The sequence below is a fragment of the Neophocaena asiaeorientalis genome, unplaced genomic scaffold (assembly GCF_003031525.2).
Source record: "Neophocaena asiaeorientalis asiaeorientalis breed wild unplaced genomic scaffold, Neophocaena_asiaeorientalis_V1.1 scaffold704, whole genome shotgun sequence".
Lineage (NCBI taxonomy): Eukaryota > Metazoa > Chordata > Mammalia > Artiodactyla > Phocoenidae > Neophocaena > Neophocaena asiaeorientalis.
This window is the reverse complement of record NW_020175050.1, coordinates 210,168-282,256: the sequence shown is the minus strand read 5'-3', so window position 1 is coordinate 282,256 and position 72,089 is coordinate 210,168. Positions and strand designations below refer to the sequence as shown.

Below are 72,089 nucleotides of genomic sequence, written 5' to 3'. Positions count from 1 at the left end.
AAGTCACTCTTATATGACTTATTCCATCTTGATGAAAGCTTAAACATTCAGTAAGTGTCTTTCATCATCCTCCTTTTCAAGTCTAGCAGTCAGTCATTATAGTGCTAAAGAACTCTAGGAAATTGAAAAGATATTAAACACGTTTTTTGTTGTCAAGGCCCATAATCCAGTTAAAAGAACAAAGCATGTTTTCATGAAAAAAATTACCTTTTTGTAAATAGTACAAGGTAATATACTATGACTCAGAGAATAGGGAAAGATGAGCTTAGGCTAAGCTGATTAAGAGTGGAATAATTTGAGTAGGTGAAATGAGGTCTGCATCTTCAGAATTAGCTCTCATTAAATCAATGGCATGGAGAAGCATGAGTATTCACAGAACAGCAGCAGAGGTAATAGGGCTCAGTGGACAAATGTCCACATGGCAGATGGCTGGTTGAGGTCACAGGGTTAATTACTTCAGCCATCCCTTTGTTAATTCCCTAGATCAATAAATTGTTTACTGAGTGTGTTTAATATACCAGAGGCCCTGCTGAGTGGGTGCAGGGAATACAAGAGTGAACCAAACAGAAATTATCCCTGCCCTCATGGGGCTTACATTTTACTAGAAGAGACAGAAGCTAAACAAGTTCACTAATTAAATATTATGTTAAGTGCCAGGAAAGAAAGGAGCAGGTTTCTATAAGATTGAGGAGAGTTGGGGGAGAACATTCCAGGAGAGGGAACAGCAAATGGGAAGCCTCTGTGGTGTGAAGAACTCAATGCATTGTGACAGTAGAAGCAGACTGGGGTGACCGCGGGGGTACAGACAAGATGAAGCAACACAAAGTGAGGTCACAGTGCTTGTCACAACCCAAGCCTTCCATGGCAAGTGGGTCCAGGGCAATGCGGCAAGGAGCTTCGTGTTTATTCTAAGAGTAACTGGAACACTCTGGAGTATGTTAAGCCATTAATTGGCATAATGAATTTATACTTAAAAGAAATCACGCATGCCAATGTGTGGAATGGAATGGAGGGGACGTAAGCAGAATTCAGGATACCAGTTATGTGACTCCAGAGGTAGGATGCTGACTCCTGGAGGTGGTTTCCAGAGAAAAGGCCATGATTTGGGTATGAGAGGGGATCCTTGACAGTATTCCAGGGAAATGTTTACCCATTTTTATTCTTGTGGGAAATACCCATGTCTGCAGGCACAGAGGAGATGCAGTGGGGAGGGAGGACATTGAGGTAAAAGAGGGACAAAAGGGAACATTAAAAGAATACAATCCTGAAGGACACAGAGATGCCAACTGGCAGGGTTAGCCTTGGAAATGAGATCCTTCTTACTCTAAGATGGTTGGAAAGGAAGACAGATAGCTGGCTGCGGAGAGAAAGCATGAATGTGTGGTACATCCACAAGCAGAACGTCACAACTGCTGTGTTCCAGGATATCCACCCGTTTTTTAACCAACACTTGACTGGCCCTGTGACTAAAACTGGTAGAACGCATCTCGGTACTTAGTAGAGCATAGGTTCTTCTGTCTCGATGCAGAAAGAATTCAGTAAGAGGCAGAGTGACAGGTAAGGAAGGAGTTTATTAGAATAGGAGGCTTGTGAGAAATACAAGCTGGCAGGCAAGAGAGTGCCACATTGAGAACTTAGTGGGCTACAGTTTTATAATTAAAAGGAAAGTGGGGAGGGGGAGAAGACCACCTTCTTCCTCATTCTTGAGTAGACGTCGAGCTTCCATCATCAGCCCGTGCCCCTCCTCCACGTTGGGCGGGGGAGTTTTATTGTCCCTACATGGTCAAACTGGGACTGTCATGGTGCCATGGAAATGAGCAAAAAGTTGGTAACATATGCTAAAATATGGTAAATCTTCTCAGATTTCAGTATAAAGTCACCTTTTCCTTATATTTTTGTTTTTAGTGTGCCCAGAAGAGCATGTCCTAGGAATCATTAGCTTACTGAGCTCACTGGGCAGGATGTGGGTCTCAGGCCACCATTGTTGTATTGTCTGGGGGCATGTCTCATGCTTCTGTTGCATGGTCTCGTTGCTAAAACAAGCCTGCTTGGTTTTGTGGTTAAGCAAACCTGCTTTCTTGAGTGATCATCAAGTTACAGGGGTCTCCCATACTGTTTCCTTTACTTAGGATCCGTTAGTGGGATTAACTATTTAATCACCTACTTTGTCCCTTTACTCTGTCCCCACCATGACAAGGTAGAGAGCCTCGCTGTGGCTCCAAAGAAGGTGTCCGGATAGGCTAAATGTCAGTGGACCAGGACCAATGAGGGTCTGAAAAGGACAATGTAATCAGATGGTGACAATTGAAAAAAGGAAGCATTTGTTAGGGAATCATGATAGGATAACCCTCTCGAAGCACAGAGGAGAGCAGAGAGCCTGACAACCCCTCTCCTTCCCAGTGTGTCCAGAAATATGGGAAGGACGGTCCTGACGTGAATCATCATGGCCTGGCCAGGTCTGGATCAGAAGTGGAGCCCAAACTAGCAAATTATAGATCTGGAATGAAGTCAGAGATTGTAACTCCAAATCCAGACTCTTTTCACAAGGAGAACATTAGGGTAAAAGATTTGCCTGGAGCAGTAATTGTATGCATTGGGATTGAGTGAATTTGGAGGTCTGCAATAAAGCAGCATTCATCTGAGAGGCCAAATGAGTAATAATGAAGAATTTAGCTACCGGAGTTTATGAAATTGACCAAGCCTAAATTCCATTTGGAAAATTGCCATAGTTGCCTCTGCAGGACTCTGACTTGGTTCGTATCAATAGTTGTTCACTCTGGCAAGAAAAAAATAAGCCGAACAAAATACGGGGCTCCTGAAATCGGGCTGCCCAGTGCAGAACTGTTTCACTTGACCACACTTGGATTCTTCCAAGCTCTCTCTCCCACCAATTTTTCAGCCCTATTTCTTACATTTCTGCCCATAACTTTACTGTTCCCTAATAAAATGGCACAAGCACATGTCTCTGGAAGGAAGCGCGATCCCCAAGTCCTCATGGCTGGACCACTGTTTTAGAAAACAGCACACCTCTGACTTGATTCCATTTCATTGCCCAGAAATGCTAGCGATTTGGAGGGAAAGGGGTTTTAGTACAGCTTTAGCTGATGATCGCTTTCAGTAAGGGGGAAATAAATTGGCTCAATAAAGGTTTTTGAGCAAAACAAACAAACAGAAATCTTGCTAGGACAGTCCGGTCTCAACATTAAGGAAATAGCAGCTTAGGATGACAGCTCACCAATCGGGACATCACCTCACCTCCCCCAGGTAAGGTTTTATAGGGTCAGAGTACCATTTCAGGCTAGTTTATACTGTGTTTAAATCTTCTGCAGTCTCTTTGGAACTTAGTTATTCTTGTAACGTTCCTATTTCATGTTCATTCAATCTAAAAATGTGGCTTTTCTGAAGTGTTGCAAGATAGGCACAAATCAGAATGCTACACAGCAGTGGTGGTGTTGGCCGTGTGTGGTTCTATTAGGTTGAGTCAGTTTAGTGCTGGATAAAGAGAAGGACTAAATTAGAATTTTGGATGGCAGAAATAGTCTCCCATCTGGCACTGTAATTACATACTACCTTGACCTTGCTGTTCTAGCACTAGGGTTCCTGAGGGGCACACGCAAGATTTAGGAGATATATATTATTTAGAATATCTTCTTTATCTTTCTGAAAAAATAAGCTGTATAAAAATTATTTTAATATGCCTCTCGCTTTTAAAATGAAATAACTTCCAGACGCCTAAGAAATGTGACCACTTTATGGTCGAAATCAACAGCCGAGATCTGTCTATTTTCACGCATGACATCAGACGTTATTTCAACTAGGACACTGTTTCAGTACACTCTTCGGTGAGCCGGTCCCTGGGCTTTTCTTTCAAAGGGTCGGTCTTGGTTGCTGCTGACACGCGGCATTTTCAAAGACTCAAAGTGGTCTTTATTACAACCCTTGACTTCACCTTCTATGCTAACGGGAAATTTTATACAGCTCTAATCTCCCTGTCGCAGCCCAGCAGGAAGTTGTGCTCTGCCTGGTTCGATACTGCCACCTACTGGCAAAATATATTCCCCCCGCCCTTCGCATTTTATTGATTTTTTTCTGGGCTGACACTTAGTGCTTCCTGGAATCCATGTGGAATTAGCTTTTAACTTTCTACCTAAAGCCACAGGCTGGACTTATAACCAAATAAAATCACCATCTGAATCTCTGCTATTGCAAAATAGGGCTGAAATCACCCAGGCAAAGTGTAAGCCCATTTTTACTGTCAAACACAAGCGTGTGTCACCATCCTGCGTTTTCTCAGGCCCTGCCCACAGGGTGACCCGAAGCAGCCAATAGCCAGGGCCTTCTCTCTGCCCTCTGGTCTCTCCCCACGCATTGTCCTACTGGGTCTAAGTCTCTAAGTCCCTCCAAATGGCTACTGCACTCACAGGCGACCAAATAAATGGATTGCTTTTAAACAGAAAAATGGCCCTGATTGTCATTAAATATAACTAGTGCCTTATGTACATTTCATTGGAAGCACCAGCTCGAATTAGCCTGTCAGAATTTCACTACTCCTGATGCCAGTGTGTCAAGGGGCACAAACAATCAGCTCAAGAGAGTAAATAAAAGGCTCGTCACAGCCTTTACAGCATCCTCTTCTCTGAGTTCCATCCCTTTGCATGGTGCCTGATCTATTTCAAATTCTTTTCATGTTTGAAGTGCACGTGTGTGTGTGCGCACGCGCGCGCGTGTTACCCTTCAAATTTCAAAACCATCGCACGGTAAAACCTTATTTGTTATAAGGGTCCAAGTGCTTTTTTTTCTCCTTTGACTCCCCTTCTGCAGATGAGAATTTATCAAAGGCTGAATCCTAACCCTTTGTGAGAAAAACAAAGTATGCTGAAAAGAGGATGTAAAATTCACGTTGAAACTGGAAAGATCAAACTTGAGGAATGTTGACCCAGCACGACTAAATACCAGCAAATCTGAAGGCTTCAGGACTACCAAGAGTAGCTCTTTCCAGGCGGTGAGAAAACAGAAATGTCTGTATTTAATGTGGAATCAGAAGAAGAGTCCCTTTGGTGCCATGTCCTGCCTCCAGGAAAAGTCAGTATGATATTGGATCTTTTTGAGAAAAGCTTCAACACACACTCCTCCAAAACAAACGCTTGGAACAGACCCCGCCAGCCGACGGGGGGAATGTTTCCCAAAAGATGCAAATCCACTCCTGCAGTGAGAGCTGGGATTGCTGCAGATCCTAATCCCAAGGATTGTGAGGAAAGCTCTTTAAATATTGGAGGAATGTGCCCCAAAGACACATGTGTTGCGGGATCACGTGCCACGGTTCACCAGCCTTGGGGCCATGACAGGGGAGTCCACGAGTTCCAGAAAAAACAGGCAATCCCACACAAGCCGCTCAGAGGCTGGCAAGAGGGGCGGTGGAGACCCAACCTGGGTCTCTTCCCCTGGAGTCAGCATAAAGGATGCAAGTGTCTCTTCATGCTCAAAAAGCCAATTTTCTACCAGCAAATTATGAAAACATCCTCTTTTGTCTTCAAACCCTTTTTCTCCCATGCCGTATCAGTCAGGTATCTCTAGAGAAACAGAACCAATGAGAGAGAGAGAGAGGGAGAGAGACTTATTTTAAGGAATTGGCTTGGGAGATTGTGGAGGCTGGCAGGTCCAGAATCTACAGGGCAGGAGGGCAGGCTGGACACGCAGGCAGAGCTGACGTTGGGATCCTGAGGCTAAATTCCTTCTTCTCCAGGAGACCTCTTCAGGCCTTCAACTGATTGGATGAGGCCCACCCACATGATGGAGGGTAATGGGCTTTACCTAAACCAAGCGCAGAGTGATTGCAAATGTTCATCACATCTACGGAGTAACCTCAGAGCACCGCCTAGATGGTATGTGATGTAACAACCAGCATCACAGCCCAGCCAAGCTGACATAAAATTCCCACCACATCCAGGTCCTCTCCATCTAGGTACCCAAGAGGCTACACACTGAATATAAATCTATGTCACTTTCATATCACTTAAGATTCTGAAACATTTAGACCCCGGTTTAAAATATAACTGGATCCATCCTGTCACTTTCTCTCCTCTACCTTTCAACCTTTCTGCTCCATCTGCCTTTCTTGCCTAAAATCTGGCTTGGGGAGAGCTGGTCTCCTTCCGAGGGGTCAGCTGGCTTTCTAGTGAGGCCACAGGCTGGAGTCCTGTCCCCTGGAAGCCGCCGGAAGGGCACAGCGTGGAGGATCTCCAGTGATCTCTGCCTTGGTCAGGTACCGCCAGGTGTTCACGGCCTGTCTGTCGCAGGGCCTGGCTCTCCTCCACAGGTACGAACAGGCCAGCCAGGGTGGCAAGTTAAATACTAGTGTCTGAATATAGAATCTGAATAGAAGTCAGCAAGTATAACAGGATCTGCTTGGTTATTTTGTTTTAATTCCCAAGAGAAAATAAATGTGTTCATTCCCCCTAGGTATCTCCCACCAGCACTGCAGACAGAGCCCCTCTGTGTCCGGGACCCCAGGCTCTGTGTCGGCAGGCGGCCCAGGTGGCAGCCTCGCGGGGCCCTGAGGCAGAGGTCGGGAGCCCCCTGTGCTTCAGGGATCGTGTCTTGCCCTCCACGCGATTTCAGCCCGACTCGGTGCGCAGACCACGGGCAGAGGCTGCACTGCGGACCCCTGGCTTCCCCGGGCTGCCACGCCCCCCGCCCCCCACAGGGGAGCGCAAAGCGACAGAGTAGCTCACGTTGGTGCACGGATTCAGAGCCCAGGGCAGCCCCGGCCCTAGAGGGACAGGCAGTGCAGCCCACGCCGCTCACACCTGACAGGCGCCAGCAGCGGACCTCATCCCCAAGGCTTCTCGGAGCCCACGGGACGCAGACCGGAGCACGCGTCGCCATCAGACCTGCTCCAGGGGATTTTGGCCGCCGAGACAGGACGCTGCTCCCTCGCCCCCAGTGGGACGGACTGCAGAGCGGTCACTCCCATACCCGATATCCCTGCCCACACAGAAAGTGCTGTTTTTTTTATTTTTGAGATTAAGTATTTTTTTAAATTGAAGTAGAGTTGATTTACAAAGTTGTGTTAGTTTTAGGTGCACAGTTAAGTGAATCAGTTATATATATATTTATTTATTTATACATACGTAAATGAATCATATAATATTTGTCTTTCTCTGTCTGGCTTTCTTAGCATGATAACCTCCAGGTCCATCCAGGTTGCTGCGAATGGCATCATTTCCTTCTCCTTTATGGCCAAGTAGTATTCCATTATATATGTAAGGATTTACGGGGTGTGGCACCATGAGACCACAGCCTAGGAGGCGTGGTTAGTGCTGGTCTGGAATCACACGGCAGGTGAGAGGCTGTCATCCTCCGGCTCAGGAGACTGCCGGCGGCCTGCTGGCTGCTCTGGACACGGTGTGGCAGAGGAAGAACATTGCCCTGAGTGACCAACGCTGCTCAGAGCATTAATACAAAACATAATCGCTGAGATTCACTATAAACAAATTAGCTGTGCGTACCGGATAAAGAAAATAGAAGATCCATGAAGGTCACGCGCACACACAGGGAGGAGCAAAGAATTCGGAATTACTGACTTGGTTCTAGGAACAAAGTAATACAAGCAGTCAACCAGGGCATACACTGTCCATGAGCAATCGCTGGTCAGGACAATACATCACAAACAACAGGCAGGCAACAGAGCCATTGGAGCCTAAGACTGAACAAGCTGTGGATCTAACTTCCAGGAAGCAAATCACTTTAGGTTAACAAAATCAGGCATCATGCCATAAACTTTCTAAAGTAGTTGTTATTTGATTTGGGGGTGGTTAGAACATATTCTCTAGTAGATTACTTCTTTATTATTATTATTTTTTATATTTCTAAGAGCTTTGTTGATATCTATCTGAGTACACTGTGCATATTTAGAGGGTACAATTTAAGAATTTTGACAAGTTTATATCCTGTAATCAATGTTATGAAATAAAAACCATGTGCAAAGTTTCTTTCTGCACCTTTGAAATCCTTCCCTCCTGCCCCTTTCATTTCACCTCCATCCCCAAGAACCAGTAACCCACTTTCAGTCATTATAGGTGAGTTTGCATCTCACAGAATCTTATATAAGTGAAACCATGCAATATATCCTTTCTGCTTCTTTCATTCAGCATCGTGTTTTGGGATTCATCCATTTGTGGCCCATATCAATAGTGTATTCCTTTTTATTGTTGGATAATATTCCATTGTATGGATATATCTATCCATCCATCTATGGATAGACATTTAGGTTTTCTTCAGTTTGAGGCTCTTGCAAATAAAGCTGCTATGAATGTGTGTACAAATGTTTGCAAGGATGTGTTCTTTCATTTCTCTGAATACCTAAGAGTAGGATACCTGGGTTATGTGGGAGGTGTATGTTCAAGTTTTTGAGAAACTGCTGAATCCTTTTCCATTTTACAGTCACACCAGTGCTGTATGAGAGTTTCAGGCCTTCCACAACCTTGTCAGCACTTGCATGGTCATTCATTTTCATGTAAGATAGTCTATAAGGTATGTCTCACAGTGGTTTTAATTTTCAGTTCCCTTAAACCTAGTGGTTTTAATTTTCAGTTCCCTTAAACCTAGTAGTAAACCTAGTAGCATGTCTTCATGAGCTTCTTTCCAATGGTTTCATTGACTTCTCTCAGCGATTGATCTTATAGTCAACCACTAATTACTTTTTGGCTTTACTATCACAATTTGTCATTTATTTTGCATAGATGCTCAAGGTGTAGTTTTCTTCCAACCTCTATTATTTACTGTGGAACACACAGCATAATATCAATTGTCAATCAGTTGCAAGACAACTCTTTTAGGTAAAAATGAACCAAAATAAAATTTTAGAGTTTTATATTCAAATTCATTTGAGAAATAAACTTTCCATATATTGCTTTATCAGAGAGAAAAATGTGCTCTCACTTAATAAATATATTTTCTCATTAAAGTCAATCTAAATGCAATAAACATTAGTTTTAACTCATTTGGAAGAAGGCTTGAACAACTCTTACAACTGCACCTAAATTTATACCTAATTTTCTTGGGTATAATTTCTAAGTTCAAAGGTTTTTCATAAAGATTTTTTAAAATACTTTTCTGCCGATATTTATGCTTTGTCTCACCATAGCTACTACCTTTACAACATTTAAATGCTCCATTCTTACTATTCTTAGTCATTTCTAAGTTTTCCAAGGCTGATCTTATCAGTGTGAGGATAAATAAGTTCCATTGGCTGAATAATTGAACACATATCCCCCATGTGTACATGTGTTTGAATATGTGAGAGAAAGAGAAGTAAAGAACAAGCTCTATCTCCTTTCAAAAATATTATTGTAAACATGTAAATCCAGTGAGACTTTACACATTTGGTATCCTCTACTAGTAAACTACATCAAAATAATAATAATAAATATATTTTCCCAGCCATATAAAAGGTCAAATAAACATTCATAATTGCAAAACATCCCAGTTACAACAATAATATAGCAAGCAATAAAGAGTCACCTTTCTGCAATATGCCTTTTGTATGCTCATCAATCAGCTGTTATTTCTCTCATCTGATGATACTGTTTGAATATGTGAGTGTATTGTGAAGTCCTTAAGATTCTTCACTGACTATAGCTAAATACTTTCATTGCAGTAATGTAAAGTTTTACGGCAAAATAGAGAAATGAATTGTTCAAAAATGAAAAAAAAAGAAGTCTTTCCAGGAAAGTACTGAGGCAGGGAACAGGAGGGAATAGGTGAAGAGGGGAATCAGAGAAAATGATGAAAAGTAAATAAGGTGTCAGAAAGCCAAGAAAGCGTTTAAGGAGGTGGAAATGAAGAGTCTATGGGAGGATAAAAGAAGAAAAGTGTCCAAGTATATTTTGAAAATTAGGCCAAAGATTAAATTAGTCCAAAGAGTTCAAAATTAGGCTGAAGATTAAAGAGAACTTCTCTCACCCAGGTCTTAAGTTAGAGGCCATCCCCACCCATAGCCCGCCCAGCACCTGGGCAGCAGGGGCCAACAGAAGACAGAGTCTGCACAGACCTGGAGAGCAGACTTGTGGTTGCCAAGGAAGGGGGGGTGGGGGAGGGATGGATTGGGAGGTTGGGGTCGGCAGATGCAAACTATTGTATCTAGAATGGATAAACAACAAGGTCCTCCTGTAGAGCACAGGGAACTCTATTCAATATCCAGGGATAAACCATAATGGGAAAATATATATATGTATATATGTATAACTGAGTCACTTTGCCGTACAGCAGAAATTACCGCAACCTTGTAAGTCAGCCATACTTCGATAAAATTAAAAAAGAAGAAGAAGACAGGGTCTATTCCTGTGCCCACCAAGGAGTAATGTGCTTCTGTGGTAGTCCTCCCTCCCTCCCCTGCCCCTCCTCCCACTACACGGTGGCAGCAGGTGTGAAAGAAAGCGCTCTGGGCACAGCAAGCCAGTGACGGAAGCATTCCAAGACAGAGTTTCAATAATATTGCAGCCTCTTGACCCGGCTGCTGAAGACCTTGTAATAACAGTGTGTATTGAATCAAATTATTATGACATGCATCTCAAAACCTCTGACGTCACAAACAAGCAGAAGTGCCTGCTAAGTGGTGCATGGCCATGATAAGGTTTGCCTGTCTCTACACTGGCACTCCCTGAGCATTGGAGGGGAATAGAAATGTAAGGGTAACGGAAGCTGTCTGTGCACAGCTCTTCAAATGCACCAGGTATGGCTGGGAGTCCCTGGTTGAAAGGATAGCCCTCTCTCTCAGCCTCGGAGGGACGTTTGCCATCCCAAATGCCAAATAATTGTTGTTAGGATCATAACAACAAGCCAAACGTAATTGAATTTGGATGGAGCATTTTAAAATGTTGTAAAGCAGGCTGCCCTGCCATCTTGTGGTTGATATTATACAAAGAAAATCTTCTGTTCAAAATTGACACACAAAACTTGATCTTTATTTCTTGAGAGGATGGTGTCCGTATTTCAAGATGGAATGTTCCAGAGAACTAAACTAAGAAGAGGGGGTGGCAGGGGTCTTCAACTCAGCCCAACTTCAACCATCCCCATGCCACTTTTCAACACGTACTTGGAACTCTCAGTAAAAATTCATGAGAAACATGTTACTAACCAAATTTATTGATTCACTTATTTTGAGTGTACAGTTCAATGGATTTTGACAAATGCAAACAAAACTGTCGCTACCACCACCACAAATAAAATTTTCCATTACCCCCCAAATTTCCCTCATGCCTGTTTGCCACACTGCCCCCCCATACCAGCCCTAACCACGGATCTGCTTTCTTTTATATTATGCCAGGTTTCGAATTTTTGATAAATTGAATCATACAGTATATTTGCTTTGCTTCCTGACTTCTTTCACTCACCATGATCTGGAGATTTACCCATGTTGCATGTACCATGAACTTAATCTTTTTTCTTGCTGAGCAGTATTCTATTGTATGGATATACCATATTTTGTTTATTCATTCATTACCTGGTGGATGTCTAAGTAGTTTCAGTTCGGGCTAATTATAACTAAGTCAGTCAACATTTGTACACAAGTCTTTTCATTTCTCTTGAAATGCCTTGGAGTAAATTCACAAGGTCATATCGTGAGTGTATAATAACTTTGTAAGAAGCTGCCTGAACTTGCTCCAAGGTGGTTATATCATTTTATTTTCCAACCAGCAGTGTATGACTGTACCTGTTGCACCACATCCATGCCGACAGTGGACACCTCACTTTAGCTGACAGAGCAAGTATGCTGGAATATCTCACTACGGTTTCAGGATGCGTTGTCCTGTTTACTAATGATATGCATCACACCTGTGAAATAAGATTCATATTTTATGGCAAGACAAGAAACATTTAAACATAAAAATTCTTCTCTGCCCTTTGGCCTCCCCTCTCCCTCCACTGCACGTTGTGTATCTGCATTATGCATCAACCAGACCTCCCCCATCAGCAGGAGCACCTGCTCAGCCATAAAGAGCAGCATTCTCCCAGCATCAACAAGACGACTCCTCAAAAGTAACCTTCCTTCTTGATCTCGTAAGGGGCCATGTGGCTTAGCTCTGGATTGTGTGAGCTGTCAATAATACGTACATCAGTTGATGCACAGCTCTCTGTCTCAAAAAACTTATATAAACCGTGTCTTGACTTCTAACGGGTGGAACAGTTCTCAGAGCTTTCTGAGATGCTCTTCCCAGATTACAATCCTCAAATTTGGTTTGAATAAAATTTTCCAATGGTTTCTTAGATCAACTGATTGATTTTTCATCAACACACTACAAGTGTACAATACACATGAGCAGGTACAGATGTTCAGATAAGTACTTAACAAAGATTCAAAGAGTCACATAAGCAGACTTCTGGAATCTTTTCTCTGCACAGCTCACAACTCTTCTGTCCACTGTCCTGCACATTCCAGCCTCTTTGTCTCTCCAACTACCAACACTCACTGGTGACCTCCTTCCTGCTCTAAGGCCCCCTCATTTGTTCTCTTCTCTCAGGGAACACAGTACTACATTGCCTGTTGCCCAATGTCTGTAAGCAGTTCTTTCATTATTTTACCCAGTTTCTAGATTTTTAGAGTAGGAAGGCAAATCTAATCCCAGATAATCCATCAAGTGATAAAAGTGAAAATTCCCAGGAAGTTATCTTTTGATATTCAGTGAAAATTGAATGTGTGTATTAGCTCCCTGTGGCTTCCATAACAAATTATCACAGACTTGGTAGTTTAAAATGACGGAAAGTTATCCTCTCACAGTTCTGGAAGCCAGCATCTGAAATCAAGGTATTGGTAAGGCTACATTCCCCACAGAGGCTTTAGGAGAAGATCCATTCTTTGTCTCTTCTAGCTTCTGGGGGCTGTCAGCGTTCCTTGACTTGTGCCTGCATCCCACGGGAAAGGTCTTCAAAACCACATTCCAGTCTAATCCCCTGATTTAAAACTCTGGAAAATGAGGCCCCCCAAAATGAAGAAGACATTTTCACTCAAGAAGCAGAGGAAATATACAGATTCCCAGACCTCACCCTTAGAGGCTCTGAGTTGGAATAGGAGCAGGGAATCCAAATTTTCCAAAATCGGAGAAGATTCTGATGCAGGTGGTCATTGGACCACACTGAGAAAGAGCATTCAAAGGGCCCTCACCTGGCCAGGAAACAAGGTGTATAAGAATGTCCACAAGCCAAAGGAGCAGAATACACCATCAGAGTGGACAAATGATTAAGCCTACAATTTCAGCATCAGTGCTCCTAGCGTCTGCTACTTTCATTAGACTCAAAGAGTCATGACCCTTGTAATATTATCACCTGATTTATTCGCTGAAATGGATCCTTCTCTTCTCTAAATCTTGACCTCTAGCAAGCTGATCATAATAGAAAGCCACTGGCCACATCTGAAGGTTTTTGCACTTATAAATTCACTTATGCCTTATGAATGAGGTAGCACTAGGATCAAAGTCCTCTTGGACTCTCCTGGTGCCAAGTTCCATCTTTAGGCTACAGGTGTTCCCTAAAAGTGAACATGGTCCTACCTTCCCTACTGATGAAACTCTAAACTTGCCCCTCAAACATATCCTGATCAGAGACTTCACAGCAAATATTTTCAGATTTTTCTAATGGCTTTAAAAAGAGGACACAAATGAAATGCATAACGTACTTAATTTCGTAAATTGACCTTGAAACTATTTCAGTATCCCATGGATCAATAGGAAATAGGGGGAAGAAAATTTAAGTGGTCTATAATGATATTTTAAAAAGCTAGAGAATAATAACTACATGGAAGTTTACATGACTGACATTTTTAGCTAAAGATCAGCTAGAAAATGATTTTTGTCTATGTGTTCTCAGAGCCAAAACCACCAGTCAATTCAATCAATCCAAATGAATTCAAAAGTCAAACTGGTTAGAAGAAAAATCCTAGTGACTCCTAAAGTTTCCATTTGAACAGGTAAAATATTATAAAAACACAAAGACATTTATAAGACTTAATACACAGTGCCATAAGAACTCTTTTTTATCCACTGAAGGAAATGAAAAATGTGTATAAATCTAGCTTGGACCCTTGTCAGTTACATGAGAAATGTAAACCACTTGATGACATGGGCTAAGCTTTATTCATCACAGTGTGTAACATATAGAAGGGGTTGAATAAATATTTGAACAACTCCATAGGAATAGACTTATGTTTTCCTGGAATAGAATAGAAAGCTTTTAATAAAAGTATTTTATTATTATTACAAAATAAATAATGTAAAGAACCCATGAATTTTGAAATGAGTTGCTGAGTGAAATCTGTTATTTCTTTCTGCTGAATTCTCTAAGTCCTAACCTGACAAAATTAGATAGCAGTAAATTTCCTTATTCCTTCATATGTCTACATACTATATTTCATTTACCCTTGAGACTCAAGCCAATTTAAATAAAATAGCATTGCTTTTCAAAAGTAAGCAATTACTTCAGGGAAAACTTTGATAAAATATTTCATGTAGCTCAAAAACATTTCAATAACACCTCCAGATACCCAATTTTTTAGAAATCCTCTATTCTATTCTCTCCTGCATAGTTACCCCTATTACCCATTCATTCCACTGGTGGCACTCCAGCTGGCAATCACAAACGTATCCCATACACTCCTGGAGAGAAAGTGAGATCTGAAATGAATATTTCATCCTTTCACTATAAACGTTTCTTTATGTTTTCAAGTGTCTCCATAGAAAGTCTTGGGTAAAAATGATAAGTGTAAATGGAATGCAAAATGGAAAATACTTTTAACTATTTTAAATGACTTGGTTTGAGAATAAAAATATCAAGCTGGAAGTGGGGAGTAGGCAGCGTGGGGCAGGGTGGGAGTGGGATGGGTATGATAATGACCTGGTAACAGACAAATAAGCCCCAAAATGTCACTGCAGCAGCAACTCCAAGCTACAGTTCTCAACAGTGATGATTTTCAGGAGCAGATCAGTGCAATCTGTTACCTGGGACCCCTTGCCTGACTGCTTCCATGGTAACATCTCCCTCCCTCTCAATTCCCAAGGGCTGTTACACAAAGCTGAGAAGTGGGTCTGGAGTCTTGATGTTCATTGAGGCTACATCCTGCAAGTACAACCAAGTTTCAACAAATTAGATATCTAAGTAAATAGGATCCCAAAGCAGTGCTAGATAATCATTAGACTCTCACATGACTCAAAAGGCCTGTCAAGATTTTCTAACACATGAGGATTATGTTTGTAAAAACAAATTACTCTATTGACAAAATATGTCCAAAGCTATTAGTAGAGATTTGCAATTGGAAACACAACCGAAGGAAGGTGTTCTCCTTGTGCCTGGGAATCAGAAAGCTGGGAAGAACATTCCTTCTACTCCAGCCACGAGAAAAAGCTGGATAATTTCAAAAACATAATAATGGTATCCCAACAGAGAGCTAAGGTCACAGAGCAAATAACCTAAAATCTACAGAAAGGCATAACCATCCAAGGAAAGAGGTAATGGACCCTGGCTCACTTGTAGTAGAGCATGGGAAGAAACAGTAGGCACCAAGAATTGATCCAAAAATTGTAGAAATTCCTAAAGGCTTGTGTGGGCAAGCCTGAGAATACAGAACTTCTGGAAGCCAGAGACACAAGAGGAGGTCACACCCTCTCGCTGTATCCTTACATACTTCTGCTGGGTGCTCCCAGAAAGGCAGGGCAGAGAAAGCTATGGGCTCTGGTGCAGCCTGGGGGAGGTGATGGTTTACTAGTGCAGAAAAGGCACAAGATAAAAGGACTCCTCCCCTCTGAAAATTAAGCTTTAAGCCACTACTAGAACCCAGCCAATCCCAGCGCTCACGTGATGACACATTGCAGCTGGGGAAAGAGTAAAAGGAACAAAAGCCTTCTGTCCTGGGGAAGGTGAAGGAAAACTCCTGGACCCAGGATCCTAAATCAATTCAGTGAGGTCTTTTACCACTGTGGGAAGAAAAGAAAGACCTCCCAGAATCACTGAAAAAAAAAAAAAATCATGACTCAGGTACATAGAGCCTAAGACTGAGGCTACACTGGGAAACAGAGAAACGCTCCCTCCCAGTGCCCCCCACCAGGCTATCAAGCACCGAGGAACAAGTGACAACAATCTACCACTGGGAGGGGGGTGAGAGCATTGGGTTGAATTGTGTCCCCCCAAACTATATGTCAGTCCAAACACCTAGTACCTGTGAATGTGACCTCATTTGGAAATGGAATCTTTGGATTTGTTATCAAGTTAAAATGAGGTTATTGGATCAGGTTGGCTCTAATCCAATGACTGGCATCTTTATAAAAGGAACTTGAACACAGACATACAGAGTGGAAAAGGCCTTGTGAGGCAGAGACATTCACAGACAGAAGATGGCCATACGAAGACAGAGGTGTAACAGGGAAGAACAAATCTGGCTCCATATTGGATCTGTTTTTTTTACTTTAACCTTCATAGTCTATTGATTTTGCTACAAGTTAATCACTAAAGGGATGTTGCCTATAACTTAAATTATACATAATGGCCCATCACCAGGAACCCTGCCACCTATGCTTGAAGTTAAGCTAAAATACCCTTGTTTAGCTGCAAGAAACATCCTGACCAGGCCCACCTATGAATGGCTGCAGGAAGGAAGAAATTAATCCATCCCCTCCAGAGTCTGGCTGGAACCAGGAAATATTTGTAACAACTTATCACCTTTATTACTTTACCTCCTCACCTACCCCTCTTTGTTCTATATAAGAAATGAACACCCAAACCCAGGCAAGATGGTTCTTTAGGACACGAGTCCACCATCTTCTCAGTCTGCTGGCCTTCTGAATAAAGTCGCTATTCCTTGCCCCAGCAATTCGTCTCTCAATTTATTGGCCTGTCGTGCAGTGAGCAGTATGAGCTTGAACTCGGCAACAGAGGCAGCGATCGCAGCGATGCTGCCACAAGCTAATGAACACCTGGGGCCACCAGAAGCTGCAAGAGGCAAGGAAGGATCCTCCCCTGGAAGACTGCAAGGAACATGGCCCTGCTGGCACCTTGATTTCAGCCCTCTGGCCTCAAGAACTGTGAGAGAATACATTCCTGTTGCTGAAAGCCATCAAGTTTGTGGTAATTAGTTACAGCAGGCCTGGGAAACTAATACCCAGCCCCCCAGGCATAGGAGCACAGCAAAGATTAAGAGCTGAAGATGGAGGATGAACCTGAGAAAAGCCCTCAGGATACCAGCCACCACCTTCAACACAAAGCAATACTAACAGAATTTGAAGCTAGGGCTGCAGTGAGTGGAACGAGGGCAACAATAAAACCTAAATCCAGCTCAGATATTGACTGGACTGACTTCACGTGCCATACTCAAAGCATTATAGATGAAACATGGACCCATATACGAGCTCAGTCTCTACAAGTCTACAATACTCAGCACTCAAAAATTATTAGACACGCAGAAACTCTGACATATCATCTTCAAGCTGCTAAAAGTCAAAAGTAAAAATAAATTCTTGAAGGCTACCAGAGATAAAAATACATGACACACAGAGTAACAATACAGGAGATTACAGAAGACCTCTTGTCAGAAAATATGCAACGTTAAATATGATAGAGGGTTTTTTTTTTTTGCCATATTACCCTTATTTCAATTACCTGTAATTGTCATTGTTGCTCCCAGATTATCTTCCAAGTATCTGTAAATTCCTTAAACCATTGAATATTGAGAATTGAATTTATGCTCTTTCTCTCTTGGCCCTTTCAAATAAGATGTGTTTGCTGCTTCAACCCCCGAGATTCAAGCGGCGTAAAGAAAAGACTATCTCGTTCTGCCTTATGTTCTCCATAGGCACTAAAACGGTGCTTCTCACATAAGAGGCATCAGTCAATCAGTTTGGAAGTGAAATTGAAATTGTTCTTGTATTATTTCATTGTCTTGTATTTTATATCATACTTTTCCCTTCTTTATTCAATCTTTTCATAGTTACCTAATCATATCCTCTATGTGTTCATTTTCACTTGCAGAAAGAAGTGATCTAAAAAATTCTGCAGTGAGTTTGCAAATATTATACAATGTTTTAATCAGTAAAAACTTTTGCTTTGATTGATAGCTTTACTAGGAAAAATCAAGTTGCACACTTCAGTATATTTTATTCAATTATGGTGTTTGCAAGAAGAGTTTATAATTAAGTTATGCTAGGTTAAAAAAATAATAATAACAAGCCCTTTCAGAAAATCTTATGCGAAGCTTCTGCATTTTGACACAGTCTTGAGTCCGTGTGTTAGAGGAACAGTGGTTGATAAGTCAGAGTCTATATCTTTTCGGTTTGGTCAAGGTTAAGAAAAGGACTTTAATTTAAATTAAAATGTTATGATAAATAAAGATCGAGCACCCTTTAAAAACGAATTCAATCATTCATCAAATGTTTATTAATTTCTTACTACATGCCAGGTACTCTTCAAGGCATTTAAGATACACTGGTGAACAAAACAAAACAAGACAAAAATACCCATGCCTTCAAGGAGCTTAAATTTTGCCAAGGGAGGATGAAAGATAAGTAAGTAAATAATGTAGCATGTTGGAAGGTGATAAATACTCTGGGGGGAAAAAGTGAAGCAGGAACAAAGGAAGGTAGCAGAAGTGGGTCACATTGTATGAGGCACATGGAAGAATAAGGTAGAGAAAAAGTGTGGAATTTGTTGGAGAAACACAATCAACAGATCAAATTAATAATCCATAGTTAGAAATCTTGCTATAAAATATGACTATTTCATCTATTTGATGTTTTCTAATGATTATCCACTATACTCATAATGTATGCTTACTTTATGCCTCAACTATCGTATTCAATATCTATCCACAACCAAATATGTGCACTTATGCAAGATTCTAGCATGCATACATTTATTCATGAATATCTTCCCAACAGCGGCACGGATTACAACTCTAGGATATATGGAATTCCACTGTCTCCCCCTGGGGATAATTAGAAAAAGAGAAAAGTAGGGTTTGGGTACAGAAATGGGACAAAAAGCAGATGGCAAAGCAGAAGTCAAGTTTTCTTACAATGAAGTCTTCTGAGAAGTAAAGGACATGAAGAGGATATGAGAGCAGGACTTAGAGCTTCTTAGAGTCTCCTGTTAAAAAGGGAGTTAAGAAATGTGTAGATAAAATAAATCTTATTTTAAATATCTCTAAATATCTGTGTGCCTGGAGCAAACCAACCACTGCCCACCAATGGAGATGCCGAAACACACCCAAAGCAATGAACTGAGCCCAGGCCGGGGCCCCAGCTCTGAAGGGAAAACACTCAACTTGAGGAGGTGTGGACCGCCCTGGCTCCTGAGTGGTGATAAAAGACTTAAGAACATGTATATGTATCACCGAATCACTTTGCTGTATACCTGAAACTGAAACAACATTGTTAATCAACTATACTCCAATATAAAATAAAAAGTTAAAAAAATTAAAAAAAGAACACATACTCTGGAGCCAGGGCACCTCCCCTGCTTACAAACCCCACGATCTCAGTCAGTTGTTAGGCCCTGCAGGGCTTGCTTCAGCTTCTTCTTTATAAAGTGAGAATAATGACAGGGTACCTACTCTTACGGGTGGAAGGAGGATTAGATTAACTGATGTACACAAGACACATAAAGCATCAGAAAAAGTGTCACAAATTCGCTGTGCCCATCACTGTTCTAGGCTCGGAGGACAGAGTGGACAAAACCAACTTAAATCTACAACTTTTGGAGCTGACATTCAAGCTGGGAGGAAGCAGGCAATAAACAGAGTCAATAAGTAAATTAATTGGGGTGTTACATGATATATATGTCTGGGGGAAGAATTAAGCAGGTATGAAGGATGGGAGATGGAGGGCTGTAATTTTGAGTAAGGTAGTCATGGATGGCCCCACCAGGGCACCCTGAGCAGAGACTCAGTCCACAGGGAGAGGCCAGAGTGTTCTGGTTGGAACCAACTGGGAGGAAGGGTCGCAGAACAATGGTGGGCGGAGCCATGAGAGCCAGACAGGCACCTAAGCACTTGGGAATTTACTCTTCAGGACTGGGTGCCAGGGAGCCTGTGAGCAGAGTAAGTGCTTGCCTCACGTTTCAGAAGCATCCCTCTGGGTGTTGAGCTGGGGGCACCAAGGAGAGAAACAGGGGGACCAGTAGGAGGCAATCACTATAATCCCAGAAAAATATAACCCGGGTCAAGTGCAAAGTGGTGCCCAGGTGGTATTGGCAAGTGATAGCAGTGTGACTCTGGATCTACTCTGAGGGTAAAACAAGCAGAGCTATTTTCAACAGGGCCCGTGACATTCGGTGTCTGTCACTGCTCTCTTGATGAGTTCTTGTCACAGCAGATGAGGAAAGGTGGTGGGACACAGAGAGCTAGAAATGGAAATGTTTGTTATCCCTGTCTTTACAATATTTTGCCAACCCAGATGTTCGATCTCTGATTCTGCAGAGGTGGACGATCTGCATGTCTGCGCTCCACAACATTACATCTACAATATATAAGTAAAGTTCAGTCAAAGTTTAATTAGCATATTTATATAGATTGCAAAGTATTCCTATTTTCTGAGAGTAGAGGGGCTTAGGAATGTGCACCAAGTCTGAAGATAAAAGTTCTTCCTGGATGAGCAGGCTGAAAACACCAGCAGACGTGAGCGTGAGTCTGTAAGGGTCAGCCCTGAATCCTTGTCAGCAAGCACCCATAACTAAAGCAAAATCTACCCAGAAACTGCAATGTGTGATTTGTAGGACTGTGTCATTAGTCACAGTTTCATTTTGTTTCCTGTTCAGGGCTTCATATTTTCTGTGAAATGTACAGAAATGGGAGCGGCTTCAAAGTTAGCAATAGTATCAAAATTGCTAACTCTCCCTGCTGCCTGCAGCAAAAATTCACTTAAACTGCAGTAAATATGCTTTAGGTTAGACATATGGAACAATGTTTCTTTAGAGAGGTAATCATATCTGCAAAAAAGAGTCATCTTTCTTGGAGAAATTTAAGAATTTCTGGAGGTGTCTACGGGGGGAATAAAAATTCCAAAAGCAGAAGGATCCTCTTGCATAGTTTCAAGGCTAACCCCTCCCCCCCCCCGGGATACAGAAAGATAACTTTGCTGACAGAGGGAGGAGGACATGTCACCAAGAACCCTCCATATAGGGTGACCGAGGCAGCGCAGAATCTCCAGCCCATGAAAAGCAGGTGACAAGGTCAGGCCGAGCCACACCAGATCCAGACAATACTCTTTTCTCTAGGGGTGCTCCTTTCCAAGGACGCTAATATATAAACCTGAATTCCAAACATATGTTAAAACATGTCTTTGCATATTAACATCTCCTCATCCTTTTATCAAGAATCATGACTGGTTTTAGTTTAAACAGCTCTACACAATGGAAGCAATTCCAGACAATTCCCGTATTTCGTAAATATTTGTTTCTGCAGAGGGGGCCACACAGCACTCTCAATCAAGTCGTATGAATCAATGCTTGAATTTGTGAAATCATAAAGGTGCTCTGATCAGGCTATTGGGTGCAAGTGACAGAAATCTATTCGAACTGCCAAAGGAGAGGTTTTATGAGGACCCTACAGGCCAGAGCTCAGACACACAAGTCTGGCGTTGAAGCGTCTCTCAGTCCCCAGGGGCTACCCGGCATGTCTCACCTCAGCGTGTCTGCAGATACGCACCGTGTCCTCTCTGTCCAGCTTCCCCTGGCCTTTCTCCCTTCCCTGTAGCATGATGTATGGTCCCTGCCCTCCCAGAGCCCTTCACCCCACCCTGGATGTCACCTGCAGCTTGGCGGGAAGTTCCCACGCACCCCTGGGCCCCTCTCCTGAGATCTTTCTCTGTCCACAGAGGCCTGCTGGCTCCTTCAGGAGCACCAGGGTCATGATGCACCCCCAGAAGCAACTCTCAACCCACACAAGATGGAAGTTGAAGATAAATACCCCAGCTTCCGCCCTCCTGGGTGGGGTCATTCAGGACTGGGTACAGGCTCCCTGAGCATCCCAGCTGCCCACAGCAGACATGCAATATGCTTTCAGTTAGGCATTCCTGGGGCTCAGGTGTCCATCCTGTGACACTGAGGACTGGTGCCCAGTAACCTGCTGCCCACTCAGGGGCGGGTGTGGGATTCCCTCTGAAGGGGATCTCACCACAATTACTGATATTGCCAAAGCAATTATCTGGGACTTGACCTTCATAGTAGCTATGTGAGTTATTATTATCACCTCCCGTTTTGAAAGAGGGAAACTGGAAGATATTAAGGCAATAACACAAGAGTAACCTTCCACCTGGCCTCCCCGGCCCTGCCAGGGCAGAGACGGAAAGGTCACCTGTATAGCCTCTGTTTGGGATAGGAAGGTCCCATCAAATACTTGGGGTTCTTCTTTGTAATATTCTGGATAACATGCCAATGAGAGTTAACTTAGCTCCAAAAGCCATTGTTCTGCACAAGCCAAGGAAACTTGAAAGTATGTGATTTAGACTAGGGGAAATGAGCATTCATGCCCTAAACCTTACAGGTGAAAAGGAAATACAGTAGCCAAATAGGCTTATTATTGTACAAATGTGAAGAGTAATGTTCTCAGAAAGAATAAGCTAATACTTGCATTTCTGAAAAAACTAGATAATAACTGTTCAGCCATTTTACAAGAGTGTAAATCAACTTTATTTGTGTGTAAATTCCTTGAGATTTGAAAAATCAAATAGGTCAGTTTCACTTTACTACCTGAAGAGAAGTTCACCACTATTTTCTCATTTCTGCCAAGGACTCTGAGTTCAGTATGTTTTGAAAGTGTAGGAAAATGTCTAGCAAAGCATTGTCTGGAGAGAGGGAAAACCTGAATTACTTTCAATGAACCGAGAGAATTTGAAATAGAAGATACAGTGAAGCAAATAATTACCTGGAAATAAATTTTAAATATGCAATTGCTTATACGATGCTTGCATTTCAGAAAAGTCTAACGTAAATTCTTAAAAGACCAGAGAATAAGAAATCTAGACAAAATTTAGGTTAAAAGATAATTTTCTTAACTAAAAATGAGGAGTGTGAGTTCACAAGTAAAAAGTCACATCCAATATTTACACCATTTTGAGCAGGGCCCATCTAGGTTTGAGCCCCAGAACATAGCCCTGTGCTAAGCATGCCTCCCCCACCCTTTGGCTCTGTAATAGGGAAGAACAAATCTGACTCCATATTAGATCTGTCTTTTACTTTAAACTTTGTATTCTATTGCTTTCGCTTTGCTTTAAGAATGTTGCCTATAGCCTGAAATATACAGAATAGCTCATTCTCAAGGCTCTGATCTTTAAGGATAACACACTTTTCACTCATACAGAGATAAAAAGTTGCAGAACAGAGAACATTTGTCTTCTTGGAGGTTTACAGGAACGCGTGACCTGACCTACATGGACAGCTGCAAGAACAAAGGATTCCTGCTCAAGAAGGTTGCAACTATCAACCACTCCCCTCCCTCACCTGGCCTTTAAAGATGCTTTGCTGAAACCTGTTGGAGAGTTAGGGGTTTGGAGGGGGGGGATGGGCCCCCTGTTCTTGAATGGTCCTGCAATAAACCTTTCTCTGCTCCAAACTCCACACTTCGGTTTGTTTGACCTCACTGTGCGTCAGGTATAAGAACTCGTGTTCAGTAAAAGCTCTACCTGCGTTGGGGGTCAGAGCTTCGCTCCTGTGGTCAAGGTTAGCTTCCCTGTTCACTCGTTCACTCAGTCACCCAGCAGACACGCAGGTATTCCTCTCTGTCTTTGCTTCCTGTGACTGCTGTCACAAAGTGCCACAGACTGAGTGGCTTAAACACCAGAAGTGTAAACACCAGAAGTGTATGCTCTCACAGCTCTGGAGGCCAGAAGCCAAAATCAGGGTGTCGGCAGAGCCAGGCTCTGTTCCAGGCCGCTCTCCTAGCTCCTGGTGGTTTCTTGGCTTGCTCTCCCTGTGTGTGGGTCTGGGGCCAATATTCCCCTTTGCATAAGGACACAGTCATACTGGATTAGGGCCCACCCTATGGCCTCATCTAAACTTAATAACCTGCAAAGACCCTAGTTCCAAATAAGTTCACATTCTGAGGGACAGGGGATTAAGAATTCAACATCTTTGGGGAGAACACAGTTCAACCCATAATGTCACCAAAACACATTACGTGTTATGAGGATACTGAAGGCAACAGGTATGACTTGTGGCTCTTGCCTCAAGGAGCCACCCCTCTTGTGGGGGGACACAGACCCACAAACAGAAAATCACCACATCTGTGACAATGTGTACACAGAAGAGGCTTTGTGCCCCTAGGACGGTTTCCTAGACAAGGTGAACATCAGATTCTTAAAGACGGATCCTACTTACTGTAGCAGGAAGGTTGGGAAGGCTGTTCTAGGCTGAGAAACCTTCCCTGTGACATTAAAGCAGAGATGGTGTGATGCTCTGTGGGGCCAGGAATGGGTGCTTGTGACAGAGAGCGTGAAACGGGATGAACAGGAAACCAATGAAAAGGACCAAGAACAGTGTCAGGTGTCCTGGACCAACGCCTGATGCCAGCCCTTCAACTGGATGTGAGGAGGTCAGAAGGCAGCAGCTCTAAACCCTTTGGAGAGGAAAGCAATGACGTGAAGAAGACCCCAAGAAGTAGAGCCTGAGTCAATGTGGCTCAAATAAGAAAACTCACTGAGAAGGCAGAGGTGGGTGGCCTTCGGGAGACTGTGGTCAGATAAGTTCACAGTCCGCATGCCCCTCTCCTCCCTGTGCCCATCTCTGTGTGTCTATGCTGCTCTCTTGATGTCCTTCTTCATCATTGCCAGACAGTTGTCAGCAGCAACTGAGCAACTTGCCTCCTTGTTGACCTTCGGGGGCCAGAGGACACTGCTCCCGACAGCACCGTAGCATCCTTGGCTTTCATCTGATTGGTCCAATGTAGGTCTTGGACCCCTAGACAGTAAGAGTCCCCTATACCAGGCTTCAGCCTGAGTTCCTGCCCAGATACTGGGGAGGGATAAAGTCAAACGCACCAGCTTGTATAAGGGGAACTTATACAAATTTCTAATACCCAAGTCTCACCAATCTCTCAATTTAATTAGTCCAGGTTGAAGCTCAGGCATCTATTTTTTCTTAATTTCCCTTGGAGGAGTCTAATGTTCAGATAAAATTGAGACCCATTGGCACGGTCGAATTTGGGATCCACTCTTGAATGTAGAAGGAAGGTCTGGTCTGCCACATTACAAGGGCTATGGTGGAGGAGGTGTGGGTACGGTGGAAAAAGATTAAAAGTATAAAACAATTGAAAAACACGGATTCTTTTAGGAAGGCAGAGCGGGTAACAGATGCTAGGTAGGCAGCCCACACTACAGCAGAGTAAAATCAAGGGAAGTTTGTTCTTTTTCCTTGCTGTATGTTTGTTTGTAACATGGATAACTTGGCCATGTTTACAAGTTAAGGGAAAAGACCCAGGAAAGGAGCGATTAAAGATAAAGGACAGAGAGTCTGATTGATGGGGCAAGGTTATTGAAGAGTCAGAAATGGGTATCTCCAGAGGCTTAGAGCGTACACAAGTTAAATGCTCAGAGAAGCGCTGTTAACACACCGATGAGTCCCTTGCAAATAAGAGTAGACTCTGAGATCCAAAAAGAGCCGCTGCTTAGCAACTGGAAGTTATAAGTAAAGAGGGAGTGAGTCTTGGAGAGTGCTCTATGAGGACACTCTTAAAATCAATAGTTATTTCCTCCCTTCCTGAAAGGCAGTGCTCTTTCACTTTCTGTTTGCAGCTCAGAACAGTTTTGCATCCTTAGGACCTTGGAAAACCCTTCAGAGTGCCCTGACTCTTACTATTCCAGGCAAGAAAGGTACAAGAACAAATCCACAACACACACCGATAGCAGAATTTAAAAACTCATCTTGGAATTAAAATGCTGTTAAGCGTTGCAAGAAGAAAACATGGGAGAAATGGCACATCCATAGACCAAATTAAATAGTTCTTAAGATCATAAATTTTGAATCAATTAGATCCAAGGGATTTTGTATATATTTAACATAAAACATAATATCCATTTAAATATTATAACTAGAAGGCTCAGCTGAGAGCCAAAGCTAAGCAAATTCGGATGATAAAGTAATAATTTTAGATCAAGTCTCCACGGTAACAATCAATGGAGACTGAAAAATCATAGTTTACTCTTGCAAAAATGTTCCTCTTAACAATTTATTTTTACATTTATGAATGGACCTAGAGCAAATTAAAATATGGGGCCAAATTCAAGTTAGGATGTTCAGCATTCTGAACAGAATGCTTTATTCAACATTATAAAGATAAAGACATATTAGAAATCAGTTTTACATGAGCTCACTAACTGCAAGTGCAAATTAATGAAGTTTATAAAAATAGTTCACAAAAAAAAAGACTATGGTGTTTGATTAAAGTTATTGCTATTTCACTCATTCTGCTAATTTGGTCAATGTTTTTAATTCAAGTTTTAAGACTATTATTCAAAATATGCAAAGAACTTTTAAAACTAAACAATAAGAAGATGAACAATCCAAATTAAAAAATGGGCAAAAGATCTTAATAGACACCTCATCAAAGAAGATATAGAGATGGGAAGTAGCATATGAACAGATGCTCTACACCATTTGTCATCAGGGAAATGCAAATTAAAACGACAATGAGGTACCACTACACACATGTGAGAATGGCCAAAATCCAGAACACTGACAACACCAAATGCTGATGAGGATGTGTAGCAACAGGAACTCTCATTTCTTGCTGGTGGGAATGCAAAATTGTGCAACAACTTTGGAAGGAGTCTTGCAGTTTCTGACAAAACTAAATGTACTCTTCCCAAATGACCCAAATGTGTTTATAACAACTTGATTCATAATTTCCAAAAGTTGGAAGCAACCAAGATTTCCTTCACTAGGTGATGGATAAATAATCTGTGATACCTCCAGGTAATGGAATGGTATTCAGCATTAAAAAGAAATGAGCTGGACTTCCCTGGTGTCACAGTGGTTAAGAATCCGCCTGCCACTGCAGGGGACACGGGTTCGATCCCTGGTCTGGGAAGGTCCCACATGCTGTGGAACAACTAAGCCCGTGCGCCACAACTACTGAGCCTGCTCTCTAGAACCCATGAGCCATAACTACTGAGCTCACATGCCACAGCTACTGAAGCCCGTGTGTCCTAGAGCCCGTGCTCTGCAACAAGAGAAGCCACCGCAATGAGAAGCCTGTGCACTACAACGAAGAGTAGCCCTTGCTCGCTGCAACTAGAGAAAGCCTGCGCACAGCAAAGAAGACCCAACGCAGCCAAAAAATAAATAAATAAAAGTAAATAAAAAATTAAAATTAAAAAAAATAAAACCAGAAGAAAAATATGCACTACATAAAAAAATTTCCAAAAAAAAAAAAGAAAGAAGAAATGAGCTATCAGGCCATGAAAAGACATAGAGGAAACATAAATGCATACAACTAAGTGAAACAAGCCAATCTGAAAAAGCTGCACACTGTATGATTCCTGCTATATGACGTTTTGGAAAAGGCAAAACTATGGAGCAGTAGAAAGGTCAGTGGTTGCCAGGGGTTAGCAAGTGGATGAATAGGCAGAGTACAGAGGATTTGGGGGACAGTGAGTTAAACTTCTCTGCATGATACTATAATGGTAGATGCATGTCATTCTACCCATGGAATGAACAACACCAAGAGTGAACCCCTAAGGTGATGATGTGTCAACATAGGTCCATTAGATTACCCTCTAATCAGGAGGATTTTCCTCCTGATACAAAAGCGAGGAATAACACGAAATGCCCCTCTTCTTCGGCAAATTTACCATGAGGGAAGAAATCTAAATATTAAACCAAAATACTAGGACAGCAGAACCATGGACAGAACCTGGATACCGAGGACACTGGAGCCACTGGATCAGCTCTAAACTGCCTGCCTCTGGGCTTTCTGACATTTAAAATAATACATTCTTAGATTTACTTAAAAGGTATAAAAATGTGCAGAGAGTTCCTAAGAACCTTCACCCAGATTCCCCTAATGTTAATATCTTACGTGACTACAGTGCATTTGTGAAAACTATGAAATTAACACTGGTCCACAACTGGTATCTAAACTACCAGCTTTGATTGGGTTTCACCAGTTTTTCCACTACTGTCTTTGTCCTGTTCCAGGATCCAATCCAGAATTCCACATTGCCTTTTACTTTTTTTTTTTCCACGCTCCCTGTGCCCTCACTTAAAAAGAATGTCTTTGCTGCCCAAGCTCATGAAAATATTCTCTTGTGTTCCCTCTGGTGGCTTATTGTTTAGCATTATTGCCAAGTGTAGGCCCATCTCTAACTGATTTTCCTGGATGGTGTGAAGTAGAACATGAGAAAGCACTTTCCCCTTACGTATACTCAGTTATTCTAACACCATTTGTTGAAGATATTTTTCCTTCGCCGTGGGATTGCTCTAGCATCCTTTTCAAAAACACTGACCATATATGAGCGAGTCTATTTCTGGTCTCTACTTTTTGTCATTTTACCAATACCATACTCTCTTGATCAACTTTATAGTAAGTTTTGATGTCAGGTAAACTATGTCCTTGATTCTTGGTCCTTCACTTTTCCAAATAAATTTTTAAATTGTCTTTTCAATGTTTAGAAAAGAAATTACCCCCAAGATTTTTATACCCACCAAAGAGTAGCTGGAGAGAGGAACTCTAATAATTGATATGAGCTATCTTTCTACCAGGTGGATAAGGGTTTCAGAGCCAAATTTAATTCGACTTAGAAATAAAGCAACTTGGCATTCCATATGTGTTATGGAGCAAATTGCACGTTCGTGCTCACCTGCCACCTTGTCGTGCCACGCAGACCCTCAGGCTCCATGGGCTCAGGCAGTGACCCTCTGTTTGACTCATGTGTGTGCAGCCAACTGCAGTCCCTGGTACACAGGGCAGGATGTCTGCTCACAAGCCCACAAAGTGCAGGCAAACGGTCCGTTAAGAAGCTCGACTCTGACACAAAGATTTTCCCCTAAGAAGACTATCGAGTAAAGAAGTTCTGGTTCTTTTAGTTTTTAATAGGAGAGATTTAGACATTTTTACCCTGATGCGAAAGAACCGATGGAAAAGGGCTATCTGACAATATAAGGAAATAAGACACCACTGAGTCGAGGGACCAGGGAAGGAAAGAGCAGGATGAGGATGTGGGCAGAAAAGTCTCCCACGTGGAATGAGCTTGGACTCTAGAGGCTACACAGCAGCACTTAGGAACAGGGCCCCGGGGCCAGACAGCACGGCTTGGCCGCAAGGTTCTGTGAACTTGGACGAGTCCTTCACCTCCTGTGCCGCGGGTTCCTCATCTGCGGGGCTGGGATAATAACAGCCCCTTCCTCTGTTTAGAACAGCGAGCCCGGCACTGGGCTCTTACTGTGATCCCGACACTTGGTAAATTCCAGAAAGGCGGCGACGATGGTTGTGAATATGGATGATTCTGTCATCAAAGAGCAGGACATAAAGATGGCTCTGATCAGATGGCTTCCGGTCTTGGTTGTTTTCTTTGTTTTTTTTAAATTTTATTGGAGTATAGCTGATTTACAACGTTGTTTCAGTTTCAGGAGTACAGCAAAGTGATTCAGTTAGACATATATTTACATATATCCATTCTTTTTCAGATGATTTTCCCATGTAGGTTATTACAAGATATTGAGTAGAGTTTTCTGTGCTCTGCAGTAGGTCCTTGTTGGTTATCTATTTTATATATAGTAGTGTGTATATGTTAATCCCAAACTCCTGATATATCCCCCCCCACACTTTTCCCCTTTGGTAACTGTAAGTCTGTTTTCAATATCTGTAAGTCTGCTTTTGTTTTTTAAATAAGTTCATTTGTATCATTTTTTAAAATTATTTTCTGCCAAGTGGGAATGAAGGCCAGTAGCAGAAATTGAAGCTGCATGGAAGAAGTGGGGGCTATGGAGGTGTCCTGTGGCTCAGGACAGAGGGAAAGGTCTCTGAGTCGCTGGCCCAAGCCGAGATCTGTTGTCCATGAAAGGCAGTGTGGACCTCCATGGTGATACATCTGACCTGATTTCCACAAGCAGGTAAGGACGTGGATTCACCTAGATGGACGGTCTTGATGCCTGGGCCCCCAGTCACCTACAGCTGAGACTCAGAATTGTCATCTGCAAAATGGGAACAAAATGTGATTTTCCTGAAAGAAGGGCTCTCTCCAGATGCTTTCGAGAGGTTCTAATCAGCTCTGAGAACCATGAGAACTTTGCACGTTGCCCCCTCCTCCTTCAGAATGCTGTTACCTATTTACAGGTTGGCCCCCAAAATTCCAGATGGAGCTGGCTGTGCTCCAACCAGCCATGTGGGGCAACCAGCCTGACCCCTTACAGTGAAAACATACACATCCACACACTTCAGAACCCCACTCAAGCAGGCACACGCCTTAAAAAAATAATTTCAACTTTCTTGCAGTTTTAATTAAATAAAGTAGTACTAATAGAATACACTCTGGGGCTTTCCTGGTGGCGCAGTGGTTGAGAGTCCGCCTGCCGATGCAGGGGACGCGGGTTCGTGCCCCGGTCTGGGAAGATCCCACATGCCGCGGAGCGGCTGGGCCCGTGAGCCATGGCCTCTAAGCCTGCGCGTCCAGAGCCTGTGCTCAGCAACAGGAGAGGCCACAACAGTGAGAGGCCCACCTACCGCAAAAAAAAAAAAAAAAGGTAGAATACATTCTGTGTACAATTGACAGGTGAATAAATTCATGATTACTTAAAAACTGAAGTTCAATTGTCTCAATTGCTGTTATTCCAAACAGAAATTAATGCTTTGTACTTGCTGAATGCTACACAAGATCCGTGTGCCAAGTCACACAGAATTCAGATGAAAAACCCATAAAACAATTGGGCACGACATAAATGGGTAGCCAATAAGCAATGAAAAATAGTTATTGAGTATCTACCACATGCGAAAAATATAGAGAAGGGGGAAAAGGATAGCTAACATGCATATTTTAAGATGCTTGATCTTGTTAATAAGAAGACATTAAATGGCCAGATAAAATTTATTTTTAAAAGCTCAAGTAAGAATCTTAAATTAACTAAAAACTCATAATTCCCTCCCACTGCACTCTCTCCATTTCCCCAAAACCCATGCTTCCCACAGTCAGCTCCTGCCTGTTGCTCAGACAAAAAGCCTTAAAGTCGCCTTAGATTCCATGCTCTCCCTCCAGCGTTAGATCCAAACCATCAGCAAATCCTGCCATTTCCCCTTCAAATCTGCTTTCCTCTACCCCCAGTTTCTAGCACATCTGACCACTTCTCGCCACTCCCAAGTTTCCTGGCTGGCTCAGCATCACCTCCTGCCTGTATTCCTGGAAAATTCTCCTCGTGGGGTCCCTGTGTAGAAGGTTTCTGCCCTGGGGCCTGTATCAGCCATGGTTCTCCAGGGAAAGGTACCCGTAGGCTATACATGTTAAAATGAATCTTTAAAGGAATTGGCTCATGCCATGTGGAGGCTGGCAAGCTTGAAATCTATAGGACAGGCCAGCAGATTGGAAACAGGTGGGAATAGATGCTGCCATCTTGAGGCAGAACTTTTTTACAGGGAATCCTCAGTTTTTGCCCTTAAGGCCTTCAACTGATTGGGTGAGGCCCACCAGCATTAGGGAAGGTGATCACCTGTACTTAAAGCCAACTGATGGTAGATGTTAACCCCACCTCCCACATAGCTTTATACCAACACCGCAACAGTATTTGATTAAATCCCTGGGCACTGTGGCCCGCACAGTCTGACCTATAAAACTCACCATCCAAGCCCCTTACGCAGGAGACAGACTGGTCCTCCTCTATTCTCACCCCCAGTGACTGCCTGTCACCCTCACTGTAGAAGCCCTGCCCTAAATCCGGGCACCTCTCCCTGCTCGTTCTCCCTTGCTCCCTCCTTTCTGCTGCATTTCCCTCCTTGCTGAGCCTATTCTTGGGATGATAGCACAAGGAGTACTGGATGGACACCCCTGCTGTGCCTTGAAGTCCCAAGTCCTTCTGTTTCCAGGGCCTTTGCACGTGCTCTCTTTCTGCCTGTTTCCAGGGCCTTTGCATGTGCTCTCTTTCACCAGACCCTTGTATGATTTCACCTCTCTTCTTTAGGGTGTCTGCTCCAATATAATGATAGGAGGGAGAGCTTCCCTCACTGCTCTATGTGGAATGGCATCGTCCTCACTTGCCTCCACACACCCTGTCTCCTTTCCTCTGCTTTACTTTCACTCATAGCACTAATTGCCATCTGACTTATTCACTAATTTACTGGTGAGGAACTGGTCAGGAACTGGGGTTCCTGAGCCCAGGACTCCTGGAGCTTTGTATTTGGCATCTACAGCTGTGTCTCCATCAAGTAGGATAACGCCCAGCACACGGTATGTCCTCAATAAATAATTGTGAGTAATGATTGAATTAGAAATAATAACTCCAATAGCTGCTAGTTACAAAGAGGTGAAATGGCTGTTCTATGGCTGATGAGGGTTTAATTTTGGTACAACCAAATTACAGTTTCACAATTTGGACCAATTTTAACAAAGCTAGAAAAATATTAATGCATGTACCATTTTACATAGAAATCCTACTTTGAATAGTTTATCTTAAAAAACTACCGTCTCAAATAAAGGTTGTTCGTGGCAGTTGCAAACGTCCATTTCACTGCAAAAAGATTTTGAGAACAAGCTAAGAGTCAGTAATCCATGAGAGAATGGTTAAATCAATTAAAATATAGCCACACCATAGAATACGATGTAGCCATTCGACAAAAAAGCATATTTTCATGTTCTTACTTTAAAAGATGATGCTAGTATAATGTCAAATAAGGACAAATTTCAGAGCTATTATAAGTTGATCCAGTTTTGTTAAAATATGTACGCACTTATTAATTTATAGTTACAATTAATTTATCATTAATTATTAATATAAGTGACAAGCCTATTATGGAGATATGTATATGCACCAAATACATAGAAGGCCATCCAGAAGGTCGTCCCTTGAGTCAATATTATGAGTATCTTTGGGAGATAGATCCCTGGGATGATAGCATGTGTAGTATTATCTCTACAATCAAGATAAAGGTTTAAAACTACACAGACAAGATTAAAAGCCAAGATTCATGTCAATTCCAATATGCAAGTTAGACCCATGAGCAGACTGTGGTCTAGAATTTTGCCTTTCATGGAAAAGTAAATAGTGAATATGTTTTGCCTAGAAGGTTTTACCACCTCACGTGGTGAAGGCATGAAAGCAATCCTGTGTGGATATTTCTATTGCACGGGACATAAAGCATGCTGGAGATGTGCTTCCTAGCTCCCTTCGGCCATGCAAACTCGCGCAAACTCACGTTGCATGAGGGCTGTAGTGTGCTGGCTGCGGGGGAAAGGAGAGCTCAGTGGGAGACACAGCGCCTGGTGAAGTGCCTACCAGAAGGGAACCCTCTCAGAAACAGATGTGAGACACCTTCTCCTGCGCCCAGAAACACGTGGCGGGTGCCACAGGCCACACGCAGGAATTTGAAGCCACACGCAGAATTTGAAGCTTGCCTGTTGGGTGACCTGTAGGAGACAGAGGACTGGGGAACGTGGCTTTCGTGTGTAGAAGAGAAAGCGTGGCCCATGGTCCCTATTCACGAATGCCAGCATGCCCTGCTCACCCTTGGGATACCCCCCACCCACTCGCTTGGACTCCAGTGGCCACTTTCATCACAGAAAGCAACTGATTCTCCTGTTCCTTCCTCACTGCAAACTTAATGCTTAAGACATCTGTGTTATGACTCCGGCTTCTCTCTACTATGATTCTCATTCCCTTTCAAAGCCAAGCATTCCTGCAGCATCTCTGATGGACCCTCCTGGCACCACCAAGTCCCTGGAGACCTTGCACTTGCTTCCTATATCCTAACAGTTGGGACTTGGACAGTTAAAGGTTTATCTGAATAAATCTATGTCATAAATACACTACTGTTTGTAAAACAGATAGCTAGTGGGAACCTGCTGTATAGCACAGGGAGCTCAGCTCGGTGCTCTGTGATGGCCTAGATGGGTGGGATGGGGGGCGGGGAGGGAGGTCTAAGAGGGAGGGTATGTGTGTATGCGTAGGGCTGATTCACTTCACTGTGCAGCAGAAACTTACACAACATTGTAAAGCAATTATACTCCAATAAAAAATTTAAAAATAAATAAATCTATGTCACCCAATAGACTCTTTCCAAAATGCTGTGAGATTTGCGATACAACCCAGTCTTCAGGGAGTGATGTCGACATCATTGTTTCATAATATGTCCCTCATTCTCCCCCGCCCCCGACTACACAACAACAATTCATGGTCCATCCACAGACAAAGGTGCCTCTGTGGAAGCTGTGGGATCCAGCACCATATGTCAAGGGACCCAGGGACAGCCTCGCCCACGCATGCACCTGGTGATAGGCAGGCAGACCTTGGTCCCAGGTGTTCACCCTGCTGGGGCCCACGAACCAGCACCAGCCCCTCTCAGCCATGGGAGCCCATGAAAAACGCTGTCTTAGACAATCACCTACAGTCAAGGGAGCCTGTGAAGTCCAGGTTTCCAGAGGAGAAGGTCCTGCACAACTTTGGAGCAAAAAATACAAGTTCGGATGCACTCCCGTGGGTAAGAGGAGAACTTTGGCTTTACCACATCATCCTTCTCCCAGGGCAGCCCAGCTGAGGGCCAAGACAACTCACAATCTTCCACGGGGGAAGGTGTGAGCCTGTGAGGGCCACTTCTCTCTCACTCCATCCCGAGTACCAGATCGTGGCTGCAGGACTGGGCGCAGGAAGAGGCTGGGAGGGCGGTACTGTTCCTGGTAACTTCATGGTAACAAAGGGCTCAAAAAGGCCATCAGGCCTTTCTGACCCCTCTCCCAGTGCTCATGAATCCTTTGGGTCCGTCTTTTTACTCTCCTTGTACCATTTACAAATACTTACACCACAGCCCCATAACGGGGCTATTCCACTCATCGTTTTATAAAATATATTTAAATTGTGAAACATTTTAAATAAGAAATTCCCCATCTATAAAATGAGAATGATAACTGTAATCTACCACACGGGGTCATGTGAGAATTAAATGAACACACGTAAAGCGCATAGACTAGCGTCTAGTATACGGTGAGTGTTGAATACATGTTAGGTGCTAGCATAATAGTTGTACAGCAATATACAGAAGATAATATAATCAATCCTTGTGAATCCACTATCAATATTAAACATACATTAGGAATGTATCTAGGAATATCTGCTTCAAATTTTTCTTTTTTAAAAGAAATGAAACATTACAGATATACTAAGCCATTAAAGCTAGCTATGCCTTCTCTTTTCTTCCCCACAGCTAATCGGCATCCTAGGATTAGTGAGCTTCATACCAATGTGGGTTTAATTATATGTTTGTTTAATTTTATTTAATAATTGTTTATTTGTTTAATTTTATATTCAATTAATGATACCACGATATATGTAACCTCTTGAAACTTGCTTTTTTCACCTAACATTACATTTTTGATATTTATCAATGTTAACATATGTAGCTCTATTTCTTTTAACTGCTCTATAGAGTTCCATTGAAAGATTTCATCACCAGGACCATTACTACCCTACTCAGGAACCATTAAGTTGCTTCCATTTTCCACTATCACAGTTATACAGTGACCATTGATAGATAGGTATTCAGATGATAGACAGATAGATAGAGATAGATGATAGATAGATAGATAGATAGATAGATCGGTGATAGATAGATAATAGACCAAATGAGAGAGAGAAATCTCCTTGGGTACATGTACATGAGTTTCTTCTTTAGGCTCAGACTTTTTTTTTTTTTTTTTGGCCAGCCAGTGCCCTGACCAGGGATCGAACCTGGGCTCTCAGCAGTGAAAGTGTGGAGTACTAACCACTGGACCGCCAGGGACTTCCCTAGGGTCAACCTTTATGGTAGATCAGGATAGGTTATGCTGCAGTAACAAGTTGATCCTAATACCTATTGACATGTATAATATATATAGCTGTAATAAAGCTTACATCTTACTGATGTTGCAACAGGGAAATGTTTACGTCACAATCCACACTCTGAGTAACAGCATCTTTGTGCTCACTTCCTTCCTGGCATGGAGCGACTCCCAAACTCTCTAAGGGAGACAACTTCCCATCCAGTCACTGCATTCAGCTCAAAGTCCACGATCACTGCGGGATACCCTGTAGTCTCTCCATCCACTAATAACCAGAAATAATTGCAATAAATGTACAAGTGTGTTTTCATACAGAAAAGGTGAGAATAGGGCTTCCCTGGTGACGCAGTGGTTAAGAATCCGCCTGCCAGCGCAGGTGACACGGGTTCGAGCCCTGGTCACGGAAGATACCACATGCCGCGGAGCAACTAAGCCCGTGTGCCACAACTACTGAGCCTGCGAGCCACAACTACTGAAGCCTACATGCCTAGAGCCCGTGCTCCACAACAAGAGAAGCCACTGCAATGAGAAGCCTGCACACCACAACGAAGCGTAGCCCCCGCTCGTCGCAACCAGAGAAAGCCCGAGTGCAGCAAAAAAGACAAAACGCAGCCAAAAATAAATAAATAAAATACATAACTTTTTTTTAAAAAAGGTGAGAATAGAACATACACATAGCGGCCCTTGCTGTGCAGCGTTTTGAAGGCCTGCAGAGAGACACTGTAAGGGTCCCTAGGAAGCATGGGGTGAAGTGCTCGGTTTAAGTACTGATTCTGCATCTGAATGGAGCCCTCTTGTTCATTGTCCTTGTCACTGGCTTGGCCCTCCTTTGTTCCCCACTTGGACACGTTTGAAGTGGGCTTCCCGGAACATGCTTCCTTGGGAGATACACGTTTTCTCAGCTTCCTTCCTTCACCTCTTCATTGAAGTTCAGGGGTCCAAGGATGGTTCAAGATTTTGAAAAGCAATGGACTTTCTTGCCTTAGGTTTCCAATTTCCTTGGCAGTAAAAGTCCCCTCAAAACTCATTAGATGTCCACTCCGTTTGCTTCCAGTCACTCCCGGTGACCACTGTTTGCTTAGAGATGCTCTCAGATCTTTTTCTTTGCTTTCTCATTCCCACTGCCCAGCTCTAATCTGCAATTCAAGGACAGTTTCCTGGAGGCAATGGGGCTTTGGTGGAAAGGCCACACCTGTAATTTACTCTTTATTTTCACATGGTCAATCAAGTTACAGAGACTTTATAATCTCATCTCTTACATCTTTGGACTCAAAGCAGTCATTTTTTTTCATAGTAAGAAGTCCAAATTTCTGACTCTTTTGTATTATTCCTTTTTATTTATTTTTACAAATAAGTTGATCTTTCCGGTGCTCACCTTTCTTGTAATATGTTATCACAACCCTCCCACATTGGCCCAAACATGTTACCTGGTCTTCCTGCAAGGGGGGGGTTGGGACACATTAGGAACACAGATATTCGCTGACCAGCACAACTTGTGGCCTAATTACATTCTAACCTGTTCGTATCGATTTACACTCACTTCAGCAGTGGGTAAGACTTAGTTTATCCATGTCCTTGTGTGCACTTAGGTTTAGCAGACTTTCTTTTTTGTGGTTATTCTGTTCAGAAATCTGTGCAGCAAACGGTAAACTCCCTAAGGATTGGGACTGTGTCTTCTTTCCCATACTTCCAGCAGCTAGCATATTGTCTGAAATGTACCTGAATGTTGATGTAATGAATGTTGCTTGAATAAATGAATGAATAATAGGATGACAAGCAATGAATGTTGTTTGAATAAATGAATGAATAGTAGGATGACTTTTTTAAAAGAAAAATTAACCAGTCCCAAGGATATACATACCAAAGTGACTGCTACAAGACTTTGATCTTGACAAAGATTTTTTATAGTTTATCTCATATCTCTTCAAAAACAGTGTTTCTGTGGCATTAGCCAGAATAATGGCCAATTAAAAGAAGGATTTTCCTGCCCCTCCACTCCTCCCCCACAAATCCATTTGATCTCTAAAGCCAGTAGCCCTCATAACACATCCCTTGGCCTCTACATCCAGCTTCTCTGCCTCCAAAGTAGATCTTCCCTGACCCCGTCTCTTGAGTGACTAACTCTCCCTTTCTTGACAAGCAAATAAATGCAGCTTTGTGTGTTGGTCTGTTTTTAGTTCTAGTGGTCTTTACGTCACTCTTTGACATTGCAGAAATTCATTTCCCTATATCTTGACTGGTGATGTGTCAAAATGACATGGCACACTACAGTGATAAGAGTTTAGGAACTGAGCAAAAGCCACACCTGGGTTTGGATCCCAGTTCTATTATTTAAGTGAACTTTAAGCAAATCAACTCACCATTTTACATTTTCATTCTCTCCCCTGTGTAATGGGATATCAGGTGCCTACTCAATGAGATTCCAAAGAACATAAATAACCCATAGAAAGCAACTTGTACATAGAGAACTCAACAAACATTAATAAAGTCTAATTTATTTCTATACATGGTAAAATGTTTCTGTTTCAGTTGCCACCCGTGTGTCTCTGAAAGCAGAGGGGATCAGGTCCTAGGAAGAGATGGACATCTTAAGGAGACCTGTGATGAACACACCTTCCAGTCCATAGAAAGTAAACCTTGCTTATCTCTTTCTCTCTCTCTAACCTCAAACCCCACAGTTCCAAGTTAGGGTTAAAACCCTCATGTTTATACCTATCACTGACATTTGATCTTCACTGCAGCCCTATATACAGTTGTCCAAAGTAACTGGACTTGCATTTACTCTGAGTATTCAGACCGTGTTATAGGCAAAGTGTGGATACAAAGGCTGTCATGAAGATTACCATCAACCAAGAAATGTGCAGTGCAAAGCACTGTGCTAGTTTTGTAACAGTGGTAGAGCACTGTGTCATTTCATTAAATGGATATTTATTCAACGACTACTACATTTTATTAAATGCTTATACATAAACTTGCATTGGCAAATAAGAAATAAGTTTAATCTGTATTGCAGCAGTGCTGAATTTCCTATCCCTATCAAACAATTGAAAGTATTTTTTCCTAGAGAAAGTTATTGAATGGAAGCAGAAAATACTCTAAGAACTACTATTTTTATGAATATGTATACAAAGTGAAACTAATCACATGAATACATGTACTTATTTCAATATCTTGAGTAGGATACATATACCACATTAATTTTATTGGAGATTAAAACTGACAAAATGAAATGTATCTTCATTAATTTATACCTCTGCAAACATCCACACTATGTAGATGGTGGCTGTGAGTTTTCCTGGGTCATTCTTCCAGTCACTTAAGAGTTATCTGTCTGTTTTAATTTTACAAATTCATTAATAAATTCCCAAAGGTTCCTTAAAATACAAAACAAATGAGTACAATGGGTTAGAAAAAAGTACATGAAGCATAAAAGAAAATTTCAAAATAAACATCTATTTAGGACACATTTACTCAAAAACTTAGAGTAAGACTTTGCAACCCTCCACTTTCTTTCAGAGGATATTTGTAATAGACTTTTGGCCTTGAATGTAGCAAAGTTTCTCTCTCTACATAGGGGCACAGTCCCCTGCAACATTTTCCAGGCTAAGTAGGGTGTGGCAGCAGAGGTAGATTTACCTTGACGATAATGATGTTTAAACGTCAGGTCAGTTCATTCTCACTGCCAAGACTATGGAAGGAATCTTCCCTCTTTTGTATTTGTACTTCTATATTCTTTTCCTTTGAGGATAATACAAGGCTTCACAGAGCCTGGATCTACCTGTGTGGCTCAGTCAACACCCATACTAACACCTTTTCTCCTCTCTCTGCCATGTAAACTGGCAAGTGGAACGATTCTATTTTCTGACTCCTTTGCAGCTAAAGGTGGCCTTGGGATGTGGTGCTGGCCAGTGAGATACGGTGGAAGTCCCTGGGAGGGGATTTCCTTCCTAAATACAACAGAATAAGCTCATAATGAGACGCTCTTTGCCATCTGTCCTGTACTTTCCCCTTTCTTCCCACATGGGACACGGACCCAGTGCCTGAAGACAGCCACGCTGAGGCCCTGAGGAGGAAAACCATCCTTAAGGAAAGCAGGGAAGGAAGAGAGAAGAACCCTGGTTCCTTGATGATTTCATTGAACCTACGCCACCAACAACTAAACGTCTTTTTACTTGTTGATACAATAAACTCTTTCCATATTTAAACCATCAAAGGTTTTCCCAGCCTTTCCAAATCCTGAGATTTAAACTATGGTACCAACTCAAACGAAAATTAACTCTATAAAATCTAAACGTGTGTAACAGATAATACAAATCAGCGTTTTATTTTTAAATTAAAAATTTCAGAATCATACCTGCATAGGTTGTTTCAAAGATTTAGTATCACTGAAAGCCATATAATTTGAGAAAAGAAGCCATTCGGAGCCACACGTCTCCCCACCTTCCTGATCCCTGTCCATGAGGATTCACCCTCAATTCATCAGCTTTGTCCAAAGAATTTATTTCTAGATTGCTGAATAATATATACAGTGGAGCTTGAAATCTTGGACTAAGCATTCTTAAGCACTGGAAAGGATGTGTGGCATGCATGTGTGAAGTTAACACTCAGGAATGCAAACACTTCAAAAGTACCGTCCAGTGTAACCTAGTTGTAAATGGACGATCTTGATAGTTTCAACATCAGATTATAATGACAGTTCCTTTACCAGGGCATCAGTACTCACTGTTGTTCCCCCTCACTCAGCTTGCTCTTCCCCATGATCCGCTTCACGTGGTTTTCAACAAACTACCAAGAATCAGAAATCACTTGGTCACGTATAATGCATGATACTGCTCATTGGTAATGGCGGTGACGTTGGCGATTACATCCACATGCATTACCACTTCTAGAATCAGGCATAGATACTACTTCATACTGTATATAATACATATGTTAATCAAGGCAGCACTACCATCTACGAAACAACAGGTTGTTACCGTGTATTTCGGAGGGCTATCCTGGAAAGTCATTAAGGGAGCCGGTTCATTACATTCCTTGTCACCAAATAAACTTATTACAATTAATTTTTATGTGCAGAGGGGTTAGAGAAATGGTCAATTCTGATTGACACATTCAACTATTAAAAAAAGAATGCTTTTCTTTTCATTAATACATTAGTTTACACCTGTCCAGTTTTAAGCTAATGTCCGCATAGCGAGATATTCCTGGCATGAGAGAAAGTTATCATTTAGAAAGATTATGCATATACTTTCATATTTGGTTTAAGACATAGTACAAGAAGGCACTAGGGGGAATATTTTTATTGAAAAACATAGATTCGCACAAACTTACTTGTATTTTCTTCTTTAAAATTTTATTTGCTGTCTCCAAATTTATAGTTTCAGTCTGAAGGAACAATGGTTTGAAAAGAAAGATACTTGGTTAAGAATATTTGTTAAATATTTTTCCCCATTTATGGAACAAAAAGTATTATGTGGATGCTGTTATTCTAATTTCAAAAGTATTCAACAGCACACCACTTAAAAACAATGAATAAACAAAGCATGACTTGAAGGACATTTATTAAGAGAGAAAGATCCTGGCCCTCTGGGTCAAAAACTAGAGAAGGTGGAAGCTGGTGTTGCAAAAAACTGGAGAAGCTTAGGGAAGTTCCAGAGTAGAAGAGTTACTCATTTATCAGAGCTAATAATGGAATTTTTAAGATAGCCAGATACAATATAAAAATACAAACAGCAATAAGTCACATAATATCAGTGTTAACTGATTATAAACTGTAATGTTAAGAAACAAAATTTTGAGTTGCCATTCACAATAGTAACAGATACCAAAACGTCGCAAGAACGAAAGTAACAAAACATATTTAAGACCAATGCATTAAAATAAACAAATACAAAATGATCCTAGATGGAGTGCTCACATTGTAAAGCTGCCACTTCTTCCCTAATGAATTTCTAATTCATTAGAAGCACAATAAAAACACCAAGAGTATTATTTCTGAAACTGAAAAATCAGTTAATACTGTAAATGACGATATCCAAGATAACTGTGAACAAAATAACGATGAAGAAAGGATATCTGCTCTTCCAGATATCCACCATATTGAAAAGGATTCGCAATTGCATCTTGAGGCTGGATAATGTGTAATTAAGACGTCGGGCTGACTTTAAATCCTAACTCTACTACTTGATGCCGTGAGCTTAATCAAGTTACTTAGTATACCTGTGCCTTGGTTTCCCTATCTGAAAAAGAGGGTTACTAACAGCATCTATCTCTTAGGGTTGTTGGGAATTAAATGAAATAGTGTTTTTGTATTGTTTACAGCAATATCTGTGCATTGTAAATCCGTGATATGTTTAGTTATTTTTTCTTCTGGTTAGAAATAACATTTCGAATCCAGATCCAGATACCAGTTACTTAATAGGATAATAAATGCAATTCTATTGTACCCTCCAGTATTTGAATTAAGGAGCCAAATATAAATAATAAATATTTAAAGTATTATAAGTTACTGATATGGAATCATTATAGGGAATCTTCTATTTCCTAGGTTCAATCCATTTAAAAGGGGTCTTAATTATGAAAGAAAAGTTTACATGATTTTGCATTATAACATGCTCACAATACATAAAGCTACAACTCGTTTTCACTGTTTAAAAATTCAACTATAAATGAGTGTTTCTTCTCAAGACAGTTTTAGTTTAAAAAGGAAGGGGCAGACTCTAAATGAAAACACAGAAGGAAATCTGAACAGATTATTTTAAAATAGAGAGAGAGAAATCAAAACAGGTTTAGACCACCCCCACCTTCCTATACACTTTATAATTTGACTTAAAAAGAAAAAAAGGTAGTACTGGGAAAATATATGTAACTCTATAACCAGGAGAAAAAGAATATTCAAATATCACTTATAAATTCTTTAAGTAGAAGTTGTATTGAGTTAGATTCTGCATAAATAAAATTTAGGTCATAACATTAAAAATTTGGGCATCAGAGCATTTCAAAACATAGATCATAATTTATATTTTATTGTTTATCAAGAAAATGGTTAGCAACAATTGATAAAGTCTAATATAGTAGACCCTCAATGGCAGTAACTAATCCTATCTTCCAGCATAACTGTACAACTTGTATGGAGTCTACGTGGCTCAATAGTAAGTGTAAGGACTTTGGGGCCCAGAAGAATTAAACTGAATCCCAGCTTTGCCACCTGTATTCTGTGTCAAGTTGGGCAGGTCACTTAGCCTCTTTGGGCTTCAGATTAAACTACATAGCATATATTAGACACTGAATGATGGGAGTAATTTTTATGATAAACATTTTCTATACAAAATTGTTAAGTTTTAAGAGATGTCAACTGACCTGAAAGAGATCCAATTTGACCCTTAACAGAGCTGTACAGAATTTTTATCACCTTCATTTTTGTTGTTTTAGCTGTATGTCTTAATTATTCTAATCATTTGCTATAAGTGTTTTGAAATGAAAATATGTTTGGACCAAATGTTATGTTATTTTTTTTTCCCTATTGCAAAATCAAAACGCTTCATGTGTTTGCCAAGGTCTTCCAGCAAAAGAACAATGTAAACATTCAAATAAACAATTTGCATACCTCTAAGCTTTTAATCTTATTCTCGGTGATATGCAAAATTCCAGTATGAACCAAAGTTGTTTTAATTTCTCTTTCAAGAGCTTGAATTTCATCCCATTTATTAAGCACTTCACACCTCTTTTTTTCAACCTTCTCAATAAGAGTAAGGTGCTCCTCCTTCATTACATTTTTCTCAGGTGATTCTGGAATATTTTATAAAAGCAAAGTATTCTATGTTTAATACCTTAGTCCTTATTAATAACATTATGTATTAACAATATTATGTATGTTGCATATAGTTATAAACTATAATGTAACTGAAACTTCAAGCACATCCATAAAAGTTATCTGATCCAAGTTAAGTATATGTATTTCATTGCCTTGGTATCTATATATTTTTCTATGTTGTGAATCTTTTCCTATTAAAAATACAAAGAGTAAAGGCATAGCAACTGAGATAAAAGGAAAAAATTATCTGATCCAAGAATGGGGGGATTACTCCTTTAATTCATTTATGTAATTGATGACTATTTATTGAGTGCCTAACACAGTGTGGGGAAGATGCGTGGATGGATGACTTTACCAGAGACGTGTGACTAAGCTGAGACCAGGATGATGAACAGCAGTCAGACAAGCGGGAGGGTGTGGGGAGGAGGCGGAAGGGCAGAATTTGGCACATTCAGTAAAAGGAAAGTTACACAGTAGGCTGGGGGCACTGCAGGACCGGTGAGAGACGTGAAGAAATGACACTAGAAAGGAACAGCGGGCAGATCGGAAAAGGTCTTCTAACCTGTGTGAAGAAATCAGTCAAACCTGACTTGAAGGCTTTTAGGCTGGGAGGAAGCACTGTCAACCATGGTCACTCTGTCTACGGTATCAAAAGTGACAAAGGCAAGACTCCAATCTGGACAGCCAGTTAGGAAGCTACTGCGGTCATTCGAACCATCGGATCATGATAGAACCTGGGGCATAAAGAGAAGTGGAGGGGGACGACTTAGGAAATACAACTGGTAGTTGCCATGATCAGGATGTAGAGGAGTAGATACCAAAATAACCCCTAGGTTTCAGCTTGGCCATAGCTAAGAGCAGATGTGGTGGGAAGGGAATAATGAGCTCGGTGCAGCAGAGAGGTAAGAAAGAGCTGGGTTTAAACCCAACTTGGCCACGGCCACAGGGAGGAGAGTGAAGACGCCTGCCAGTGGTGTTCTGACTTGAGCTGCCATGCGTTTGGAGATGCCACTCATTGAAATTTCCAAGGACATGCAGATTCAGAGAGAGAGCGAACCCAACCTTGGACTTGTTGAGCTGACACTCACGTGCCATGTCCAGTAGGCAGTGGCATATATAGATCTTAAGCCTAAAAATGTATTTTAGCAGGGAAGAGATTTAGAATCAAAGACATGTGGATTGAACCAAAAACATGCTGGGCTCCAATCAATATCAGTATTCAAGGAGTACAGAGAGGCGGTGGAGACAGAGAGTAACTCACTGCTAAGGCTGCTTTGTTTTCAAGCAGCACAGCTAGATTCTGATGAGTGGGAGGTTTTAATTTTTTGAGAAAGAATGACTACTCCTTTTTGACAGGAAAAAAGGCAGAAAGAGCGATCATGCCTACTTATACATAGGTAAGCAGGACCCAAGTCATTGCCGTCATTCAAACTTGCCAAATTTGGAAGAAGGGAAAAGTGGGAAGGTAAGTTTTGATACATGATGAGCTAACAGAGCAGAAACAGTCATTAAGCCCCTACACGAACTCTGAGAGATACTACAGAATAAAGTCTTTGATCCCCACCTTGATCTAACCTGAGGGTTTCACCTGAAACAATTGACTGTCAGCAAAGAAGCCAAAAGGAGTGTGACCCAACTGTTCCTCTTTTTTACCTAAAGAGGAAGACTGTCGTATCAAAATGGGGGGAATTCCACAGAAAATGTGTATGGTTGGAGAAGGCTTGCGAATGAAAAAACTTTAGAAAAAGAATAAAGGAGGAAGAATACAGGACACCAGATTTCTTCTCAAAACCAGTCTCAAAACAGGTTAGACTTGTGAGAACAACCTCAGAAATGCTGAGAGGAGAAAAGTGATTCCAGGATGAGTTAGTGTGGAACAAACCTGGAGGAAAAATGACATTTGAGTGAGTCGTAAACGTAAACAGTAAAGATTAATGGGCAGCATACTTAACTGAACTTATTTTGGTTATTTAATCAAACTCTAAGTTGCGTATCTAATTTTGAGATAATTTTTAATATCTTTAAAATAGTTTATGTTTAAATATCTTAAAAAATTTTTAATATCTTTAAAGTATTTTATCTTACTTCCTAAATGTTCACAAAATGTAATTAATTTCCCGTGACCTGCGTGTTCCTGTTCACATGTAATAATGATACGAGAAGGAGCTGACAGGCAGAGCAACTCCGCTGTGCCAGGCCCTGGCCCTGTGCTCTTGCCTCACACGGGTCATCAGGCTGAATCCTCCTAACGACTGAGGAAAGCACTGTCACTGTCCCCAGTGAACAGGCAGCAGCTGAGATGAAACCAGTTCAAATGACAGCCATGTGAGTGGGTCGCTGTGATGGGCAGGTTGAGGACCGTCTGCAAGAGAGGGCACCCCAGACCTGGACAGACACTCATTGTTGTCTGGAAAAGCTGACTCCTCTGATCCAGGAATAAAGATGTAAAGGTTGTGAAAACCAGGCTGAGCTGTCTTCCTTGCTGTTACCCTGGAAACCACAGGCCACGGCCCCGCTTCCTCTATTTCCATCTCACTTGGTTGCGCTGAAGTGTTCACTGTCTGCCCCCCGCCCCTACAAACGATTATATATTTCAAGACACTTTCTCTAAAATCAACAGCGTTTAGTCCTTCAGCACTTCCTCGAGGGAGCTGACTCTCATATTTATATCATTTGGTCAATTTTCCTAGAATCTATTCCAAATATCTTGGTCAAAGCTTGACCTAATTCTTGCTACATAAGGTCCTGAATTCATGCAATGTTCCACTAAAACCCACAAAGATCCTGGCGGAAAATGAAATGCACACAAGTCGTCTCTTGTTACAGAGAAACTCAATAACCAAAAGTGCCCAAAACAGCAGAAACTGGGATAATGATCTTGGCCGTGACATAATCTCTTAAGGAAATCAACTGCTTCCTTGTGTCTTTAAAGTATTTCATTTAAACCACTTCAGATAAAATGAAAACTTACTGAATTTCTAAAGAACTTGATGGGGAAAAAAAGGAATAAAACGTAATAATCTCTCTGAAAAACCCTTTCAAACAACTAACAGAAGAGACCATGAACAGTGGACAAGGTTTGAAGATTCCTCACCCGAAGGTCACAGCAAAAGTCACGTCAGAAGATCAATCACACGGTCACTCACCTGATCTCTTCTTAGTGGATTGCAGCAACATGCACTCCAGCTCCAATTCACTTCTGAGTCTACGGTTTGGTGAGAAAACATAGTGATGTATTAGAACGCTGTTTGTACCATTTTCCTTTTGTCTATTTTATACAACAGTCCTAAAATTGAGAAATAAGAACAGATCTTCTTAGTTTCTAACAAAAAAGGTGATTTGAAGATGTATGAGAGCCTGGATCAGTCAAGTTCAATAAACAGAAGAATACTTTCTTACCAAGATTGCCTAAGCCACTGGTAAAGGAGCTGGTCTTACAGCATTTATTGATATTACTTTGTGACTTGAATTTTTAAGAAGCAAGGGGGTAAAAAGCCTAGCATTTTACACTCTGAAGCCAATAATGAAACAATGAGTCCAATAATGGAAAAATCCTACCGATATTGGAATACATGTTGCATTTTCCCTGTTAATTATGATTGTATCCCATAGATACAATTTACAAATTCCACTATATTTAAACTAAAAATAAAACACAAGAAATTTTAAAAGGAGGAAATAAAACCTTTGTTATCTCTTTGTATCTTCTTCCTCGTTCAAAATAAACTACACTGACTATCTCTAATAGATTTAGAGAGAAAAAGGAATCAAATAAGTCTTGCATATACTGAGGGAAACGCTGTGATTTGGTGAAAAACATCAGCGCCACAAATGTTTTAACACTGCCTTTTCTACAATGGGCTTTTTTTGATGGTTTAAGATTTTCGTACGCATTAACTCATTTTATGACAGACTAAAAGAAATAGAAAAGTATTATGACTCCAAGTTTAAGAAATTAAGGTTAAGTGGGTTAATAATAATGGTGAAAACCTTTTCAATATGTATTTCAGAGGGCTCAGTCTCCACAAATTTTTGATGTGTTGTGTTATATGAGACTTCCCTGGTGATGCAGTGTTTAAGAATCTGCCTGCCAATGCAGGGGACACAGGTTCGATCCCTGGTCCGGGAAGATCCCACATGCTGCAGAGCAGCTAAGCCCATGCACCACAACTACTGAGCCCATGTGCTCTAGGGCCCACGTGCTGCAACTACTGAGCCTGCGTGCCACAACTACTAAAGCCCACATGCCTAGACCCAGTGCTCCACAACAAGAGAAGCCACCGCAATGAGAAGCCCATGCACTGCAATGAAGAGTAGCCCCCACTCACCACAACTAGAGAAAGCGTGCACACAGCAACGAAGACAAAATGCAGCCAAAATTAAATTTTAAAAAAAACTTTTAATGTGTTACAGTTCTAAATTTACTTATGTTTCTATTTCACTGCTTTGTTTTTCTTCCTGGGGACTTCCATTACATATAAGTTGGATCTTCTTTGCCTGTCTTTTATTTCAACCACTTTTTCTCCGACTCTTTTACTTTATTTATCACGTTTTAATTCTCTTGATTGTTTCTTGCTTTTGTCTAATGCCCCTTGTTACATTTTCATTCAAAAAAATTCCTCCCTGGACATGTCCTAGTTTAGTCTTGATCTATAATATAATTTTGACTTTTTCACTATCTTTCCTCAGTTGTCAAATCTTGTTTCATGGCCTCCTTTTTTGCTGCTGTTGATTTCTGTGTTTAGGTTTTAAATTTATGATGCAAGGTTGTTTTTATACCCTGAAATGCTCTTTTGAGAATATGTGGTTTAGTTTGCAGGGCTGTGGCACAGTTTTCTTCTCCAGCTGTTTGTTGTTGTTGTCAGATGCTAGGGATTTTCATCAGCTAAATCATATGGGTCCTTATTTTCTGTTTTCTTTTTAGAGTCAGCTGTGTGGACACAGACTCTGCATTTTGATGGTTAGGGCTCCTAGTTTGTGAGATTCTTAATTCAAGAAGACACTTTTCTGTCAGAGCAAATTATACTGTTGTTGGGGTTTTATTTTGTTTTGTTTCCTTTTTTTTTTTTTTTTGAAGAGACGGAAAAACAGTAGTGGGAGGGGTTGTGTGCCCTTTGATTTTCTTCTCTTAAGGGGTTCTAAATTTCTCTCCCTTGCTAACTTTTCTCTTCCAAGTATGCTGATCACTTCCTCTTAACCCTCTTCTCACCCATATCATCATCTCAGAATTGTTTCCTTGCTTCCACACCCACTTTTATGTCCCCTTCTTTTGAGTCAGTGCTCTGGTGGACCTCCCAGTAACCTGTGCGGTATTCTCACTTTGGGTGGCTCACTCTCTCTCACACAGTGCTTTTAAGACAATTTTAGGATTTCTACTAACTCCATTCTTCTCTCTGCCCCAGACTGACCTTGCTTTCACCAAGTTTTGCAGAAAGAGAGTAGATAATGTTTCACTGGCACAGAATGTTTATTTTCTATTTTCAGGTATTTTGAAATTAGGACACTTTCTGTCTTTTAGTTGCACTGAAGGAAGAGTTTTGATTTTGGGTTTTTGTTTCTTGTTTTGTTTGCTTGAGCATATTATGAGTGTGTCAGATTTACTTTCATCTTTTTTTTAATTCTTTAAAAAAATTATACCCTATCAGATTGTGGTTTCACCCTGAAAGACTAATCACAGAGGTTAAAAGATTTTCTAAGTTAAAAAAATAACTAGGGCGTTCTTAAAAGCTATCTTGAATTTGCAGCATACTCAGCCAACAATAAATCCTCAGGGGACAACTGAAGATGGCCTGAGATTCCTTCAGAAACCTCCCCAAACTCCTCATAGAAACACCAGATTTAGTAGAACATCCTAGTCACGTGTGTGACGGTTTGTGCAAGACACCCGGCGACCAGGTTGGTGTTGATAAAGGCAGGGTACCACACCCAACAAGGCAGCAAAAAGTGTAAAATATGCTTGTCACGTGGTTTTAAGACATTGTAAAATAAGTGTAATCCCAGCATAGATCAACCCTCACTTGTCATTACGGTCCAGGGCTGCTTTGATGGCCATCACGAGCGCCCTCAGCTCCTCCCTGGCCTGGTCGACATCTGCGGTCCTCACCCTCCTCGTCTCCAGCCCCTGGATGTGAGTCAGCAAAGTCTGGGCAGAATGAGGCCGTAACAGGTGAGACAAACACAAAGCAAGGGTGAGCATTTTCCTTTTTCTGTTAATACAGTGTGTTCAAGATGTCCTGAGTCAAAATACAAATTCTAGTCAAAATAGGTAAATAGGGAGGACGGAAGGGAGGGAGGAATATCAGAGGAGGGATAGATAGCTACGTGAAGATCTGGGTAAGGTATATATTTTTTTGGTTTGTGTGGGGGAAGGAAGGTGATGAATAAAGTGCTTCCAGGGCATTATTATCAGGACTGCAATTGTTTTTCTAATTAGTGAGAAACGATAGGAACTCGATGGCTATATCTGGATATAAAGTGATGCTTCTCAAATGTGGTGAAACAAAGGTCTCTGCCTTCTTAAGTGACGGGCTGCCAAGTTTCCAGAAGCAGAAGGAAGGATCTAGTGCCCTGATGCCCTGGGGAATTCTTCATTCTGGTGTTTGATTGGGATATGGGCATATATATGTTCCTTTGTGACTTAACCTCAATAAGTAAAGAACAGGGTAGACCCCCAGCTGGAGCCATTGCTGATTCCTGCCAAACAAAAGCTTTTTTTCTGAAGCACGAAAAGCTCAAAACAAAGAACACCATGCAAACATGTGATTTTCGATTAAGAGCTAAGTTAGAACGGACTTCCTTATGAGGCTGTGATTTTTTTTTTTTCATAGACAAAGTAAGACATTCTTCTTCCCAATTTATAAGATAGAATTTTTAAACTTGATTGAAAATGTCAAAAGTCATCCTAGCTACAGTGCTATACCTCTTAGTTTTGTAAGTGATAACATCATTCCTGTAGTCCATCTTCCTTATTAAGCATCCACAGATGTGGCTTAAGCCTAGAGGGAACCCCTGGAAGTTGGCACAGTGAGAGGAGGTAGCCACAGTTTATGTGGGCTGCTCGCTCTCCCCTGAGGGTAACAACTGTACATGCTTTCCAGTAATTACTAACGTAGCACCCTCTATATTCCCAAACCATTAACATCTATAGCTACTCCACGGTTTGGGACTCCAGAGAGTCCCATCTCTGCTTCCAACTTGCGTGCTGTGTCTGTGTCCAAACTTCCCTCTTCCTCTGAGAACACCTGTCATTGGATTAGGACCCACCCTAATGACCGCATCTGAACTTGATTACATCTGCACAAACCTTATTTGCCAAGAGGTCACCCAGCTTCCAGGTAGACACTATCTCACCTCATTGGGAAAATGCAGAATGTGCAGTTTGGAAGGAGCTGGTGAGGCATCAGGAGACAAGGACCACACACGAACTATGGCAGTAAATATTCAGTAACGAGCAGCTTAACAACAGTGTCGGAAACTGGAGATGTTTGTGGGACATTTTCTTACTTTCATTTTGCTGTCATAACAAATTACCACAAACTTAGTGTCATAACACAAATTTATTATCTCTGTTCTGTAGGGCAGAAATCTGAGTGGCGTTTGGACTCTGCTCAGGGTCTCACTGGGCTGAAATCAAGGTGCAGGCTGCACTTGCCTTCCCTTCTGGAGCTCCAGAGCACAAACTCTTTCCATGATCATCCAGGTCATTGGCAGAATCCGGTGCCTCGAGGTTGTAGGACTGAAGTCCCATTCCCTTGCCGGCTGTCAGCAGGGTCCACTCTCAGCTCCTAGGGGCCTCTCTCTAGTCCCTGCATCTGGACCCTCCACCTCACAGCTCCCAGTGGTCCTGAATTCTTCTCAGGCTTAGAATCACAGAACTCTGACTTCCCCTTCTGCCACCTCTCCCTTCTGACTTCAGCCAGGGAAAGTTCTCTGCTTTTAAAGGGCTCATGTGATTAGATTGGGCCCACCCAGTTACTTCAAGATAATCTCCCCATTTTAAGGTCTGTAACCTGCCGACTCAGACACGTAAGTGTCAGCCTCCAGGGGACACTGGCTGGATACACTGTAATCTGGAACTCACAGGAAAGATTGGGGTGATGCATTCAAAGCCAGGAGCCATCAGTGTAAGGGATCTCATCTACCAGCAGAGAGTGAGGAGAGAGAGAGGGCCGATTCTGAGAGAAGCAGACACGCGAGGACTGGGTTACAGAAGGACAGGCCTGCAGAGATCATGGAGAACTGGTGGCCAGAGATACCGCAAAAAGCAAGAAACGTGTGTGCCTACCCCGCCCATCCCTCACTGTTGCCTTTACCTGGAGTGTCCTTCATGAGTATAAAGCCAATTCGTATTAAAAGCGTCAGCTGTTCTAAATTATGGAGGCACAAATGGGGCTTCTTTGATTCAGACAAGTTTCCAGGGCTCAGGAAATATGAAGAAATAGGTTCTACTTAAGACTTGCATGATTGATTGTTACCTTATACCGTTCTGTGGGCTGGGTCTTCAGAAGTAATAACATGTAGAGTTCATATTCATCCTATAGAAAGCAAAAAAGAGAAGAAAAGAAAGAAGGAAGAAAGGAAGCAAGGGAGAAAGGAGAGAAGAAAGATCCATTGGAAACGTGTTATGAGATTACAGTACAATGTAATATTCTTTGCATATGTAAATAAAATGGAGGCTAAGGATGCCAGTTCAGATCGTTTTAAAAAATGTAAGAATGCCCCCGCAATATATTAAATAGTATACATACTAAAATGTACAAAATCTCACCATCTTTAAAGCATATTTGAATATTAACTATTGAGGACTTCAGGATAGAATCACAAAATACCTTGACACATGTACAACATATGACCTCCTGCCACTAGGATGCTCTGTGGATTGGGGTCCTACTGACCTTCCAGAGATGGAGATGTTCTCTGGAGGGCAGACCACCACACCCTGCTTTTAAGCCTTGCCTGTTTTGGGGACTTGGACAATAGCAGATTCCACAAGCAACCTAATTCCAACTCAGCTATGATATGATGGTCACTTTCACCATGAAATCACAACAAACTTAAAACTCCTTAAAGATTCATATAAAATTATATATGCATAACCATAGAAGTTTCTGTGTTACATATGTGCCTTTTATAAGAGTTTATCTACAATTAGGAAGCTTTAGTATATATATATGGGCTTCAGGAGTGAGCTAGCTGGGTGTTTATCTCACGTGACCCATTTATGACTCATGTGTCTGTAGGCATATTCCTTCAAGTCTCCGTGAGTGTTTTTCCTCATGTGTAGAATGGACACCATGATACTAGGCAGAATTTCTGTGAGGCTTGAGCTCATGTGTGCAAAAAATCATGCATGGCTCTCAATTGTTATCTGGGAAAAGCATGTTTCTCTTACCTTAATTTCTTTCAAGATATCACCAAATATCAAAGAACTATTGCAAATATCTTCAAAGACTTCTCCAAAGACCTGTAGTCTGTTGAACTCTTCAGGGTCACAGACACATATTTTCTGGAGCTTCTGGAGGAAAAAGAGAACCAGCCCGTTTCAGGATGACTTCGTTTTCCTTTCTGATTACTTTCTCAGGTTGAGGAATCAGACACCCCATGGGGCTTTCTATCAGGGGGCACAGGTCCCGCCCCCCAGCGTTGGGTCTCAGCAGAGCTGAGTGCCAAACTACCTGGGGCTGAGAACCTATGTTTGCCTGATTTTTCTTGATTTATTGCCTTGCCTCCTGTGAATCAGGGATTCACTCTCTGCCTCTGCAGTGTCCTCAAGGTCCTTCTCTTTCTCTCAGTCCCCTCAGCCAAACATCTCATCACTGGTTACTTCATATGCAGACTCTTCCCTGCATCCTCACCCTTCCCATCACTAAGCTCCACTCTCAGCCCTCGGTCGCTCACGGCAGCATGTCCCACGACGCCAAACCACCTTCTAAAGACCGCTTGGCTCCTACGTGGATTTCACCTGCATCCTCAACTCTCTCCTCGCCCTCTCTTCACACTCTTCCATGGTGAGTTAGGCCAACCTCTTCCTCAGGTGCTTCTGCTGTCCCAGGGGCACTTGCTTGACTGTAGCTGCTCTGCAGCATCCATTGCTATCCATTATGACATCACCTCCAAGGCACCACCTTCCAAACTTAACCTTCTTTGATTTCACCCTGTCACCATCTACATTGCGTGGGATATTCTCAGCCTTTTTCCATCCTACCTGGGAAAGTAAGTGAGGTGTCAGAGAGCCAGCCTCCGCCCACAATCTTTATTTATTTATTTATTTATTTTTGGCTGTGTTGGGTCTTCGCTTCTGTGCGAGGGCTTTCTCTAGTTGCGACGAGCGGGGGCCACTCTTCATCGCGGTGCGCGGGCCTCTCACGGTCGCGGCCTTCTCTTGTTGCGGAGCACAGGCTCCAGACGGGCAGGCTCAGTAGCGGGGGCTCATGGGCTTAGTTGCTCCGCGGCATGTGGGACCCTCCCAGACCAGGGCTCGAACCCGTGTCCCCTGCATCGGCAGGCGGACTCTCAACCACTGCGCCACCAGGGAAGCCCCGCCCACACTCTTTAGACTCCCAGGACTGACACCGGTACCGATAGCATCGCAGAACTGCCCTCCTCACCTGCTCCAACTTCTTTTCATGGCACGTCACCACCTTGCTCCCAGTGAAGTCACTCTTCAACACATCTTGCTTTGCAAGAACTTGTTTCTGGAAAATCAAGAACTTCCTGTACTTGTCTGCTTTTGTTATGCCAGCCAAGTGTGAGCTGAGGTACTGGAACTCGTCCCTGCCTGGGGGGCACATCGCACACTCACGGCTGGACTTCACTTCTTTGTACTTCAGAACCTTCATCTTGGGCCATCTTAGCTCTTCTCTCTCTGGCCGTTCGGGGGAACCTTCCTCTCTCAAACCCTTCTTTGGAATCAAATCCTCCTCCGAAGTGTGGGAACCATGTGTCAGAGGGTTCAAATACCTGAAGAGTGGTGTGTTCTCGGCATCGTTTGGGCCCACAGCTGTGTTGATGGTAAAATAAGCTAAAGCACCTTTCGTCTTTTTAGTCTTCTTGTCAGATGGCTTTTCTCCTCCAAAGACGTTTGCCTCCTTGGGCCTGTTGGCATTGGGCCAGTGATACAGGATTGTCTCCAGAGGCCTGTAGAGCTTGCTGGGGTTCAGGTGTCCGGAGGTGTACATGTAGACGTCATCTCTGTGGTCTTTCTGGAGTTTGTTCAGAAGTGCCCTTAGATTGCACAGAGTCTTAATACCTGGTGTCTCACAGTGCCTCCACCTTAGGTAAACTGGTCAGGAAAGACAAGAACGTTAGATACCACTCTAGCTCCACAAAGAGGCTGTAAGAGGGCTGTGTGTATTGGCTGAGCCAGCATATGCCTCTCCCAGAGCAGGACCCACACATACAGAGAGGAGAGAGTACAGGCCAGTCTGACTGCAGACGAAGGGCGAACCAGGGCACGTGATGGGCAATTGCCATCAGAAAGCCCAGGACCCGCAAAGCCAGGAAGAAGGAAAAGGGGATTTTGATCCAACGGGGAATTTCTTACTCTCTCAGCAAAGGCTCTAGAAGAGAAATCTAAAGGCATGATCATAATTCTTAATGACGCTTCAAGAGAGCTATGCTAGGGAATAAATAAAGGTGGTTTTCTTTCTCCCTTAAAACTAAACATCTCAGGAGTCCCTGAGCAAACCGATCCATGACCGATGAGACGTTCACACATCCCCCACCCCGTGTAGGAAGGAAATGAAACACAGAGTGAAACCTGTGGCTGTGTTGACAGGGGCCCCAGCTCCCTCCACAAAGGGTCCCGGAGGTAGGAGTCCGTTTGGGCACTGGGAAACGCCGGCCTTCTGAATCAGTTCCTAACTGTGTGAGTGCAAAGACCTTATATAACCTCTCTGAAGCAGCCCCGTCCTCTGCACGATGAGGAGAGCCGTCCTACTCTGAAGGGCCGACTGCCAACCAAATGGAGCTGCTTTTGGCAAACAAGCACGTGGATGGAGTAGATACTCCATAAAGGCCACCTAGCTTTATCAAAGGACTGCAGTCCAGGGAACACCTTCTCAACGCTTCTGGTAGGACAGGAGTAGGCCCAGACTCCAACAAGACACGGGGGAGGGGCTTTCTTCCTGGGCTGTCGCTGAGATGCTCACGGAGCGGCAGGCCTGGTGCACGACCTTCCCAGACAACGCTGGAGGAATCAACCAGCAGACATCGTATCACTGCCTTGTTACCCGAGCTGGGAGGGGCCCTGGGAACAAGGCAGTGAACCAGGCCCATCGGGGCCCTCGAGGGCCTGGCCTGAGCTCTCAGAGGCCCAGGATTCACCTATATCCACACCTGCCACACCCCCTCAATCCACACGACAGGCCCACCTGTAACTAGGCCCCTTTGGTGACAGGGAAGCCGAGGGGAGTTTTGTGATCAAGTCCCGGCACCTGACAAGTGGCAGCGTTGATTTCTGAATGCAGCAACTTTACCCTAACTGTTGGGTTCTTCCCTCATTCCACAAGGGCTCGAGCAAAGGGGGCCAGGGCAGGGCTTTCTGGGACCCACACCAAACTCCTTCCTCCGGCCAATCCATGTCTGAAAGCAGGACCATAAATCAGGACATGTCATTGTCTGCATTGCCACCTGAGAGAAGAAATGAGGGCCCAGAGGGTATGAGGAGGGGTAACAGCCTCTCGTGCTGTGTGACGAAGCCCCCTACGTCCAGAAGCTTCACACCCCCAGACTAGCTCACTACTCCATGGTCGGCACTTCAGCCCGCGGGCTGAGCTTTCCACTCCAGGATCACAACGAGGATATCAGGGTGTGGGCCTAGCTGGGTCCTTGGAGGCTTTGAGGGGGAATCTGACCCTGGGCTCAGTCCTGTTGTGACAGAAGCCAGTTTCTTGCAGGTGTTGGACTGAGGTCCCCACCTCCTAGTTGGCCTTTGGCGGGGGTCACTCTTGGCTCCTGGGGCCACCCACCTTCCTGGCCACACGGGCCACCTTCATCCCTGAGCCAGCAAGGGCACTCTGCATACTTCCCAAGCCCTCGACCTCTGACTCCTCCCCTGTGACTGACCTCATGTGATCAGGTCAGGCCCACCCTGCACTCTCCCTGCCGTGAGGTCACTGGTGCCATGGGACACAGTGCAACCAGAGCGCTCATCTCATGTTCAGTCCTGGGATCTGTGCTGGGCACGTACAGCAGGGGGCAGGGAACTTGGGCCACCCCAGGGCTCTGCCCACCCCAAGCCCAGAGCCCAGGCTCCCTCTGCACTGTCCCAGGTGGAAAAGAATCATCCTTTCCCTCCTGTGCGGTTGGATCCTGGAGCAAACACTTCTAGCAATGGGATGCTTGAGAATTTCCTTGCTAAGTAGTTTAGTACTTCAAAGAAACCAATTAAGAAATGTTAAAAAAATTTTTTTCAGCCAGAATTTCTTTTTAACCTTTTATTTTATATTGGAATATAGTTGATTAACAATGTTGTGATAGTTTCAGGCGTACAGCAAAGTGCTTCAGGTATACATATACATACACATGTATCTATTCTTTTTCAAATTCTTTTCCCATTTAGGTTACATAATATTGAGCCGAGTTCCCTGAGCTATACAGTTATCCACTTTAAATATAGCAGTGCGTACATGTCAATCCAAGCCTGTTTCTGTTTTGTAAATAAGTTCATTTGTATTTAAGGAAATGTTAAAACATTAATAGAACAAGTTTTCAAGACAGATAATCATAATTCATCAAACACACCAACACGTAAAGAAAGCACTAAAAACACATTGCATAAGTTGGGCTTCTCCAGAGAAACAGAACCAGCAGGATGAATATATAGAGACAGAGATTTATTGTAAGGAATTGGCTCACACAGTTATGCAGTCTGCAGAGTCCAAAACCTGCAGGGTAGGTAGCAGGCTGGAGACAGAGTACACGTCCAAATAACTCCTGCTGGAGGATTTTCTCTTGCTTGCGGGAGGTCAGTTTTTAGTCTATTAAGATCTTCAACTGATTAGATGAGGCCCACCCACACTATGGAGGGGAATTTGTTTTATTCAAAGGCTCCTTACTTAAATGTTCATCTCATCCAAAAACACCCTCAACAGAAACATCCAGCATGTTTGACCAAATATCCAGCACTGTAGCCCCACCTAAGCTGACACATAAAATTCACTGTCACACACATTAGACCCACTCTTTCTGGAAAATGGGAGGAGATGACTTAATTGTTGTGTTTTCCTTTGTTTATTCTATTTCCAAAAATGAGTTAGAGCCACCAGCAAATTAATTAGTAAAATTAGTTTGCTACTTAGAATTTCTTTTCCTCAGTTTGCAGGAAGACTTGTGTCACTAGACTTGGAGAATCCAGATTCCATTTCTCTCTGCCAAGATCTTATGATAAGTACCAAGGGTCCTATCTCAGCAATGAATATTTTAATGATTTTTCTAACTGTAAACATTGTGATTTGCGTATCCTGCCATCTCAAGCTGACACCCGGGAAAAAAAAACTGAAAGGGCTCATGGAAAATGTGATTCGCTACAAAATGATCAAGGAATAAATTTGCTTTAAGTAAAACCAAACCAACTTTTTGACTAGATACTGATAAGGCAGATACAGTAATAGGTTTGGGGGACTAGATTTGAATTAACAGATATTTCAACCATTATTAGCATTTGATATTTTTAAACACGGGGTGTTGTTTTTCAGTAACTCACCTTTTTCAGAATAGAAGCAACAGGTCTTTAACATCAAAATTATTAGAAATCACTGTCCTGTGTTATCTGAACTCTGGGAACCCTGGCATCCCATGGAAATCCCGTTGGTCTCTTTCCAGAACATCCTACACCACCTGTGTTTTCTGTGCTCCGTCTCCCCCACTTCCATCCTGAAGTCAGCAAATATCCTGGAATGTGTTATTAGCAAGAATTCAGAGAACAGGCCAGGCCAGGTGGGGTGCCAGGCTTCAGACAACCCAGTCCCTCCCTGTGTTCTGTGGTCCCCTACCAACTCCTAACAGAGCCTACAAGGGGCATCTTTCCATCCATGTGGACCCTCTCCTTCTGGCTATTTTGCTCTGCCCCACCTTATCCACCTGGAGGATATTTAAAAACTCCTCTCAAGATTGTCATCTTTCTTTCCTGAACCCAGCAGACGGCATTGGGACTGTTTCCATACACTTCTGCTATGACTCTTAAATTTCCTCAAGGGAAAGAACTATGTTGTATTCACACTAGCATCTTTGGGAAAAGATCAGGGGTAATTGTTTAATTTAATGAATAAATGTGGAAAAGAAGTAATGTTTTCAGAATTTTAAATAATAATTTAAAATTTTATTCTGTACCACACACTGTGCTCTCTCTCTTAGGGGATAAAGCAAATGTCCCACCAGGAATCTTAAAGTCCGATAAGGAAGAAGATATGAACACCTGTGATAGGGGAGGATACAGGTGCTGTGGAAGAAGCACACATTACAGTGTTGACTGAGAAAGGAAAAAGAGATCTTATGTCAATTATCTTTCTTAAGTTGGTTGAGAGTGGAAGGCAGAGTAATTGGTGCCTCAAAGATGCCCACCTCCTAAGCCACGCTCCTGACAAAAGGACTTTGCAGATTTAATTAAAGTTATAACCTTAAAATAAAGAGATTTTTCTGAATTATCTGGGTCCAGTCTAATAAATCCCTAAAAGCAGAGAACTTTCCCTGGCTGAAGTCAGAAAAGAGAGGTGGCAGAAGGGGAGGGCAGAATTCTGTGATTCTAAGCCTGAGAAGGATTCAGGACCATTGGGAGCTGTGAGGTGGAGGGTCCAGATGCAGAGACTAGAGAGAGGCCCCTAGGAGCTGGGAGTGGACCCAGTAGACAGCCAGCAAGGGAATGCGACTTCAGTCCTACAACCTCAAGGAGCAGGATTCTGCCAATGACCTGATGATCCTGGAAGGGGTTTGTGCCCTGGAGCCTCCAGAAAGGAAGGCAGCCCAGCCTGCACCTTGCTTTCAGCCCGGTGAGACCCTGAACAGAGGCCACCTGAGCTCACCCAGATTTCTGCCCTACAGAACGGAGATAATAAATTTGTGTTGCTTTACGCTATGGTAATTCGTTATAGGAGCAGCAGAAAACTAATACATTGGGACAGTGAGTGGAATGTAGGTTTAGTTGATCTGTGATAGGAAGGGTGGGACAGTGATGACAGGGTGGCGGAAGCTAGTGGCCAGCAGAAGGGGCAGCAAAATCCCTAGACAGAACTGGCATTTCAAGGACAGCAGGCATTGCAAGAAGAGGTGACGGGTGACCACCCAGAGCCCACCATCTTCCTCCCCCAGGGACCCTAAACGGAAGAAAGCAGTGACACCTCCCAACCTTATGGAGTAGAACGACTTCAGTTTCTTTACTTGCCTACTAAAGAAAGAATGACCTCCAGGGCTCACCGACCGTAGAATTGCCACCGCTGTCCCATGCACTTCCCACGGCTGGAATGCAGGCATCTCAGCCTCACTGGCACCGAACACAGACTCTGGCCTTCTACCCACTTTACCTGGTAGGGATTTGCCTGGTAACTAATTTTTCTTCCTACTTTTAATTTACAGATTATGTACTTATTAAGAAATACAAAAATAAGGTGAGATGCTTTTCTATGTCCAACCACCGAGTTGTACTTTTACACATGAAATGAAGTTACTTTATGAATTTCATTTTGTAGGGCAGTTCCTGAGAGTCAGGGACATTAACACGGATGTTCCAGCAAAGTGGGCTTGGATGTTCTGTCTCAACCTCATGAGCTCTACTCTGGGCGCCCACCTCCTTCCCTCCCACCCCTCACGGGAACAACACTGACACCCTCACGGGACACAAAGAAACAGGTATTTTGTGCAAAACTGTCTGAATGATCAGTACGATGGAGGCAACACACCTGGAAGCAGACAGGAGCTTGACAAGAGCTAAAGTAGCACAATTAGAAATTCTTCTCACTCCTAGTGTGGAGAACACTTGCCCAGGGAGGGGACTGACACGATCATTTATATTCTTTATAAAGAAGAGGGTTTTCTGAGCCACAATTAGTATGTTGAGTAATTGCGTGCAGAAGAAATAGTCAAAGAACTTACAAAATCACGTTTTAAGCAGCGAACATTTCCAAGACTCTTTTGCACTCACACCAGCTGCTGTTCGCCTTTATTTGTTAAGTTGGGCCATTCCTGCAGTGCGTTGACTGGGCCATATCCCTGAGACCAATCCCAGTGTGCATGTGAGGGAAGCTCTCGTTCTGGCTGAAAGTCTCCATGAGACATTTGAAGACGTTCAGAAATATGGCCCACTTCTGAAGAACTTAGGGGCAGGACAGGAATAAAGACACAGACGTAGAGAATGGACTTGAGGATATGGGGAAGGGGAAGGGGAAGCTGGGATGAAGTGAGAGAGTGGCATGGACATATATACACTACCATATGTAAAATAGAGAGCTAGGGGGAAGCAGCCGCATAGCAAAGGGAGATCAGCTCGGTGCTTTGTAACCACCTAGAGGGGTGGGATAGGGAGGGTGGGAGGGAGACGCAAGAGGGAGGGGATATGGGGATATATGTATATGTATAGCTGATTCACTTGGTTATAAAGCAGAAACTGGCACACCATTGTAAAGCAATTATACTCCAATAAAGATGTTAAAAAATTAAAATACAAATAATGAATTAATTAAAAAAAAGAAATATGGTCCAGTCACCCTTGAACTAGACTCATTACCTTGTTGAAGAAGCAGTAATAGTAATAGCAAATTTAACGAGTACTTACATTTGGTATCCTAAGCGCTTTACATGCACTAGCCCATTTAGTCCTCACCACGGCCCCAGGAGATAGGTGCTCTTACCATCCCCTTTTGCAGATGTGGACACTGAGACACAGGTGGTTAATCAGGTGTGCACGGCTCCCGGAAAGCTGCTTCCACAGCCCATGGTCTCACCTGCCCACTAACCAATGCACAGAGGCCAGTACAAACACACTTTGAAGTAATAAAATCCCATTAAAATATTTTATAATTCAGACTGCTTCAATCCAACAAGTTTCCTCTCTGTCCCAAATTCATCGCAATCAGCATTTCCATGCGCGCTGTGTGATGAGAAAGCAAGGGCTTCAGGGTCCGAAGACCCAGGGCGAAGTCTGCCCCCCATTTGTAAAATCACAGTAACCCAGCCTCCAGAGAGATGAATCTAAATCAGAGATGGGGAAGCACTTTGTATGCAGCGGTGTGGAGCTCCAGTGGTTTGTGGTTGTTTAGCGGGACTGTGGAAGAGCCGTGTGCTAAAAAAAATCCTGAAATGTGGTTTTTTAAAAAAGAACATACTAACAGCATCTAGAAATGTCCCCCATCCTCCCTCCTCCCAGAAGACACTCACACACACACAAACACACACACACACACACACACACACACACACACACACACACACATCCGACCTCTTTTTCTGCCTTTTATTATTGGATTTTCTGAGAAGTTTCCAATCCCCAAATCCAATCCTAAACCCTGGTGATCCAGGAGATGAGTTGCAGCCACAAAAAAGGTTTTGATTCTTCACACTGGGTTAGAGAAGCTGGGTTCCTAGGCAATCAAACATCAAACACCAAACACGAAACACTCGATGTCCACTTACATTCAGGCTTCGAATCCTCAGCCATCACCACCTTCCCACTGCAGCTGCTGAGGCTGGGAGTTGCCCTGGAGACAGACAAACGTTCCAAGTCCCTCCCCCAGGGCTCCTCTGTTGCCAGGCAACCAGGGTACACAGCCCCTTGCCAAGGGATCTCTCCTCTGACCTCCTCATATGCCTCTGGCCTTCTTGAACAGGGAGTACTAGGTTTGCTTGCCTGTTTTCCTGTTTAAAATTCCTTTTTAAAATTTCCTTTTTGTGATTTGAAAAACATCAAAATGCCCTTGCACCCTCTAATTCCTTTCCAAAGCCCAGGAAGCCAAAGGTAAGTGGCCTTTCGTTGGGCATCTTCTATGGAGATGTACAGATTGTACAGTGCACGACCCATCCAACTGTACCTGGGGTTCTAGTGCATAGCAGGTGCCAGTCTCTAAATGATCATTTAGTCATTTTACTGTTATTATCCCGAAGTTCCTAGAAGGGAATTGATATCATGTGAGGTGAAGTAACCTGCCGGAGATCAGTTAGCAGTGAACAAAAGCATGTAAATTCACATTTGGCTGCAAAGTCGGTGCTTTATCCTCAGGCTACCCCATATGTCAAGGGAGGAAACTCTAAAACCCTCTTAAGATTCTTATCTTTAAACACTGTATTCGATTTAAATTTCTTCCAGGCAGAGGGAATTCAGTGCAGTGGAATGCTGGCTCCTCTATTCTCAGGAGACGTCACGCTGAGCAGCCCTCACGACTCACCAGCTCCAGATGACAAAGGTGACAAATCTGACCTTACAGAATTGGGAGGATGAAGTCAGTGCCTGTGAAAGATTCAGGGCACATCGTAGTTTTCTTTTCTTTCCACTGATGCTGGCCGGACACTTTAAATGTGAGCCTTTCTGAAACCATGAAGTTGTCATGACCCTAGGAGGCTCAGACGGCTCCCTAATCAGGTGTATTTGAATTTAACCTGGAAAAAGATAACGAAAATGTTTACTGATCTTCTCTCTCCAATGTTCACAGTATTTAGGCATCCGACCATAATGAGAAATGCTGGCAGGAAATGCCCACATTACACGAGGCTAGCTAAGCATTGACCCAGGAGAGGAAAGTTCCCGCCTTCAGTTAATTATAAATTAAGAGCAAACATGTGGCAGGCAATTCAGGTTGCCATGTTACCAACTACTGGAGATGAAACAGTGAGCTCTTCTGCTCAGAACTGCTTAGTGGTTTAGTAAAATGGCCGATTATTTTTGTAGACAGAGCACCCCACCTTTTCCACCCTGTAGGGGCAGGCAGTCAGGTGGCAGAGGTGTCCCCCCTCCGCCCCACAGGCAGGCTGAAGCAACAGGGCTCCGAGGCGGTGGTAGAGACAGCTGGGGGGTGTCAGCCCCGGCTGGTGGGCGGCCTCCAGTTTCAGCCAGGGCTCATTCTTCGTGGACATGCACAGTCTTGGTTTAGATCAGAAAGAAAAGGATACATTTGTCCCCAAGACCTAAGTGTCTCCCAAGTCAAGTCTTATGGACACACATACAGTAAATTAACCTACCCCTTACACACTACAGTTCAGGGAGTCGTTGGTCAAATCAATCGCAAGCCTTAGAAGCCCACCTGCGGCTCTCCGATTGCTAACTATTTCAACGAAGTGTCTGAAGCAGAAATGTATTTAAGTATTACGTTATGGGCGCAAAGAACGGATCTGCCAGAACCATAGGGGTCTTCCTGGAGGCCAGACGTCTGTGTAGGAATCAACAGTGGCTCACCTTGGAGTTATTTCTACTGAGATGGATGGTCTATTTTGTGTTTCAGCTCTAGGTGGCGCTGGAGCACATCTTAAAACACGACGGAACGCAGGTGAGATGCAGCCGTCCCAGCTCGTGTCCCCGCATCCTCCATCCTACTCCGCGTCCAGAAAGAAAAAGAATATTGTTTGCTCTTGTCACTTTGCCAAGACTGCAGAGATGCACGATTTATTCCCTGAAGATGCAGAGTGGAGAAGAGACAGACAACTTAGGGGACGGACGCGGTGATCTGAGCGTTGCAGAGACCCGAGGAAAAGGCGCAGAGGAGGGAGTGGTCGAGGACCCCAGACTGAAGTGCCGGGGGCGGGAGGAGAGCCTCGGGTGGGTCAGAACAGCCAATGGCTTGGAAAAAATAAACATTTTCCGTTATTAGAATTCATTGAGCAGAAATGGGCAAAGTTGAACCGACTTTTTAAACATCTTTGTGACCTCAGCTCTGGAGGCGTGAAACAGAGATGCATAGGGGGAACCTGAGGTTAGACGGAAATTACATGCCAGCCCGAGTGGGGAAGTTGCGGAAATGTAGGGATGCTGAGAGCTGCCGGGTGCACGGGGCAGCGTCATGAGGGAAATTCAGTTTGGTCCCGTAGATGGCAAGGAGTTGTTGGAAGAGTTTACACAGAAGAGAGGTGAGCACAGGTTTCCGTTTGAGAAGCATAACTCTGGTGCTGTATTGGAGACGGTGACAGGGCAGTAGTAAGAGTCAAGACGGGCATTTCCAGGTCCACACACTGAATGGAAGGCTGGCTGCAAGTCCACCCCTATCCCACCCCCTCCGGACGTGGAGGAAGGAAAGTCTCGCCCATCAAAGGCCCACAGTGGGGTTTTGCGCTGCCTTGCCTGCTTGCCTTTTCGGGGTCCGCACCCCACCTGTCGGTCTTCCCCTCTGCCCCGACCCTTCTCTCCTTCTCCCTCCCTCCCTCCCTCTACCTGATGGGACATTTCCATCGGGAAAACAAATGTGCTGTCGTTTTTTCCAATCTTAAATATATATAAAAGCAAACCTTTGCTGTTACTCCACTTCTTTCTAAGGCAAAGGCGCCCTCGCATTTATTATTACTTTTTTAACCTCTTTATTGGAGTATAATTGCTTTACAATGGTGTGTTAGTTTCTGCTGTATAACAAAGTGAATCAGCTATACGTATACATATGCTCCCATATCCCCTCCCTCTTGTGTCTCCCTCCCTCCCTCCCTATCCCACCCCTCTAGGTGGTCACAAAGCACAGAGCTGATCTCCTTGTGCTATGCGGCTGCTTCCCCCTAGCTACCTATATTTTGCTTTTGGTAGTGTGTATATGTCCATGCCACTCTCTCGCTTCGTCCCAGCTTACCCTTCCCCCTCCCCGTGTCCTCAACTGCATTCTCTACGTCTGTGTCTTTATTCCTGTCCTGCCCCTAGGTTCTTCAGGACCTTTTTTTTTAGATTCTGTATATATGTGTTAGCACATGGTATTTTTCTCTTTCTGACTCACTTCACTCTGTATGACAGCCTCTATCTAGGTCCATCCACCTCACCACAGATAACTCAGATGCGCTTCTTTTCATGGCTACTGTTGACGGGACAGGTGGTAGTCAGAGAACATCGCAGGCAGCGCAGTGGGCTACCTGCTGAGGTGGGAAGATGCAGCGGGGCAGCCGCCCGGGTGACCCATAACAGTCCTGTCTCCACGCAGCTCACACCTTCTCACGTGCAGCCTTGACTCTGCCCTAACAGTGCTTTTCTGCAGCATCGCTTTATTTTTAAGTGGTATTTGAGGGCAAAGTCACTACAAGACCCCAAAAGGTTGGAAATGTGCTGTACACCTTAAACGTACACAGTGCTAAATGTCCATTATATCCCAGTATAACTGAAGGAAATTTACTTTTAAAAGTGCCTGATGGGGCGTGCCTGGTGGCGCAGTGGTTGAGAGTCCGCCTGCCGATGCAGGGGACACGGGTTCGTGCCCCGGTCCGGGAAGATCCCACGTGCCATGAAGCGGCTGGGCCCGTGAGCCATGGCCGCTGAGCCTGCGCGTCCGGAGCCTGTGCTCTGCAACGGGAGAGGCCGCAACAGTGAGAGCCTCACGTACCACAAAAAAAAAAAAAAAGTGCCTGATGGTCAAAGGTTGGTCGAGTCTTCCTCACATCACATCACAGATTCCTGCCTTCCCCCTCCCCTTTAGAAGGACCGTTGTGATCCTGGGCTCAGGGGACAGCGCAGGCAATGACCTCTGGCTAAGGTCAGCTGCCCAGCAGTCTTCCTTCCACCTGCAGCCTCACTTCCTCTTGGCCAAGGAATCTGCCCCCAGAGGAGGTGATGCTTGGCCTGAGACCCCGCCTGCCACACCCAGAGCCAGAGGAAGAAGCTTCTGGCGTCGGGAGCAGAACAGGAGGTGAGGCTCCATCCAGGTAGAGGTGAAACCCAGGCTCCCAACCCAAGTCTCTGTCGGGACAGCAGAGGGAAGGTGGGAGCCAGAGCAGGCGCTGTAGATGGTGCTGCCCTGGGGTGTGATGGGTTTTGTTTGTTTGATGTTGTACGACTGGAGAGATGTGAGCATGGCTATGGAAAGGGCCGTGGAGAAGGGAAGGTTGAGAACCTACCGACCGGGGGCATTCAATTCCACCATCCAGTACATGTCTGAAAGGTACAAGGACCCTCCCAAGGGACGCAGGCAGAGCCGGGGGAAGACAGTCCCTGTCGCTACAGGAAACAAACCATCCGGATGTTTCCCTACACGGCCTGTTTCTGACTCATCCTTTGCATCGCTGGTTTTTCATCGGGATAAAGAGTTGCTCACCTTTAAAAATAATCATGGCGGCCTGTGGGTTCCCCGAAACAAACCCAGAGACGGTGGTGATTGCACCGCTGGGAACCGGCTGCTTTTGCCCGGTTGACAAGCCTTAGGAATCTATCAGAGTCTCCTGGGTTTTGAGAGCGAGTGAGAAGGTCTCATGGGGAAGGCAGATCGGGTGCAGAAGAGGAGGGCTCTTCCTTCTGTTCGTCCAATGGGCCTTTTCCCAGCAATGTGGCAGAGAAAAGTGGGGGAACACTGTTACTCTCATAAGAAATCAAGCCAGAGTTTACATCAATATAAGAAAAATATGTCTAAGTGATATTTTAAAGTTGAGATGGAGTCTGGTTCCAGGTGCGACTCTGCAGCCAGGAATCCAGGCTGTCACCAGCCCGCCTGGCAGGGCGCAGAGCTCCCGGCTCCTGGCCAAGTGATGGGGTCCTGGACCACCCTGTGCCTGTTTCCCACCTTCTCCATCCTGCACAAGATGCACCTGACGGATAGTCTGAGCCAATGCTGAGAAGGGTTTTCGCTCAGCATCTGCGGGAGTGGGAGTGTCTTCACCCATTCTACCCTTCCAGCAGCCCCCAAAGTTATTTCATCACAGACCTTTTTTTCTTCAAGGTTCCACTCTGTGCAACATGCTTTGAGAAATGCTGAATGAACTTCCTTCGTAAAGCATCTTTTTCCTTAAATGGAGTGGCACCCACAAATGTTTCTCTGGTTTTGGTGGTGGGATTGGGGGCCTTGCAGGGTAATTTACAGCCATAGTATCTGTGCTCTGTCCTCCAGATTTCTCAGTTCTCGGGGAGGTTTATGATGCAGGCAGAGAGCTGACCTTGTATGGAATGACTCAGTGTGTGTTTTGGAAACCTCATTTCATTGGAGGAAGCGTGCTCAGGGGAGAAGAAAAGAAAAGAGCCTTTGTGGGGTGGGGATGGAGTGGGTAGTAGAACAGAGAGAGGAGGGTCCAAGTCCTCGAGAGGAGAAGTAGGTGGGGCTCCTCCAGTGGCACTCGTCTCTCATAGCGTCCGAAGAGCAGGACATCAGAGTGGACCCCCAGATATCCAGGGTGGACCCCATCTCAGAAGGGCCTTGCACCAATCCTGCTCTCCAGCTGTCCTGAACAAGGGCACGTCCTCGGGACCCAGTGTGGAGCCCAGCAGAGAGGCACCCTGCACCCAGAGCTGGGGGCTCTCACACGATGTTGAGGAGGTTACCCGTGATAAATGGGGTGATGTTCCCACCAGCTGGAGGGAAGGGGAATGATCAGTCAGATCTGAGTTTTGAAAATTATCACTTTTATACACCTATGCTGTAAAGTAAAACTCATGCCCACTAGATGTACCATGTACTATTCTTTCAAAAAAACAACAGTAGACTAAACAACCACCCAGATTCAGATATTAACATTTTGACTTATTCACTTTATCTCTCTCCATCATTTTTGCTGACACTTTTGAGAATCGGTAGTAGACATCACAAGTCTTTAGCCCTAAATACTACAGCACCCGCCTTCTCCTCCATAACCACAGGACACTATCACACTGAAGAAAAGTAAGTCTTTGCTTTCTGTCTGCTGATACCTAGCCCGATATTCAGGTTTTCCCTAATCATCCACAAAATATCATTCATAGCTGTATTTTCAAACAAGAACCCATACATTTAGTTGCTACCTCTTTCTTTAAACAGCTTTGATATATAATTTACACAGTGTACAATTCACCCGTTTAATGTTTACAATTTGATGCTTTCTAATATAGTCACAGAGTTGTGCTTTTTTCACCTAAAACAGTCACACTTTTCCATTTTTTTAATGACAGTGGCCCCTTGAGAAGACCAGGCCAGTTGTCTCATGCACTGTCTACTCTGAGGTGTGCCTGGTTGTTTCTTTTGTGCTGTGGTTGTTTTGTGCTGCCTGCCTTATATCACCTACAAAGTGGAAGTGAGTCTAAGGCCCAAGTATATTTAAGTCAAAACGTCTCGGTAAGTAAGAGTCCTTCACGGGTGGTGATCTGTACTTTCCACTATTAGTAATGTAAAATCTTCACTGCCTATGGAGGGGCGACCATAGTATCTTGTTACTGTGGTGATGGGTTCCCCTTTGTGATCAGCAGGGATGCTGGGAGGTAACGCTTTGAGGTCATGAAGCTGCCCAGTTTCCAAGAATCTTTCACATCCGTGGATATTCCTTGCCCAAATCAGTTAGCTCCGAGGGGTTGCAAATGGTTATTTCCACTTTCATGTCATCCACACTGATGAGATGCAATTCTGTAAAAAGGGCTTTCCCTCAACAATTTGGAATCTCATCTCCTAAAGAGGGAAGTATTTTATTCTTACCTTTAATTGCCTCTTTTCAAGAAAGGAGTTGGTGTTGTGGTCACCTCCAAAACTGCCTATTGGATTTATTCCTTCTTTTTGTTTTGAGGAGCATTCTGGACTTGTAGGTTTTTCTTTGTGATGTATCCGACGTGACATAATCAATTACACATTCTTTTTCATAAGCTTTATTGAAATATAATTAACATACCATAAGATTCACTCTTTTGAAGTGTCTATTCAGAGGTTGGTGCTACATTCGCATTTCAGTGGTTTACAGTATGTTCACAAAATCGTGCAGCCATCACCACTGTCTGTTTTGAGGACAGTTTTTTTCGTCATCACAGAAAGGAACCCTCTACACACTGGCATCATTCCTCATCTTCATGTCCCCCAGCCCCTGGTAACCACTGATCCAGTTTTCTGTCTCTATGAATTCACCTCCTCTGAACATTTTATATAAATGAAATCATACTGTGTGTGGTCTTTTATAACTGGCTTCTTTCACTTAACATATGTTTTCAAGGTTTCACCCATGTTGTAGCAGGTCTCAGTGCTTCATTCCTTTTCATGACTCAATAATTTTCTGTTGGGTGGATGGACCACCTTTGAGTATACACTCTCCAGTTAACAGACATTGGGTTTGCTTCCACTTTTTCAATATTATGAGTAATGCTGCTGTGAACATTTGTGTACAAGGTATTGTATGAATAAGTTTTTATTTTTCTTGAATATGTAACTAGGGGAGGAATAGCTGGGTTATATGGAAACTCTAAGTTGAACATGTTGAGGAAGGGCCAAACTGTTTTCCGAAGTGGCCACACCATCTTACAATCCCACAAGCAACGTGTGATAGCTGTAGTTTCTCTACATCTTTGCCAAAAACTTGTTATTGTCTGTCTTTTTGGTTTTAGCCATTGCAGTAGCAGTGACCTGCTACACTGCTGTGCTTTGGTTTGCATTTCCCGAATAACGAATGATGTAGAACAACTTTGCATGTGCTTATTTGCCATTTATATATCTTCTTTGGAGAAACATCTATTCAAATCCTTTTCTATTTTGAAATTGGATTGTTGTTTTATTGTTGAAAGAGTTTTTTATATATTTTGGACACAAGTCCCTTATCGCATCTATGATGTGCAAATATTTTCTTCCATCTTAGGGGGTTGTCTTTTCACTTTTTTCACTTTTTGTCCTTTGAAGCACAAATATTTTTAATGTTAGTGAAGTCTGGTTGATCTATTTGTTTTATCACTGATAGTTTTTGTGTCATAGCCAAGCAACTGTTACCTACCCCAAGGTCACTTGATCAGGAATTTGCTAAAATGCCACCTCATTAGAGATATCCCCCCCTGTCCCTCACCCCCCGCCCTGCTTTTCTTCCTCACAGCTGTCCCCATTTGACACGTTATGTACTGTCTGTCTTGCTCGCTTCTCATCCGTCTTTCCACACTTGCATGTACACTCCTTGAAAGCAGTGTTTCTCTTGTTTTCATCCGTGGCTGGATGCCCAGTGCCTGGAACAGAGCCAGACTCCCGGTCAGAATTCACCACAGCCGGGGAAATGACAGCAGAGCTGTTTGAGCGCCCGAGTGGCAGCACCACGGCCAAAGCCTCCGGAGCAGGGCAGCGTGCAGCTGGATTCTGCAGCGCACATTGGAAGGAGGCCAAAGGGCCAAAACAAAAGGCAGCACACACATAAAGAGCAGAGATCCGAGGAGGACTCTGTGAGCTGGAGAACGATTTACAAATAAGAGTAAGCACCCCGACAGAAGAAAGCACCGTCTTGCTGTGAGGGTCCATGTTACGTGTCAATGCCTGAGCTGCGGGGACCAGATATTTGGCTGAACAGAAGTCTCGGCGCATCTGGGAGGCTGTCGCTGGCTCAGGTGAGCATTGGAATCGGTATAGCATCAAGCGGATCGCCTTCCCTAGTGGGGGTGGCCCCCTCCAAGCTGCTGGGGGCCGGAATAGACAGAAGGCAGGGGTGGTGGGGTTGCTCCCTCTGCCTGAGCCTGAGCCCGGACGCTGGTCTTCTCCTGCCCCTGGAATGAGACTGACACCATCGCTGCTCCTGGCTCTGAGGTCGTAGGACTCAGACTAGAATTTAGAAGCTAAGCCACCAGCTCCCCTGGGTCCCCAGCTTGCAGGCGGCAGATGGTGGGGCTTGTCAGCCTCCGTAATTGCGTGAGCCAATCCCTCGTAATAAATGCCTGTGTGTGTGTGTGTGTGTGTGTGTGTGTGTGTGTTAGGGTCCTACACAGAAACAGAGCCAGCGGGATATATATAGACATTCGTACGTACGTACAGACACGTGCAGGTGTATAGCCCATTGGCTCTGCTTCTCTGGGGAACCCTGACTCATGCTCCTGGGTTGACTCAGTCGGACCGTGAATGTTAATAGGCTATTGAATAAAAGTAGCACTTTTATTCTGAAAGAGAAGCGACTTTTACGAAGGGGATTTTAACACTTCCCTTAGTGAGGAGACTCCGCCCTGGTGATGGCACTGCGTTATGATTCGTCAATGCCGTGATGCGCAGACGCACGTGTTCACTCTAGTAAATTCCATGTCGCTCTCAGGCCAATGCTGGCAAAGCAGAAGTTAAATAAGTCTCTAAACTATTGGAACGAAGAATTTGAAACCCAGAATAAGCCATATCAAGATAGCAAAGACACATTGTACTGGCCCTGAATTCAGTGAAAAAAAAAATGTAACTAGTTTTCTAGAACTGTATTTAACTTGCCTTGATTTCCTAATTCGTCCAACGTGGAAACTGAATTCAGGCATGATA

The 72,089-nt window shown here is 43.2% G+C and overlaps 1 protein-coding gene across 1 annotated transcript; it reads right to left on the bottom strand.

Annotated features, from left to right (window-relative positions):
* Positions 1-39,294: 39,294 nt before the first annotated feature.
* CUNH6orf118 (chromosome unknown C6orf118 homolog) lies at positions 39,295-62,437 on the bottom strand. Its single transcript, XM_024763627.1, has 10 exons — positions 62,413-62,437; positions 54,399-55,072; positions 53,183-53,305; positions 52,266-52,325; positions 49,809-49,933; positions 46,938-46,996; positions 43,585-43,766; positions 41,310-41,363; positions 40,702-40,763; positions 39,295-39,352 (listed from the first exon to the last, which is right to left on the bottom strand). The coding sequence occupies exons 1-10, from the start codon at positions 62,435-62,437 to the stop codon at positions 39,295-39,297; spliced, it is 1,422 nt and encodes a 473-aa protein (XP_024619395.1).
* Between the last annotated feature and the right edge of the window lie 9,652 nt (positions 62,438-72,089).

What these genes read in the sequence shown, in the direction of transcription:
- CUNH6orf118 (XM_024763627.1), bottom strand. Translation starts at nt 62,437, where the DNA reads ATGGCTGAGGATTCGAAGCCTGAAT. An exon ending in ATATCTTGAAAGAAATTAAG is followed by an intron (nt 52,326 to 53,182) that starts GTAAGAGAAACA and finishes TGCTTTCTATAG; the next exon opens with GATGAATATGAACTCTACAT. An exon ending in ATCCACTAAGAAGAGATCAG is followed by an intron (nt 43,767 to 46,937) that starts GTGAGTGACCGT and finishes AAAATATTCCAG; the next exon opens with AATCACCTGAGAAAAATGTA.